This window comes from Tripterygium wilfordii, chromosome 4, assembly GCF_013401445.1.
Source record: "Tripterygium wilfordii isolate XIE 37 chromosome 4, ASM1340144v1, whole genome shotgun sequence".
In the NCBI taxonomy this organism is placed as follows: Eukaryota; Viridiplantae; Streptophyta; class Magnoliopsida; order Celastrales; family Celastraceae; genus Tripterygium; species Tripterygium wilfordii.
In genome coordinates, this window is record NC_052235.1 from 13,558,491 (window position 1) to 13,630,102 (window position 71,612).

General features: G+C 36.9%; 6 protein-coding genes and 1 non-coding gene across 10 annotated transcripts; 2 read left to right on the top strand and 5 right to left on the bottom strand.

Annotated features, from left to right (window-relative positions):
- Positions 1–645: 645 nt before the first annotated feature.
- LOC119996986 (protein FAR1-RELATED SEQUENCE 5-like) lies at positions 646–2,223 on the bottom strand. The gene is made up of 2 exons (XM_038843762.1): positions 2,173–2,223; positions 646–1,842 (listed from the first exon to the last, which is right to left on the bottom strand). The coding sequence occupies exons 1-2, from the start codon at positions 2,221–2,223 to the stop codon at positions 646–648; spliced, it is 1,248 nt and encodes a 415-aa protein (XP_038699690.1).
- A 15,328-nt stretch (positions 2,224–17,551) lies between these two features.
- TRNAE-UUC lies at positions 17,552–17,623 on the top strand. Its single transcript has one exon. It is a non-coding gene; the product is annotated as a tRNA-Glu (tRNA).
- Positions 17,624–21,334: 3,711 nt separating this feature from the next.
- Positions 21,335–27,004, bottom strand: LOC119997134 (VIN3-like protein 2). 2 transcript variants are annotated; one of them, XM_038843958.1, is made up of 5 exons: positions 26,737–27,004; positions 26,542–26,631; positions 24,625–25,300; positions 22,844–23,163; positions 21,335–22,741 (listed from the first exon to the last, which is right to left on the bottom strand). In XM_038843958.1, exons 2-5 carry the CDS (start codon positions 26,561–26,563, stop codon positions 21,555–21,557), a joined length of 2,205 nt encoding a protein of 734 aa, XP_038699886.1. In that variant the 5' UTR covers positions 26,564–26,631; positions 26,737–27,004; the 3' UTR covers positions 21,335–21,554. The 2 variants fall into 2 exon arrangements, with proteins under 2 accessions (XP_038699886.1, XP_038699885.1); XM_038843957.1 differs by lacking the exons at positions 26,542–26,631; positions 26,737–27,004 and having other exon boundaries at positions 24,625–26,520.
- Positions 27,005–37,761: 10,757 nt separating this feature from the next.
- On the top strand, positions 37,762–43,058 carry LOC119995815 (bifunctional purine biosynthesis protein PurH). Its single transcript, XM_038842262.1, has 12 exons — positions 37,762–37,968; positions 38,076–38,187; positions 38,441–38,516; positions 38,757–38,853; positions 39,841–39,943; positions 40,085–40,218; positions 40,356–40,533; positions 40,950–41,104; positions 41,371–41,580; positions 41,866–42,213; positions 42,319–42,445; positions 42,660–43,058. The coding sequence occupies exons 1-12, from the start codon at positions 37,840–37,842 to the stop codon at positions 42,809–42,811; spliced, it is 1,821 nt and encodes a 606-aa protein (XP_038698190.1). The 5' UTR covers positions 37,762–37,839; the 3' UTR covers positions 42,812–43,058.
- A 1,336-nt stretch (positions 43,059–44,394) lies between these two features.
- On the bottom strand, positions 44,395–47,255 carry LOC119997561 (AP2-like ethylene-responsive transcription factor AIL5). The gene is made up of 8 exons (XM_038844675.1): positions 46,755–47,255; positions 46,535–46,617; positions 46,029–46,037; positions 45,742–45,830; positions 45,578–45,651; positions 45,415–45,465; positions 45,074–45,150; positions 44,395–44,993 (listed from the first exon to the last, which is right to left on the bottom strand). Exons 1-8 carry the CDS (start codon positions 47,159–47,161, stop codon positions 44,608–44,610), a joined length of 1,176 nt encoding a protein of 391 aa, XP_038700603.1. The 5' UTR covers positions 47,162–47,255; the 3' UTR covers positions 44,395–44,607.
- Positions 47,256–60,131: 12,876 nt separating this feature from the next.
- LOC119996990 lies at positions 60,132–60,819 on the bottom strand. The gene has a single exon (XM_038843765.1). The coding sequence runs from the start codon at positions 60,817–60,819 to the stop codon at positions 60,157–60,159; it is 663 nt and encodes a 220-aa protein (XP_038699693.1). The 3' UTR covers positions 60,132–60,156.
- A 1,607-nt stretch (positions 60,820–62,426) lies between these two features.
- Positions 62,427–68,524, bottom strand: LOC119997991 (afadin- and alpha-actinin-binding protein-like). Of its 3 annotated transcripts, none has more exons than XR_005468144.1 (16): positions 68,338–68,524; positions 68,218–68,249; positions 67,951–68,062; positions 67,760–67,857; positions 67,358–67,454; positions 67,184–67,273; positions 67,006–67,068; positions 66,777–66,851; positions 66,629–66,694; positions 66,476–66,553; positions 65,218–65,328; positions 65,054–65,131; positions 64,829–64,948; positions 64,164–64,207; positions 63,979–64,077; positions 62,427–62,790 (listed from the first exon to the last, which is right to left on the bottom strand). XR_005468144.1 is itself a non-coding variant. In XM_038845246.1 (16 exons), exons 1-16 carry the CDS (start codon positions 68,371–68,373, stop codon positions 62,782–62,784), a joined length of 1,137 nt encoding a protein of 378 aa, XP_038701174.1. In that variant the 5' UTR covers positions 68,374–68,524; the 3' UTR covers positions 62,427–62,781. The 3 variants fall into 3 exon arrangements, 2 of the variants coding, with proteins under 2 accessions (XP_038701174.1, XP_038701173.1); XM_038845246.1 differs by having other exon boundaries at positions 64,050–64,077; XM_038845245.1 differs by lacking the exon at positions 62,427–62,790 and adding an exon at positions 62,797–62,992 and having other exon boundaries at positions 64,050–64,077.
- Positions 68,525–71,612: the final 3,088 nt, after the last annotated feature.

Here is a 71,612-nt window from a genome sequence, read left to right on the forward strand (position 1 = left end):
CTTTAGCTCATATTAATCTCCACTTCAGCTACTGCAAAACCATGAAGTCATATGGTGATTGGGAGGATTGAATAGCACCATTAAAGATTTATCCCTGTAAAAGTTGAAACCACAAAGTAATTTGGTCCACGAAGCTCACACACATAATATAAACTCACTGATAAATTTTTTTATTTATGTATATAAACTCACTGATAACAATTCCAAGAAACTGGTTCCAGGCCTATGCACCAAAGGAGATTCAAATGTTGAAATTGGCATTGCTAGTTGTCCTTGCATTTCCATGTTATTGGTTGGAGTTTGAGAACAAGACGCATCATCCTGCTATTATCCGAATATACTATGGTTGCTGCAGATGCACGATCAAGCTGTTTTTGGAATCTCTTAAACATGTTAGGTGTGTACACTTTTGAAGCTTGTTGCAACATAGGTGAGTTTTTGTAGGCCAATGTAGGTGACTTTTCCCTTGAATCAAAATCAGCTTTCAACTCATTATGTCTTTTGTCTTGCACTACCCTCTCAAAGTGACCAAAAAACTTGGCGATACTAACATCAGATTGCAAATTATCCTTCACATCAGTATTCATACTTTCACTTGCTTGAGTACTCCTTGACCCCAAAGTAAATATGTACTTCAAGTAGCATTTAGCATTTAGCCCACTTCTTCTTCAAGCAATAAATTCCCTGCAACCAACTATTTTCAGGAGTGTTGTATTTATCATTCATGGCATCCCAAGCCTCTTCAAATTCAAAAGAATTTCCATAGTGGAACATGCACTTCGCAAAATCTTCCAGAATAGTAGAATCACCCTTTTGCAAAAATGCCAAATGTTTAATGGCATTTTGCATTATGTGCCAACTGCATAAACCATGAAATGTGTTTGGCATCGCTTCATTTATTGCCTTAGCCATCGCAGCATCTTGATCTGTAAAAATTGTTTGAGGCATTTTTTCCTTGTGTGCAGCTAAAAATGTCTTAAAAAGCCACTTAAATGATGCTATTGTTTCATCATATAGAAGTGCAGCCCCAAAAACTATAATACCTCTATGGTGATTAAAACCAGTAAAAACAGCTAGAGGTCTCAAGGCTTTGTTAGTACCATAGGTTGTATAAAAAATAATCACATCACTGAAGTAAATGTAATTAATAAGCATTCTAGAATCTGCCCAAAATATATTCGTAATTTGTTCCTCATTATCTAACTGAACAGCATAGTTAAAAGAAGGGTTTTTAATAGTCTCTTCCTGAAAATACCTGAGAATAGAGCCAGCTTCACCATACTCCATATCCTTTTCCCTTTTTGTTCTGAGGTAGTATTTTTGATCATCTTTGGTGAAGCCAAGGTTGCTTCTCCCACCAGCTTGTCTACTCATCAACTCATGTGCCTTCTTAAGCTTAATGCCGGCACTACATGCCAAATCTATCTCAAAACCTTGCACCTCAGAGATGTTTCTTTGTGACCTCATCATATATGTGGTGTTTGCTAGATGTAGGAGATGGTTATGCTCAGCCACAAATTCATAAACCCTATACTTTCCACTATCCTGCACCAATGAAAGAGACAATTTCACAGTACAATTGGTCCTTGTCTCATCTCTATGACTATCAGGATTGAGTTGACGTTGGTCTACTCTCCGCACACCCTCTTTCGAGCACACAAAACCCCTCGTAGTAACCCGTCCATCTTTTTTACTTTTATTCACAAACGCTTTTCTAACAGAGAATCCCATATGTTTGCCATAATCAATCCAGTAATTCCAAACCTCATCGAGTGTGTTAAATTCCAAACCAATTTCAGGAGTCAAATTGCCTTTGTCAGAGATTACATTCATATTCAATACCTATAAAAACAATGCCAAAAAAAAACAATGAACTCTGAAAAAGACCAAACAGAGATCACATTCATAATAACAATAACACAGCAAATTTTTCTTCAAAATAACTAGCCCATAAAGGATTTTTTGAAATTCTCTTATGCAATAACAGTTGCGAGAATAATTTTTTTTGGGCTTTCGTTTCCTTTCCTTCGCCCACCCTCCTCCCCACATATCATTTGCATATTGGCATCTTCCATTCCCTTGCATCATCCATGCATCATACATATTCCATGTTGTGTGTTATCTAAGTCCTCTGATGTAGGTCTCATTGAGTGCTCTCAACAAAGTCTGTACCTCAAACATGTTGTCTTGGATTTCCCAAGTTGGGGCATATATCCTCATCATTCTCGAGGGAGCAGGGTTCTTTAGTGGATGTTGTTTTTATACATTCATCCTTTCTACCAAGATGCACAAATACTAATTTCGGCACATTTGAAGCAATAACACATTAGAAAGAACCAGAGTAAATCCATTGTATTTTGTGAATGTTATTCCATCTAATTACCAAAAAAAAAGATAAAGGAGAAACATACTCAGATATAGGAGGGAGAGGGCACAGAGTGATCTGAAGCCAATAGAGTATCCTTTAGCAAAAGATTTCATGGAAACTTTGTGGAACGGGACGAGAGAAAACCTATCTATTGTTTTGGGTCTCAAATTTGGACAAATGTTTTGCGTGGGAAAAGTCCCTCTTATTTTTCATGAATTTTGGGAATAGTGGGCTACGTGTCTTATTTGCTGCTATTTTTGGATTAGATGGACGGTGGAGATGAGGCCAATTTGAGAGTCTCAAATTTGGACGAATTTGAGTGCCCCCAAATCCGTTAGTGGTTTACCATGGGTTGATTTGGGCTGGGGATTGGGTTTGGGCTTTGGGAGTTAGCTTAATTTGGCCATTTGGGTTTGAATCTCCTTTGGTTTTGGGTGGGTAAATGAAATCCTTGGACTTAGTATAGCTTTTGGGTCCATAATAATATAATTGTTAATACTTATTATTTTATTTAATACTTAATTATAAAAGTCGGTTGGCCGATAATTATCGGCCAACCGAATTTTGAGTGTATTGAAAACCACCATCTGATCCATCTCTATATGGATCGGATAAAATTATCGACCCGACTGTGTGGGTCGGTTATTGGTTGATTATCAATCAGTCGATAATGGGTCGGTTGATCAATAAAACCGATCCATGGTAATCCCTAGCCAAAGGGACTGAGGGAGACGGGGTCTGTTATGAACCCTATGGTATTTATATGGGCTTGGGCCTAGTCTAGTAGAATGGACTGGTTTCTTAGGTCATGTCTAATTGGGCCCAATATTGTAGAAGTATTAGATCCGTCTGGGCGCTATAGCAGCATTTGGAGAAAATCTCATGTCTTTGTAGCATCGTTGATCGCTGATCTAGAATCCGACAAGGTGCTGTTTGGTCGAGTTAACTTGGGTGTTGTTTGGTCATGTTGGATTTGATTTTTGTTTTGAACAAAAAATATACCATTGGATTCGTTAGGATGAATACTGCGTATTTATTATTTTTAAAAATTAAAATAAAATTTTCTTTTGGCTTTAAATTAGATGGCCATCCGTTATCGATGGCCATGTATCTCTTAAAAATTATCAGCAAGTCGTGTTTATCTTTCTTGATTATTGATTATTGATTCCTTTTGTTCTTTCTCAAGCACCAGCGATCGATGATGATGCTGCAGTAGGACAAGAATTAAAAATTTCCTTTAGTACTTAGAGGACAATTAGTTTAATTATTTTCATATCTTATTATAAATTTAGTATTAGTAGGACACATTCCACGATTACATGGTTTTACAAATAAACTGTTATATATTAATTTTTTGGGAATGATGATTCTATTTCTAATTTCAACATGAATTATTCAATATTATAAATTATCAATGACTTAATGTCGAGGAAGAAAAAATTGAGACTTCGTAGTCTTTTAAGCGCTATCTTGCGAGCATGTCAAAAGTATCTCTACTTTATTCAAGTTATCTCTTTCTTTATAGTGGAAGACTATAATATCAATATGTAAGTTCAAAAACTTCAAATGATCACTTCTCTATCATTATCATGGTGAAGATAAAAATTTTTTAGTCAAATCTTAACTCGAGAGCGAGTTATTTGTCAATTATAGGAGTCTAATGTAGGAAAGTCAACAAGATTTGTATTATTTACTTAATTATTAAGAATTATAATTGTTGTGTTATTAAGTGTTTTTTTAGTTAATTGGAATTATACTCAATTAGTATTTGTAATTTTATTTCTATTATATTTTGATAATTTTATTATAATTTTAGTATTCGTCTAATCATACAATGTCGAAAAAAATATGATGAATTAATATAATTTTTTTTTAACTTTCTCACAATAAATTAGATTCAGAATTCTTTGCTTCATTGGCTTAGACATCCAAATCATTTTCTTGAGTTTAGTTTTTTCTGTCAGCTTAGTTTTTCACTTTCATCAATGGAAGAAGATATCTTGAGGAAAGCTTGTCGAGCGTGTTAAAATGTTAGCATTTGTGATGGATCAGATGGGTTCTAGTGTTCTACTAGTCTCAGAAGGACGACATTCGTGATTTGGGTATTAATGAAACCATGAAGGAGGCTTAATCAACAATACCCTTTATCGGTCTCTGTCAAAGCCGCCGTCTTTATCCATCCTAGGCTGCTTCACAATCACAGCGATTGCAATCTCAATCCTTTTGGCCTAACTAACCCATGAAGGTGATGTTGATGGGTTAGGCGCCACAGGCCCTGAGGATTTTGGGTCGCCGGAGTTGGGATATGAGGATTTACTATAATGTGTTGAGGGCAAGGTATGAGATGGGCTTGGAGAAGATGATTCAGTTACAATGTGAGGCTTTGGTGGTCAAGTTCAAAGTGAGTCCATTGATTTGTAGGGTTGCTGACACTATTTGATTGCTGTTCATAGCTAATACAGAGGTTTTCAATTATGGGTGGGCTGATACGATCATTCAAGACTCTTGAGTCTCAAAATCAGGTGCCATTTTTGCATTGAATGTATTTTCTCTGTATTTGTTGTTATTATAGGTGACTAAGAAGTGAAAATCTGTCACTTCAAAAAATTCTTTACTAAGGTTTCTTCTTGATTCTCTTGTCATGAATGCTTCCAAGATTCTCAGTCATTCTAATACTTGAGCTGATAATTAATATATGACTCCATATCAGGTTATATATATCCTTTTATGAGGTTGTATGGATTCATTGAAATGTATCAACTCAAAGTCATGTCATTTTTTTATCCTTGACTAGTTGACTAGGTGAACCTGAAAAGCCTCCTTCAAATTCCAAGGACAGAGCATAAGCTCATAATATATATATGGACAACAAGCAGTAATAGTGTGGTTTAGGAATCTGAGGAAGAGGATGCTATTGTCATGTTCTTTAGCTATTTATTTTCTGGCTTGTCATATTGCTAGGGAAGCAATATTGCCTACATATATAGAAAGATGGTCAATTGAAGGGAACCTTCCTTTTTTGGCTGCTTATATGGACATTGAAAAACAAAAAGAATTTGCTCAGTCTTCATGGACCTATCTGATAAGTTCGAGTGTTATGTTCAGGCCTCCTCATTCCATCTCTGCATAAAGTTGGAATCTTTTGCTGTATCCATTGCTCAAGCCATAGGCTTGCACTTACCTTCAGTTAACTTCCTCGGAATAGCTTCGCGATATATCCAGCAATTCTCTCTTCCTTTGGAGAAGATTCTTCCTCATGCATGCCACATATATGAGTGGTCAAATCATCGAGTTATTGTTATCAAAAAATGAGTCGAGGCAAGAACTCTTGTATGTGTATTATCGATACTTATTGTTGCAATACGAAATCTTTATAATATACATAGATTTGGGGGATGGGAAAGGATTTTGTCTGGTCTCAAAAAAAAGGACAACACTGAAAAGGTTAAATATGGGTTGCATACAAAATCTATGAGAAACCCCTTTCCTGCAAAGGAGTCAGACTGGAAGCTTCAGAGCTCCTATGCAAACTTGAAGCAGTTTTTTTGGATGTTGCTTTTAGTTGAGGTTAACAGTGACATTTTGAATCCTGAATGATTGTATTTTATAATATTGTCTTTCCATTTTTGCTGACAAAATCTACCCTTTGTTGGCAGATTTTTCAAAGGACTCAAATATTTCTCCAACTCTGTGAGAACAATGTATTTCTTGGATACGTCCTCTCATTTGACAATCACCAAGTGCAGAAGTTAATGAAACAGTTTTCTGTTTTATTAGAAATTTAGAATATGAAGGTATTTAAACTGCATGAATAATGAATGTTGTTGTATTTGTTATCATTTCTTAGTAGCTGGTTATGGTGCATCAAAGTTTGTGAAACCTAATGCTGTTGAAGCCTCCAATTTGTATTGGTCTGATGCTTTTAGGTTTCTACTGCTTCATAAATTTTTTTTGTGGCCATTACTTTAATCTACATTTCTTCGTAAGCTGCAAATGTGGAAAGGCTTTTTTTGATCCTTTGTGGATTTGCAACAATGAGACAGAGACTTTATAACCAATCATCTCTCGTCCCTGATTCAGAACAGCTTAGTAAATTACTGGCCGTTGGAAGAAACATACGAGAGGAAGATAAAACAGTATTATTCAAAAAAAAATTGCATTTTAAGCCTAATTTGATGCGACTGCACTTTGTTTACGCTAATGTCTGCCACGCTTGGCAATTCTTTTAAATACTAATATCTCTTTGGTGCAATTATTTCTCTCCGTATATTTGTATCATGTCTGTGATTGGTAGATGTTGCAGATGGACCTCTTTCTTATATTGGAGGATTGAGGACATAAGATTTTTCTGTCAAGGACAGAGTTTGAAAGATGGGTTGAGTTTTACATGGTTTTGGTATTCTATTATATTTCGCCAAGGAGTAACGTTGGTTTTGGTATTCTGTTATATTTCGCCAAGGAGTAACGTTAAGCTACTTGATCACCTTCACTATGTTAGGAAAAGGATGAAGGTGCCTTAACATATGATGCCCAGCCCAGGTAGATTACTACATCTTGCTTCATGCTTTTGCTGAGGTTGCTCAGGTTGACATTCATATTATGCATTTTGAAGTGTCAATTCTTGAGATGAGACTCGCTTGGTTGGAGAAGATGATTGACGTACAGCTGCTTGCATGTGTCACCTCCTAGTGTTAGTCGTAAACTTCCATTGTAGCATTGATTGCTTGGTGGGCCATTGTTGCTCTTGCTCCCATTCTAGCTAGAGGAGACCGTGTCTTGGGAATTTTCTTTTGGTTTTCCGTTGGATAGAAGATAAAAGGCTTAACATGCATTCCTACTAAACTTACTGTTCTTTGATGTTGAAGAGCATTGATAGATCAATTTTGAATTCACATAGTTGGATTCTCTGCTTATATTTTCTCCCTGTTGTATAACTCCTGGATTCTTTGAGATTATTGAGTCAATAGCATCATAACTATAATGAGACACATCATGTAAACTTTATGGCTACTTTTACAATCTGGGATGTTCTCAAAACACAAAAGCCTTGCCATATAAAGAAACACCCTACACTTTAATGGAGTCTGAATGTTATTGCAAGCTTGAATATTACAACTAATGAAGAAAAAAAAGGAGGAAAATACATGGAAAGCAAGCAGAGGCAATGAATAGAAGCAGCTGTATTTGATTTTAACGTCTAGTTACCAGTTACACAAGATAAAATTCTATGGCTTCTGCTTCTCACAACTTGTTTCTGAGCAGCCATCTCTTTGCCTTCAATCCTGGATGAAGAATTCGCAACTAAGAAATCTCCAACAGAGTTGTATCGTCGATGATGACCATTAATTCTCTCTGCATTGAATCCAGCGCTTCTGATATTCTGATCAGTTGAAGTGCCTGTGGGCATATGAGATGCACCAGATGAGAGACACTCATATTGCTTTCGAGTCCTGTTCTTCCCAACTGCCCTGAAAATGGTTGGGATCAGACCCTCCATTCTTGAACTTATGCCTTCTGCCTTCTTTTGCCCCCTTATATCTTCCTTATGAAGAAAATGAACATTTGAGAGACTTCTGGCTTGTTGGGTGGATGGTCTCTGACCGTGATGTATACTTCCCTGGACTTTTTTCTTCCATTAGAGGACTGGAATAGTCTAAGATGCCTTTTTTTTTAGACTTGACTTTGTGGGTAAATAATTCAATCAAGTTGGTCGTGGTAGGAAGGCATATTACAATGAATCATGCATTGGTGAATCAAATGCCAGCAAATCAAAAATAAAATATCTAATGCAGATAAGAACTTTTTTTTTGATACAGAGGAAGAGGATGGGGAGGCGAGGGGACGGGGATGGAGAGACTTGAACTCGAGACCTCTATGAGATATCATATACATGAGTGTCATTTGAGCTACTCGTGGTTATCAAAGCATATAATAACTTGTATAAACAAGACTGAACATTTTCTCACTAAATAACATATTAAAAAGATTATATCAATGATAATAAACATCTTGAAAATGGCATGATACTCAGCACTCAAGGGAAGAGTGATTAATTATGGATAACTATTGATTTGTGACATGGTCTATGTTGATAATCGAGAAATTTGTCGATAACACAAACCCACTCTAGGGAAGAGTGATTAATATTATTTTTAGTGCAGACAATTTATTGTTGAATTTGGATCAAAATCTATTATTTTTTAAAAGCATATGTTAGAGATATTTTTCTATATTTTAGACTATAGGGTAGTATAGTCTTTTGCTCTCTTTTACCTTTGTATATATATACTCTTGTATACACTTTTGCATATAACAAGATATTCGTTTATCACTTCTATCATGGTATCGCGCAGCTAGGTTAAATTTATTTTTTTTTACCTCCGGCGCCCTCCACCTCCAGCGGTCTCTCTCTTGCGCCGTCGCCGCCGCCATTGCCGCTGTAGCTGTTCTTCTCTGTGATTTCGTGCAGTTGCGTTGCTTTCTTTCTTGGCTACCTTCGCGTGCTTCCAGCAGGCAGCCGCGCGCCTCCAGCCTTGACCTCTGCTGTCCAGCACCACCTCTAGCCTTGACCTCTGTTGTCCAGCACCACCTCTGGTCGCGTGCGTTTCTCTCTGCCAGCCTCTACCCAGCACCACATCTGCCTAGTAGAACCAGGAGATTTGTCGACTTCTCTTGGAGGTGCATCTGGACGATTTGAAGAATCAAGTTGTCTCTTGCATCCACCAGTGTGTAGCACGTGTGCACCTCAAACCAAGATCTGAATTTTTTATTATTTTTTTTCTTCTTTCGCTTTATTGGGTTGACTTGCGCACCATATTGTTGCTTCATCTGTTTGTGTTCACACTCTGCTATTTGGGATTATGACTACTCTTGGTGCTGATTTCCCCCCTTTGCCGGGGACCGGTTCTTCCTCCACTCCATCCGTGTTGACTTCGGCGATTACTACAGCACTTTCTTCGTCATCGACAGCTGTTAGTTTGTCCTCCACTGAGCTTCCGCGCGACTTTCTCCCTACTTCGACAGATTTTCGGCTCACCTCAGCCAGTGATTGGCCTACTTGGAGTGCCACAGTCCGTAATGCCTTGTTTGGCCGCGGGCTCTTATCTTATCTCACGGATGGTCCACCTATTGATGGTTCTGCTGTTGTTTTAGCTGCTTGGACTCTTCGCACTAACCGGGTCTCCAGTTATCTGATTGAGTCTCTCGACCCAGCTCTTCGCCCTGATCTAGTTACTCGCTCTGCCCATATTGTTTGGAGGTCTCTTACCGCTCGTTTTGTTGAGCGCAGTGGGGCTCGTCAATATTCACTTCTCACTCAGGCTGCTGCTGCTCGTCAGGATGATCGGTCCATCCAGCAGTTCTATCAGCACATGCGTGGTTTTTGGCGTGAGTTGGAGGCCTTTCTCCCTATTGGCAGTCAAATTGCTCTTGATGTGGCTTTTTGGGATATGCGTCATATGTATGAGTTTATGATGGCTCTCCGCCCCGAGTTTGGTCCTCTGGTTGGTCAACTTATACATCGCGACCCCTCTCCTAGCCTTGAGACTGCAGTTGCTGAGTTAGTTGCTGAGGAGACTCGTCTTCGCCTATTGGGTGGCGTTAGGCCCCCTCCGGCACCCTCCAGTTTCTCTGGTGTTCTTGCTGCAGCACCATTTGGTATTTCCACAGCTCCTCCACCTACATCTGGTCGTCCTACATGCACTCATTGCATGCGGCCAGGCCATACTGTGGATGATTGTTGGAAGCTCCACCCCGAGCGTCGTGTTGGACCCCGTGGTCGCGGCCGTCGTGCCTCCACTTCCACTGCCACTGCTGCAGTTGCAGCTACTACTCCTGTGCTTCCTTCTCCTGCTCCTGTTATGCCTCATATTGATCTTCAGCAATTCCAGCAGTTCCAGCAGTTTCAGCAGTACCAGCAGCGTCTTGAGCAAATGTCTGCTCCCCCCAGCATTGGTAGCACTTCTGCACCCTCTGCTTTCTCAGCCACTGGTATGTCTCGTACTTGGATTTTTGACTCTGGAGCCTCTCATCATATGACCTCCGATGCCTCACTGTTGACTGATTGTAGTCCAGCACCTCCTATTCCCTCTATTTACACTGCTGATGGTTCTCCTTTGAGAGTCTCTCAGGCTGGCTCCATTACTACTACCTCCGAGCCCTCAGGCCATCTCTCTCTACCCTCTGTTCTTCATGCTCCTCAATTGAGCATGAACCTTATTTCAGTTGGTGGTATATGTGATTTTGGCTATGATGTTTTATTTACACCATCATTTTGTCGTGTGCAGGATCCGTCTACCAGCCGGGTGATTGGCAGTGGTCGTAGAGTAGGTGGCCTCTATCATCTCCAGTCACTCCACCTTCCTCCTTCCTCACTTCCCAGTTTTTGCGGTCTTGCCTCTCTAACTCCTGATATCTGGCATAGACGACTAGGTCATATTTCTGAGTCGCGATTGAAGAGTCTCTCTCAGTCTGGAGCTCTTGGTCGTACTTCTTTTTCTACTTTGAGTCCTTGTATTGGCTGTAAGCTTGCTAAAGCTACGGCACTTCCCTTTTCCCCCAGTATATCCCAATCTTCTAGTGTTTTTGATCTATTACATTCTGATATTTGGGGTCCTGCACCTCTTCCTTCTATTTGTGGTTATCGTTATTATGTTTCTTTTATTGATGACTTTACTCGCTATACTTGGGTCTATCTCCTACAGCATCGCTCTGAGATTCTCTCTGTGTATGAACGCTTTACCACTATGATTTTCACTCAGTTCGGTCGTCGCATCAAGACTCTCCGTTCTGATTGTGCTCTCGAGTACTTGTCTTCTAGTATGCGCGCGTTGCTCTCCTCTCATGGCACCATTTTTCAGCACTCATGTCCTCACACACATGAGCAGAATGGTGTTGCTGAAAGGAAGCATCGACACATTCTTGAGACCACTCGGGCGCTTCTCCTTTCTGCTTTTGTACCTCGTTCTTATTGGGCTGAGGCTGTTCTTACCTCCGTAAATCTCATCAACATCACTCCTTCTTCAGTTCTCCCTGGTCGCATCTCTCCTCATGAGCGGCTATTCAGCTCTTTGCCCGACTATTCTCGTCTTCGCACATTTGGCTGCACTTGTTTTGTCCTTCTCTCTCCTCCTGAGCGTTCCAAATTATCACCTGTTTCTGCTAAATGTGTTCTCCTTGGTTTCAGTACCGAACACAAGGGTTATCGTTGCTACGATCCCTTGACTCGGCGCGTCCGTATCTCTCGTCATGTCTCATTTCTTGAGGATGTTCCTTATTTCTCCTCGACATCTCAGGATCTTACATTCCTTTCGCTTCCGCCCTCATCCACTCCAGCCATTTCTACTCCCTCTCCTCTTGTTTCTTCTACCTCCATCCTCGATGAGCCCATTCCTTCATCTCCATTGGATTCTGCTTCTCATGAGCCTGATCCTCCTTCTCCCTTGTCCTCTACTGCACCTGATCCTCCGTCTCCTTCATCCTCCTCTACTGACATTGTTCATCCTTCTCCTCCATATGGTCTTACTCCCTCTCCTCTTCACTATACCCGTGACCTTGACTATGTCCCTTCCGCTACTCCCGATATCTCCTCCTCCTCGACCACCTGCACATCCCCTGCCAGTGCGGATCCTCCTACACCTCGCTATCCACAACGCGAGCGACGACCGGTAGAGAGGTATGGTTATAGTTCTGTTTCCACTTATGCTCCACAATTTACTGCTTTTCTCACTGCTATTCATTCCGAGTCTGAGCCTTGTTCCTTCAGTGAGGCATCCCAGTCAGTTCAGTGGCAGCAGGCTATGATAGAGGAGTTTGAGGCTTTCAGGGAGACTCGGACTTGGGATGTGGTTCCTCTTCCTGCAGGTGTTAGGCCTATCGGTTGCAAATGGATTTATCGGGTCAAACGTCGCCCTGATGGGTCCATTGAGCGATATAAGGCTCGCCTCGTTGCTAGGGGTTTTTCTCAGGTGCATGGTATTGATTATGATGAGACCTTTGCACCAGTAGCTCAGATGACTACAGTTCGCACTTTATTGGCAGTTGCTGCAATTCGACAGTGGTCTCTTCTTCAGATGGATGTGAAGAATGCCTTTCTTAATGGTGCTCTTTCCGAGATTGTCTACATGCAGCCCCCTCCCGGCCTTCATACTCCACCTCAGCATGTTTGTCGCCTTCGCAGGGCTATATATGGTCTCAAACAAGCCCCTCGGGCTTGGTTTGAGCGTTTTCGTCAGGTGGTGACTCAGGCTGGTTTTGTTGAGAGTTCTCAGGACCACTCTCTGTTTGTTCGGTCATCCCCTCAGGGGCGGGCGATTCTGCTATTGTATGTAGATGATATGATCATTACAGGTGATGATACCGCAGCCATTCGGTATCTTCAGCGACACCTTCAGTCTCAGTTTTGGATGAAAGATCTTGGATCTCTCAGGTACTTTCTTGGTATTGAGATTACTCGCTCTGATCATGGCATTCTTTTGTCTCAACAGAAGTATCTCTCCGATATCCTCAGTCGGGCAGCTCTCTCAGATATTCACAGTGTTGACACTCCTCTTGAGCTTAATGTTAAGCTCCGTCCGACTGATGGTCAGCCTCTTCCTGATCCGACTCGCTACAGGCAGATTGTTGGTCAGCTTGTGTACCTCTGCATCACTCGTCCGGATATTGCTCATGCTGTGAGTATTGTGAGTCAGTTTATGTCTGCTCCCAGCTCAGTTCACTATGGTGCTCTCCTCCGGATTCTCCGGTATCTCAGTGGGACTATGACTCGATCTCTGTTCTTATCCTCATCTTCACATCTCACTCTTCAGGCTTACTCAGATGCTGATTGGGCAGGTGATCCGACTTCTCGCCGCTCCATTACAGGCTACTGTGTGTTTCTTGGTACTTCTCTCATCTCTTGGCGCAGCAAGAAACAGAATGTGGTCTCTCTTTCGAGCACTGAGGCGGAGTATCGTGCTATGGCTACTACCGCTAAGGAGATTATTCATCTTCGACGTCTCCTTGGTCACTTGGGTGTTCATATCTCTGGACCGACACCGATGCATTGTGACAACAGGAGTGCTATTCATATTGCCAGCAATCCTGTTTTTCACGAGAGGACAAAACACATTGAGATTGATTGTCACTTTGTTCGCGAGCAGTTTCTATTAGATGTTTTATCCCTCCCTTTCACTTATTCTGCTGCACAACTTGCAGATTTTTTCACAAAGTCTCACACTGTTTCTCGTCATCAGCTTCTCATTGGCAAACTCTCGGTGTTTGATCCACCTTGAGTTTGAGGGGGGGTGTTAGAGATATTTTTCTATATTTTAGACTATAGGGTAGTATAGTCTTTTGCTCTCTTTTACCTTTGTATATATATACTCTTGTATACACTTTTGCATATAACAAGATATTCGTTTATCACTTCTATCAGCATAATCTAAAATTTATTGTTTTAGTTCTGAATTCATTTGTTTTTGAAATTTCATTGAAAAAACAATGGAATTAAGAAATTCCATTGAAAAAAAAATAATGGAATTAAGATCTACTCGATAAAATTCATCGATAATGGATCTTGTTAGAATGAGTTTGATGTGCTGATTCTGAATATGTAATTTTTTTAAAAAATCTAACATGTATTTTAAGAGTTAAAACGTTGTAAAATTCCATTTAAGAGACTTGGGCTCTCTGGATTATCACTATATGAGCTACCTAGCACTACTGGTTATTGAAAATGACATGTAACCCATTAGTTTGGTAGCCCATGAAAGCCCACCAGGTTTATTCCATTAATGAAATAGTTTTATTTCCACTATTTTATCCCATAATTTATTGCCCAAAATTTATTGTTTTAATATAGATTCTATTGGTTTTTAAAGCACAATATATAATTCATTATTTTAGTTCTGAATTCATTGTTTTTGAAAATTCCATTGAAAAAAACAATGAAATTAAGTTTTACATAATAAAACTCATCGACAATGAATCTTTTTAGAAAGAATTTTATGCGCTGATTCTGAATATGTAATTTAAAAATCTAACATATATTTTGAGAGTTAATAAGTTTTAAAATTTCATTTAAAATACTTGGGCTCTCTTGGACTACCTAGCACTATTGTTTGGTTATACATTACGGGGGATAGAATTCCACTTTATGTCCAGTTTCAGTCCAGTCAATTTCTCAGCGGTTGGATGAGTTAATTAAATGGCAATCGTTAGACCAAAAAATAACAAGTGACCAGCATTAGAAATAGTAACATGAAAGAAAAAAGTCTCAAATTCAGACAATTTCAGAGACGATTCGCTACATCACCACCGTCGTTAGACTCCCCTCACTGAGACGCACAATGCCTAGCCAGATTTTGTCAAAAATGGCCACTGAAAAGGGAGACCCGAAGCTGGTAGGTTTTGCTCGCGTAATGTTACTGTTTCAAACAGTAGCATGCAATCTCAAATCTATAATAATATTGAAACAGTAACATGCGATCTCATATTTGTATGATCTCATATCTGAACTCAGATTACGATCTCAGATCTCATATTACGATCTCATATTACAATCTCAGATATCATATTATATCTCAGATCTAACAAGATAAAGATAAAAACTAATAAAAATAAGAAGGATAATAAAAAAATGAAAAAGATTATTGTGGAGGTGCGATGGTGGTGGAGGAGTGACGATGGTGGTGGTGGTAGCGGCGGTGGTGGAGATGGAGGTGGACAATGGCAGTGGTGGAGATGGAGGCAAACATGACAATGGTGGAGATAGAGAGTATGTGTTTTAGATATAGGTTTTTTTCTAAAATTCATGTATATTGGAGAAGAAGGGAAAATATGAGATTGTGTAATTATTACTTTTTAAAATATGTATTTATGTCGAAAACAAGGTACTTACATGGAAAAGAGAATTTTTGTTTGACTTATGTGTCCAACATTTATTAAGTGAGTATTAAAATGACATTTTCCGATATATCAACTTGCTTGGATGGAAAAGTCAAAAAAAAACTTTGCAAAGCATGTGGGAGGCATGTATGGGCTGCAATGGTAAATGGGCCGCCTGAGGCGACCTAATGGATCAGGCCACACAGAGGTTGTAAACCCTCGAAATTCCGATAACGAACTCATACAAATTCTGACAAAACAATAGGGATTAAAAAGAACATCAATTTAATTACGATCCTAAACCAACTAGGATTAGTTAATGTGCCTCATTAAATTCCTAAGCCAGTAACGATTTGGATTACCGACTACTAGTGGGATTATAAGGTTTTGCCTCGATCTATAAATACCAATCAATCAATCACAAAGCCTTAATTCTCACCCTCATACCATCTTCTTCCCTTGTTTCATCCTCATCATCAATCATCAGATCATCGAATAGATTTCTTATTTCATGGCTGCTAACAAGACAAACTGTCTTCTTCTTCTTCTTCTTGCTTACCACACTAGCATTCATGACTACAAAAGCAAGCAAGGCCGTCTGTAGCATTTTGGAGGCCCTAGACAAGTTAAGAAACTGAGGCCCTCATTATCTAAAATAATTTTTTTTTTAATAAATATGAAATCCAGCATATCTAATAAATTCAAAATGCAATATAATTAGTTCTTGAATACAAATAAATTATCACCAATATCCAATAAATTAAGCGACTCAAACTTATAAATTTATTACATCAAATGAAACCAAATAACGCTAAACCAAATAATTCATGGGGGAGGGGCCTCACTTGTACAGTTCGGATTTGATTTGTTACCACAATCAAAGTTATAGGTCAATGAATTGCACTTTTTAATTTTTATATATGTGATGGCGTGTCATTTTGTGTTTGGGTTAATGGGCTTGTTTTCTTAAATAACAATATATTAGGATTTTTTTTTTCTGATTTGGGGGCTCCGCAATTCCTTAGAGTCTACAATTTATATTCAATGGTGAAGAAAAAGACATACAAATTTTAAAAATGAAAAAACAAAAATATAGTGTGATGTGGCACATCTCTCAAGCCATTGGATTCCAATTGTAGACTCTACAATTTGAAACTAATTGCGGAGCCTCCTAATCCATTTTTTTCTTATATCAATTGACAAGTACATTGTACTGTCTATATACACCTAAAAAGATATACAATTTAATGAAAAGTGAGGTCCCTCCCCCATGAGAGGCCCTAGGCGACTGCCTGTTTGGCCTCCCCTTGGAGCCGGCTATGAAAGCAAGCCAAGAAGAAGACCCCAGTGATGAAGTTAATATCGCTGGAATCGTGAGTGCTCTTGCAGGCAATGGTTACAAGACCATGTCCTCCACTCTGAACAACTCTCTAACGAGCCTAATATCCAACCAAAACTCGACTATCTTCACCATATTTTGCCCCACCGACACTGCCTTCGCAAAGTTGAGGAATTTGATGCCTCTGCCCTCATTCCTTGCATACCACGTTACACCCTATTATCTTCCAAGAGATGATCTATCTAGAGTTAAGAACAAAAACTCTTCGTTTGTATTCGGGGATTGATACACTCCTTCTCGGGAATTCTCTCTCTTGTGGTGGCTTCTCAAGCGCCTCATTTTAATTCTGATGCCGACTTCCAAGCTGAACTCAACCTTGTCAAGATCATTGATTGGAGCATCTACAATGACAGGAACATCATTGGTCATGGAAATACTAACAAACCCTCCTCCAACAGGTTTTCAGAGAAAATAGATGATAAAAAGCAGGACCAATTGTATGGCTCATCAGTGCCAAAGTTTCATGCAGAAACCAGAGCCAATTAATCCGTTGGCTACCAGGGTGTCTAACCCAGTAGCAGCACTCATCTCCTCAACAATTAATATGGTCTTCTGGAGGTTGTTTGTTGTTAAGTTTTAGGACATCCAAATTTGGTCCAGAGCCAATTAATTAATCCGTTGGCTCCTCCTTCGTCCAACAAAGACACTGCATCTACAGGAGATTCCCCTCCACCGGGGACAATGCTGTCATCAATGGCATCATTAGACAAGTTTACACAACTAAGTTTACCAGTGACCATGCAGTGAGTATGATAATTGTCTGCCCTGTTATCATTTTGGTCGTATTGTTATTTGTTTCATTTTCCACCGAAGATGGATTAGAAAGGCAGCTGCATTTGGTTACTGGACTTTTGACTTCTATCCAGTACTGACTTCTATCTAGTAGTGAGATGCTTGGAAACCTTCTTAAGTCATTAAAATCCGTTGTCGTCCAGCGGTTAGGATATTTGGCTTTCACCCAGGAGACCCGGGTTCAATTCCCGGCAACGGAAATTTTCAGTTTTATTTTTTTTATTTTTTATTTTTTATTTTGGCACAAATGAAATAATACATATGAGAAGTTGACAATTGTAAAACTTTTAATTAATCTAGTCATTTGAAACTTTATACCTAAACATCACTATTGAAGAAAGCACAATATAATATTACAAATGAAAAATTATTCATTAATTAATTTTTGGGACCAAAAAATAAGCTCCCAGTACATATATGAATGAGTACATTCCTCATAATATTCCAATATAAGCTCCCAATATATTATTGCAAATCCATTTGGAGATATCAACCATATACAATTTATAAGTTAGTTTATTTTTCACCAACTTATAAGTTGCCTTGTGTGTGTTTGGTAGAGCGGTTGTGTTGATTTTCAACACTAGCTGTTAAGCTGTGAAAAAAAAAAGCTGAGCTTAAAGCTCTCTAAAATAAGTTGTGAGATGTTTGGTAAAGCTGTTAACTGTTCTTAGCGGTTAAGTGATGTAAAATATATTTTGTTTGTATTTTATTAGGTAAAAATTATAATTACTTTAATTTTATATTTAAATAGTAATTTAATATGTATAATATAAATGAAAGAATATATTTAAATACAAAATATTTAAATATATAATATAATATAAATTTATTATTATAAATGAATAAATAAAATTTATTATAAATATCAAATATAATTATTATAAATATCAATTACGTGTGGATAAATATAAATTATTAATAATTTAATTATAATACTATTAATGGATAAATATAAATTATTATTAATTTATAAGTATATTTATTTTAAAATAATAGTACATTGTATAGTTTATTAAGAATTACATTTAAATATATTTAAATATAAAGCACATGAGTCCCACCATTTTAAATAATAAAACAAAATAAAAAAGTAAACTTTGCAGCTGGGGACCCACATTTAAAAAAATAAAGGGCCACCGCCCTTGAAAAAGCTTCCATTGGGAGGTTTTTCCTTTGGGCCGCTACAGCCCCGTTTTGAGGGCGGTAACGCCCAGCTTATATACCATGTTTGGTGAAGCGGGCCCACCATGCAGCCCGCTTCACCAAACAGAGCTTATAAGCTCTATCAAAAGCACTCTAAATAGGGTGCATATATTAATTCATCACTGAAAGAAAAAAAAAAAAAGGTACAGTTTGATCTCTTAAAGTGTCAGAATGGTTGCTCTAAATGACCAAACTGCAGCTTTTTCTGGTGACTAAGTTGTTATGCACTTTATCTTTCAACGATCAAAAGTATATTGTCGATTTAATAATTTACCTGTCCGCGACAATTCTTTTCGTCGGATGTTAATCCAACAATCACAATGTTATTTGAATTTGCGAACTCTAATGACTGGCAACATGTCAAAACATAATCAGAATTGTAGTTTTGTAACTAAAAAGAAATGTACAATTATAAAGTTAAACAAATGGTGTCACTCCTAATGGACCTAGTTCAAATGGTTGTCTTTTGATATAGTATCACCAATTTATCAAACTTTTTTGTAACTAAAAGCAAATCAACAGGGGTATTTTTTGATAGCGTACTATATCTAAATTTGAGTTTATTTAGACACTTGAAAACTCGTCCGATAGATTAGTTGAGCTAAGATTTAGCACAAACTATTTGGAAATAGTTGTGTCAGCTTAGAATCGAACTTCTTCTTCGGGTAAGAAACTTTAAACTCTAAGTCCGGAGAGGTAATCAATTAGGTTATCGCCAATACATCTTATTATAAATATTAATCAAAAATTAAAACCCATTAGCTAATCTAAAAAATAAAATTTTGGGTGGTCAAATAAGAATTATTACAATGGAGAAAAGGGATAATGCAACTTTTGATAGCCAATTTTTCAATTCAGTCACCAAATGTTCAAGCGTTCCAACTTGAGAGTTTACTGGCTAAAGAGTGAGAAATATGTCCATGTGTATTAATTGGAACAATTTACAACTTTTGGTTCCTAAGTTGTAACGTTAGAAAATTTGGTGATCGAGTTAGACTTGATCAACACTTTTAGTGATCAAAAGCTGCATTTACCCTTTGATGAAAAGTATTTTGTAGGCAACAACTAAGTCGATGATCGATTTTTTGCAAAATGACATAAATACCCCTAGTCAATTTTTACATGAAAGGGAATAATATCTTGTTATTCTTTCATTAATTTTTCCTCAACAATTGTGTCCACACATACTTCAATATGGCTGAATAAAATCTTTTCGTTCTCATTTGCTTAGTAAAATCACCATTGGCTTATTACACTATCAATATAATTAATTATATTGTCAATGTAATAAACCATTGGTGATTAAACTTGACATTATTTACTAATTAAGCTTGGCAGTACTTAATACACATTGAATGTGGCTAGTTACCTTGTCAATGTAATAAGCCACTGGTGATTAAACTTGTCATTCCTTGCTTATTTAGCTAACCAGTAGCTTATTGTACTGTCAACGTAATAAGCCACTAGTGTTTCCTTCGTCTTTTTCCATATCTCCAACGTAAGATCTGTGTTTTTCCGTACTTCCTTGGTCATTAAAAGTTCTTCTAATTCCAACCAAGAGTGAATCAAAATTAAGTTTAAATCAAATATCCAGTTAAATAAACAACAGCTTGAAAAATGACGAAAAAATGGAATATCAGTAACAATTTACAATCTGAGACAAAAGCTTAGATTTTTTTGGAGTAAATCTGTAACCCAATAACTCGTTCTCGTACCTGGCTTGAGAAGAGAGAGAAAGAATAAGTAAAACCAGGTTGGGGTGAGAGAAAAAAGAGATAGAAGAAAGAGAGAGGAAAATGATAAAAATAAAACCCTATGAGAGATGGGAGGGAGAGAGAGGTGGGGGAGTAGGTATAACTTTTTAAATTTTTTTAATTAATCGTGGCATGCTAACTGAACTGTCCATCTAGATTATGAAAAACTATGAATCCCAAAATTAGACACATTATCATTTTCATTGAATGTATTCTTTGTTTGTTTTGAAATCTCTTTACATCTCATAATTTGTGAACTTGGATTTCACATGACATGGCATGGTGAATAATGACTTATCGATGACATTGCCGCATATATATCTACTTGTTCTTTGTATGTTGTCTGTCTTGTATTTATTTTCTGGGCATATCTCTATATGCATGGCCATCCTGGGATCACAACAAAAACAGTTACAATAGATATGTAAACCTAAAGCCCCCAAGGATTGAAGCAATGTCATTGATCAGATCATGATCTAGATTTTAGTTTTGATGAGAGAGTAGTAACATCTTAACATATGTAAGTTCCTTTGGATGCAAAATACTATGATGGAATCCTTATATAATACTTTCGTTTTCGTTCAGTTTACTGATATGATTGCTATATATATATAGATATAGATATAGATATGGATATATGTGTGTGTGTGTCTGTAATTATAGACATGCAGCAGTGCCAGCATGTACCATCTCATTCTCAACATCAATGTCTGGCTAGTCCCACCATCATTGGACTCCAAAACCTTTACATTATGTAACTTTTATCTATCTATTTTACATCAATACGTGAAGTGAAATACAACTACAACTACAAGAATATATATATATTTCACGTCCCTGCTGATAAAGACAATGTTTTGCTTTCCAGTTTTGATCTTTGTCCAAAATATAAACATGTATGAAGGAACTCTGGATATGCAACAAGCATTCACCAAATTAATCACCATTTGATAAAATATTAATAATAAGATGGAGATTGTATCGTAAAAAAGAAACGAATCTCAACATTCTTACATCATAAGAATCAGAAATAGTAATGACAGGAATGAATGATAATAGTGTCTAAATGAAGAATATGTTAATGGGATCTAAATAAATACTAATAAACCTTCCTCAAACAGGTTTTCAGAGAAAAATAGATGATAAATACCAGGACCAATTGTATGGCTCATCAGTGCCAAAGTTTCATGCAGAAACCAGATGGCACAGCAGATGATCTCTTGTTTGAAACAATTTCCGCAAAGGTATCCATAAGCTGCCCTGCAAGAGATGCTGGATCTTCAATAAAAGTGTCGACAAAAACCTTCACAACCCGTAACTCTTGCGGGGTAGCTCTCAAGCTGTACCAAGTTAGAAATTTCTCCCTGAAATTCTTCTCTATATGTCCCTCACATTCTAACCATCTGATTACCTTCACATAATACTCAAAGTCGGAGTCCGGCAGACCATTTGCTCTGCACTCCTCATCCTTCCTTTCCACACTTTTCTTAGATGTGCTGCCATTGAGGGGCTCCTCCCCTCTCCCTGTACCATTTTCTAGACCCTTCTTGTTGAATTTGGCTCTTCCATTCCTTACTTGGATATCTTTGACCTTCTCCAACTTGAATGGAGTAATGGGCAAATTGTCTTCTGACCTACCCACATATGGCACCCGTTCCATGCCAGCTACCAGGGTGTCTAACCCAGTAGCAGCACTCATCTCCTCAACAATCTGATCTTCTGGAGGTTGTTTGTTGTCAAGTTTTAGGACATCCAAATTTAGTCCAGAGCCAATTAATCCGTTGGCTCCTCCTTCATCCAACAAAGACACCGCATCTACAGGAGTTTCCCCTCCACCAGGGACAATGCTATCAATGGCATCATTAGACAAGTTTGCACAACTAATTTTACCAGTGACCATGCAGTGAGTACGATAATTGTCTGCCCTGTTATCAGTTTGGTCACTGAATGAAGTATTGTTATTTGTTTCATCTTCCACCGAAGATGGATTAGAAAGGCTGCTGCAATTGGTTACTGGACTTTGACTTCTTTCCAGTACTGAGCAGCTTGGAAGTTCATTCTCATGACTGCTAGTCGCAATCTTAACATCAGGCATATCCAACTCTCTTTTACCATTGAAAGAAACAACTCGAAAATGATACTCAGTAGCTGGAGTCAAACCTTCGACAACAAACCTTCTATTTGGTTCAAGTATCTTACAAGTTGGTTCTGCTGGATATTCCAGATCCTGAGCCTTACGATGCCATAAGGAATAAACATCATTCCCCAGTGAGAAATTCTCCGAACCAAAAGCCACAGTAATGGAAGTAGGACCAACATCTTCAAATCTCACCATTGTTGGTGCAATAAAATTTGGATCTGCAGATGTCAAACATAACGGAAGAAGTTCATACTTTCATAGATGTACTTTCTTTTTTCAGAAACCAATAACAAGGGCAATGCACTATTTCTATCACTTACCTCGTATCGCTGGATTGGGCAATGGGTGTAAATTGGCATAGGATAGCATGTTATCCAATGATTCCACAGCCAAAGCACAAAGTTTCTGAACCTCTGGTCCGGAAGAAAGCCTGTTGACAATCCCCCTTCCCATCTTTACAGGCAAACCAGCCAAAGCACCCAATTCAGCCTCAAGCTTCTTCATAGCTTCATTGACAATCTCATAAAGCTTTTGGTATTTGAGAGACCCGTTGAGGAGCTTTTGGCTTAAGGAGACACGATAGCACAGTATGTCCACCCGTCTGGTTTCCTTTGCCATCACCAATTGTTTTCTCCAGCAACTATACGCATATTGGAAATGGGTCCCATCAGAGTGTGTTAGATATTGACTAAATATAAAAAAGTATGATTGAACCGACACCACAAGTGACGTGATGTTGTTTTCTCCAGCAATTATGTTGTTAGCAAGATACTAAATAGTCCCAGACAATTCTTTCAATATTGCATGGTCATCTTCTCATTCTCTTATTTTGACTGATTTGTGTGGAAGTACACTCATGCATGGATGCATACCTCAGATTCAAACAAGAATTGAAGAAACAGAAAATGCACCAAAAAACCAAGAAATGCTTTCCTAAGAACGATTGGAAGACATCCCATGTGGTAGCATGTTAAGAGACAAATAAAAGAAATTTGCCGCACAAACATATTTTTAATTTCTTTCCAGCATACTGATGGCAAACTCTAGGTCTCCTCCAGTAATTAAGGCTCCGTTTGTTTTTTAAGAAAATAAGCTTTTTCAACATATGTTCTATGAAAATATACAAAGGAAAACTCCACAAAACAAACACTGAAAAAATATGAGAGCTCCTAAAACATTATTTTCCTGGAAACAGACAGAGAAAAGTATAATGGGTTTACAAAAATTTGAGAAAAATCAAACAAGGAACTTTAGAGTCATTAGTGGAACTACCAAAGGACTGGATAGAAAATGTCCCGAAGTCTTACTGGTATTGGCTGTCATTCCATGCACTTTCACACATAATGACATCTCAAAAAGTTTTAGGAAACCATTAACCAAGAAGTAGCAATTTTTTCCTCCTGGCTCATGCCCCCAACTCTGGCCAACATAACACGACATCAATCTTCCATCTCATTTTAAGGGCAGTAAGAATCTATTAAAAGTTGGAAACCTTGTGCAGCAATTTCCAAAGCTTCAAGTCAATAAATAAGTTTCACAAAATCTTATGTGATGAGATTTGAGGAAAATTTTAATGTACTATAAAAGTAGTACGCTGTATCTTGTGTCCGTAAAATTCAAACAAGAAAGATAATTTGTTCCCAAAGAGGAAATCCACTATTACAAACTTAGACCTTAGAACAAGCAAAGAATATAGCGTAAACCTAATATAAGCTGTAAGCATAACATCTTGCAAATACACATTAGCTCTGGAAGTAATCCAGCAAACAGATTGTACCTTTTCATTTCTTCGGATGCTTGTGATATGATTTTATGCCAGCAAAAAGATGTTCATATATCCAATAATAAGAAACACAACTATGCTATACAAACCAACAGTGATTTGTTAAAATGAATGAATTATTAAAAATTAAAAGCTAAGACTCTCTTAAAGTAAATAAATCGACAATAGATAAAGAAAAAAAGACATCAATTATCCATATAAGAGATTCACAATGAATTGAGGATCTTAACAATTCACAATCATCAATCACTTTAAACTACTACATTCACACTGAAACAAAATTTATCAAATGAAATTTAGAGTGGGGGAAATATTTACCCGAGCAAGTCATTCACTTTGCCACAAGAAACACAGTAATAGCTCCCATCAAGTCCAGCAAGTTTTCCATCTTTTCCAATGCCAGATTTTTCATGCTTCAAGGCACATTCAAGATGGCAAGACATGCCACACGAATTCCCTTCAAATGGAGCCTCTGAACTGCAAACTAACCACAGGCTTGGATCCTTGTTGTCATCATACTGATAACAGATGCAGCATGAACATCTCTTACAAAATGCATCGTCACATTTTAAGGTTGCTCTGCATGCTGAGTTCTTGCAGTATGTGGTGCTACCTAAATCATTTCCATCATCGTTTCTAGAAAGACTGTTCACTGGAACAACTAATCGTGACGGGTGATCAGTTTTCCTCTGCCTCTTTGAAGCTCTTGGGCCATCAGCTGGAGAAGATGGAGCTTCTAGGTCTGTTATGGGCTCTTGCTCCCCTGATTTCCTTTCCGATACAATTTTCAGAAGGTTCTCTATAATTTTCACCTTTGTCAAGCCAGTGTATTTCCTCTCTTTCCCCATTTCTGCAGAAAGGATCTGTAGAATCTCCTGACGGCTCCATGACTGTAGCATTTCAGAACCATGTGACCTTTTTGATATTTCATAGACAAGTTCTCTTTTTTCATCCATACTCAACTTACTGCATTTTGATGGATCGCGCACAATTCCTAAACCCATGGAAAATGTAGATTCACAACAGTATATAGGTGACATAGAAAAGAAAAAAAAAGTAGAGAAAACAAAACAAAATGTTTTAATGATGGTCACTTTTTCTTCCTCTTCTTTTTCTCTCAATTATTCTCCCTATTTTAAGCTACATCTTTAAGCATTAAGAATATGTAAAACATAAAATAGATGGAGAAAACCAAGTACTTGCATCTAATCCCTCGAAAAGCATCATACTGCAAATATCCCCATTGACGCCTAAACTGGAACCCAGATGCAAGGCATGTTAGAGAATGAAAACACTACAAGGACAAGAAGAGCACAAACATAAAATAAAAAAACTACACTAATTCCCTCGATATATCAATTTAAAAGCCCATTGCATTTCTTTTCAAAGTTCAACGAATTTTAAAAGTAAAAAAAAACAATTAAAAATACAAGCATGCCAAACACACAAACTGAGAGTTGACTTGAGTTAATAAGGACGTTCCAACCACATCAGATGGTGGAGATTCCATAGAAAAGTCAAATGTAATTGGGTGGAGGGATCCTGTAATAACGCATTAATATGAAGATGACTAAAGCCATTTGAGTTCAAAATGGCCTTGCTCAAACAATTAGTTAAAAGATGCACAAACGGGATCCATGAAGGAATGAATGCTAATGCACATAATAGAAGAAACAGCATTTGGAGAAAAAGATGAGACTGACATTATATATTATGAGACCAAATGCAGCCAACTACCTTGTAATTCCAAAGACTTGGTGATCTCAAGTTCAACAACTAATCCAGGAAAAAAAATATTTGATGATTGAATAGTGAAAATCGTCAAAGACTTGGTGATCTCAAGTTCAACAACTAATCCAGGGAACATAGAAGGAAAAACCAAAAGGATATCTCAACAATTAATGAAATTGAGAGAAATCAAAGAACAAATTTATCTACACCTATGCTACACACAATTCCTCAAGCTGCCAATAACATCGAAATCATTGGAATCCAAACAATGAAATACTCTGGTAATTTGACAATCATGCAGATTAAACATCAATTAAAGATACAACCTTCAGCCCTCAACGAAACCCATGTAGAAACCAAACATTCAACGCTTGATTTCTCAAAATGCCCTCAAGATCCAAAGGTGAGAATCAGAACCCAGAAACCATTGTACGCAAAAAAAAAAAAAAAAAAAAAAGATTATGTTAACAACAGAATTAAATTAAAAAAGAAAAAAAAAATCACCCTCAAGAGAAGAATCCATCATCAGAGTTAATGAACAATCAGAACCCAGTCAGCCACCACATTAGCACCAAATCCCCAACTTATGCAAACCTGAAAATAATAGACGAGACACCATATAGAACCAAAATAGTACTGATAAATAAAACAATAAAACTGGACCCAGAAAATGAGAGAGAAGGATAGAAAAACAAATACCAAAAAAACGACGCTTGAAACTCAACCACAACAAGCGCATCCATAACTGAAATAAGGATGCTGAATTCCTGATGTATACCATAAAAAAAATTCAGTAGTTCTCTCTGTTAAATGATACGCTTCATTGATAGTTTCTCGTGTTGAAGTGGATGGGGTCCTCTCCCAATTCAGGACCTGAAACAGCAGTGAAAGGGGATTCGAGGAGGAATCGTTCGTAAGAGTGAGTGAGAAAAAGTGTGAGCCTTTACAAAAAGAAACAGAGATAAAACAATAATACGTTTAATATTGTTTATTAGGGGTTGTTGCGGCTGCATGTCTTACTCAACGGCTCAACGCATCTTATGGTTTCTTGTTTTTGCCCTTTTCCTTCTTCAATAATATCTTCAAAAATAAATTAACAAAAGAGTGTTTTTTTTTTTAATTCACGACACCAGTCAAACTTACCCTTTTGAACAGCTAACATAGACTTAAATTCGGGTTATCAAACTTACTCTTTGAACAACTAACATAGACCTAAATCCGGGTTATCAAGTCGATGCACACCAAAATTTTTTTTTAAAAAGGAGTTGTTCTTTTCATAGAAGATATTTTAAAATAAAATAAATGTGAGAACTCAAACTACTATTATTCAGAAAAACTCATAAACTCATATAAGAAAACGTAACTCATAAACTCGTATAAGAAAACGTAAACCACACACGTCAGAAAAGAATTTAAAAATTGCATAAACGGACTCGAAATAAATCAGAAGGGGATGAGTCCCAAAATGACTCCTGTACTTTGCAAAAAATGGTCAAATAATCCCATGTACTTTTTTGGAGCTAAACATACCCTTGTACTTTGGAGATTAAAGTAGCACTTTGTGGAATTCGTCAAATAATGTATTTGGGCCATGGATTAAGCTAAGCTTAGGTCGTGGACTTATTAAGTTGACAGTCGCCAAGGCCGTACGTCTGTTTAGTGTTTAGGCTGAATTTAGGTCTTATACCAAATTTGGCTCTAACAAAGACTTAGGTACTGTCTCGAAGAGAAGTTCGGTTAACAGACATTGCTATGAACATGCGAATTACTTGTACAGTGATAGAAAGACCCTATAAACCTTCATTATAATCTATTTTAGGTGTCTAATTAAAAATAGTGGTGATCGAGCATATACTCTCACAAATAAATTCCATCATAGAATGCGATGTTGGTCCCCTATATATATACTTATTGCAGCATGGATCACCAATGAAAAGTAGCTATAATGAGCAGGGTAGATTGGTCTATTCCTTTTTTTCCAAAAGAAAATTAATTAATTTAGTATCAAATGCAAAAAGGCTTGGGGGACTGTACATGATTAGTTATTTATGGAAAAGAATGATACTGCTACCCATGCCTACCAATTACTTCATTAGTGTGTCTGTCACATGGGGACCTCATGGTTTGGGTAGTTTTAGCCTCACCAACTCATAACTTATGCTTTTACATAGTCCTATCATGAGCGACTTGTCACTCAAGACTAATTCTTTTGTAATTTTGTTAAATCCATAGGGTTTTTTTCAATAGATAAAAGCAAATTTTAAATACCGGTATCAAAATTATACCGATTAGACGATTGGTATGTGATATAGCCAGTTCAACCGATCAAGCAGCACAAAGATAAAATATATATACACCATAGAGGATAAGAGCAACAAAAATCATGTCGTTTTTGTGGTTAAGGGTTAGGATTTCCTACTTGAATACCCAAGTTTAATTCTTACTAATAATATTTTTAATATATTTTTTCAACTCAAACATCTCACATTAAAAATTGAAAGAAAGTTACAACCATGGCTCTTATAAATAGGGCCTTAAGTTTCTCATTAAAGCCATTATTAAAAATTCACTTGAGGACACTTTTGAAGATCTCGAGTATTAGTTAAATTTTTATTTATTTATCTATAAACTAGAAGGTTAATTTTAGTTAAAAACAATTAGTTTCCTATGAAATCGGTATGACACCAGTATTTCAATTGATATAGCACCGGCACATCCGGTTTTTGATCTATACGACACAATCTCGTGTTTAAAACACTGGATAAAAGGGTGGTCATGGGCACCAGTTTTAGTAACCCCTTCAATGTAATCAGTGGCGGAGCCACTTAGAAGTGACTGGTGGCAACCCCCAATGAATTACATTGGTTTTTGTGTATCGACTTTTGAAGTTAACATTGGTTTTACCTATAGCAATGACAAGTATAGAAATATATTTTTCATGAATGAACATTATAAAGATGGATTTGCGCAATCGAACGAGTGACCAATTTTTCAATGATTGTCTTGCATGTTTCATAAAAAAAGAGTTAGTTGCAACAATTATTAATCATATTGTGATAGGGAATTTTCAAAATATGAAAACTCATACAGAACAATTGTGATAAATAAAAACGTAACGTTTTATTCTTTGAAACTATCACTGATTATTTTCATACCATATAAATAACTCAAAAAAAATTTCAACGTCATTGCCCCCGGACTCCCACTTCTTAGTTGTGTCCCTAGTGAGTTTGAATGCTAAATCCACCACTGAATATAATCATAGAGGTTACCTAGCTATTCATTGTGGTATGTCAATTCAAGATATAACTATTATATGTAGGACGAGTCTGTTCCAATAAATTAGCCTCCCCTTAATTAATGTAATCATAAAGGTTACCTACCCCCTTTTTAAGACATAATTGTTATCTGTAGGACGTGAGCTCGTTACTACATGAAGTTCCAACAAAGTAGTACTGCAGGTTGGGAGAAACTTCTCCTAACCAAAAGTACTATCTGATTCATGAAATTAATCCACAATCACACGGGATTCAAACTCACCATCGGTAGGCGTCATAGCAGCTGGCATTGCATGAGGATGAGGTGGTTTTGATAATATGGCAGTCGGTGCCTTACCAACATAAATATATTTGCTATTTTTAACCAACAGCTAAGGATATGTTGGGTAAATTATTGGACACCAGTCACACTCACACCACTCGTGGTGTGCCTGCCTTTTTTTAATGTTAACGAGGATTGTGGCTTTGAATGACATATACATAGGGCTGGTAAAACTCTGTCCGGTTTAGATGATCGAATTTATCCGACTCGGATTAAACTAAGTTTGGACATAAGTTATATGTCCGAAACTTATGTCTAAACAAAAAAAAAGTCGTGGTTCGTGAAGTGCGGCCTTACGAGACACCAACCATGGATCTAATTGCTTCGATACCATGTTGTAAATCACATCTCACTCATACCAACATTATTGTCCGTTTTCCGTAGATATATCGGGTCCGCATGACTTTGTTCCTTTTAAGCCCAACAAATGAACTAAACCCAACTCATTTAAACTTAGGAAAAAGACCTCATTACTAGAGTGGAAGAGTTGTCCTTATAAAGGCTATTATGTCCACACATCATATGTTATTTTTAACTAACCAACAGCTAAGGATAAGTTAGGTAAATTATTGGACACCCGTCACACTCACACACCTGGTGGTGAGCCCCGCCTTTATTGAATGGTAACGAGGATTGCGGCATTGAATGGCATACACGTGACATTTTCTTGACTCTCAGACAAATCTGGCCACAGAATTTCATGTAAAATAACCTAACCATTTCCATTTGTACCAAATTCTGTCAAGTCACCTACAACACACTGTTTTGCCTAGATGTAATACTCTGGGTAGTGTGTTGTAGCGGTTATTGGATATCTACTTTAGTTGTAACTCAAAAAAAAAAATTCTTGTATATATTACGTACATTCTGGCTTCTTCTTTTTTTAACTTTGCTACGGATTCACTGGCCTTTTCTAGTACTGATACCTTGCTCTCACTTCTTACTATTTATTTGTAATTTCTTTTTAAGACAAACACAAATTATCTATCTTTCTGTCTCTGTGCTTCCTTCTTGATCAAGGAATCAAAAAGGGATTTGTGATGTGGAAACCAGTGATCGAGTATTCACATCCTTCTTGTTGTCCCACATCGAAAGATGTGGGACTTAAAGTCTTATTTATAAGGCTAAAAAGTCCACCCTAACACATAACAAGGCATTTTCCTAGGCTTGGGTGGGTTGGGCCTAGCCCATCTGTTTGGGCCTAAGGAGAAACAAAGTCGTGCGGGCCCGATGTATCCACGGGATCCGAACAACCCAAAGCGGACAATATTGTTGGTGTGTATGGGGGTGTGGATTTACAACATGGGATCGGAGCAATTCGTTCCTGTTGGACATGACCTCTACTCCACTTGTTGGGTCTGGCATAACCCAACCCACAAGTGCGGGGGAGTGTTGTCCCACATGTGGGACTTAAAGTCTTATTTATAAGGCTAAAAAGCCCACCCTAACACATAACAAGGCCTTTTCCTAGGCTTGGGTGGGTTGGGCCTAACCCACCTGTTTGGGCCTAAGGAGAAACAAAGTTGTGCGGGCCCCATATATCCACGGGATCCGGACAACCCAAAGTGGACAATATTGTTGGTGTGTATGGGGGTGTGGATTTACAACACTTCTCTAAATTATTACACTCACTCACGGACTCATTAATTAATGGCTCAATAACCCAACTAATCCGACATAATAAACTTTGGGCCTAAGGAGAAACAAAGTCGTGCGGGCCCGATGTATCCACGGGATCCGAACAACCCAAAGCGGACAATATTGTTGGTGTGTATGGGGGTGTGGATTTACAACATGGGATCGGAGCAATTCGTTCCTGTTGGACATGACCTCTACTCCACTTGTTGGGTCTGGCATAACCCAACCCACAAGTGCGGGGGAGTGTTGTCCCACATGTGGGACTTAAAGTCTTATTTATAAGGCTAAAAAGCCCACCCTAACACATAACAAGGCCTTTTCCTAGGCTTGGGTGGGTTGGGCCTAACCCACCTGTTTGGGCCTAAGGAGAAACAAAGTTGTGCGGGCCCCATATATCCACGGGATCCGGACAACCCAAAGTGGACAATATTGTTGGTGTGTATGGGGGTGTGGATTTACAACACTTCTCTAAATTATTACACTCACTCACGGACTCATTAATTAATGGCTCAATAACCCAACTAATCCGACATAATAAACTTTGGTTGGTTGTTGGCAACTTTGGTTAATTGGTTGACATTAACTTCGTTACGTGATTATCATGTGTTTTTACTTTTTTGAAACGGGAGAGGGAGGATTCGAATCCTAGTCATCAGGATGATACACATCATTCTTACCACTCCAATTAGCGGCTCGGATGTTATCATGTGTAATTATATTAGCTCTTTTTGTGAGAGTTTATGTTTGGGAAAAATAAATTCGTCTATAAACTGTTAAAAAAAATTAGTTTATAAATTGTCACTGTTTAGTGGTACTTTTAAAATAAATTAATTTATATTAATTTCAATAAGTGAATGAAGAGTGTATAAGCTCCGGAGCTAATTTTAAGTTAGCGTATAGTCTAATTTATGTGCTAACTTATTTTAAGTGTTTAGTTAATTGGATATGGTGGTGAATCTTATAAGATATACTCTATAAGCTCCACCAAACGAGCTAATAATCAGGAACTTAAGAGTGTGTTTGGATCGAAGGATTTGAGGAAAGGAAAAAAAGAATGGAAATGATTTTTCCTCACAATTCTCTTGTTTGGATAATTTTAAAAAAATAAAAGAAGTAATTTGAAGAGAATTAGAGGGAAGATTTCATTAAATTTTTACTGAAATATTTTCTCCTCAAAATGAGGTCATCTGAAGGGAATGGAAGGGAGAGTTAAAAGTTATATATAAGTAAAAAATATATCTTACCCTTATACATAATATTTTAATGTAAAAAAGATAAATTAATAAATTAAATCAATTTTCTTTCATTTCTTTTTTTATGATGGCTATCAAACAAAAAAAAATAGTAAATCATTCCTTTTTTTTTATTTATCCAAATATTGGAGAGAAAAACTATTTTAGCTTCGATTCATCTCTTCCCTACACTTCCTTTCCCCTCCCCAAATCCCCCAATCGAAACGTATCCCATTCTCTATAAGCGTTTTGACTACTCTCAATCATCCTGGCTAATAAGAAATCGTGTTAGACCCTAATTGGACTAATCTCCCTTTCTAGCAATATCTTTTCAGCGTTCACTTTTTTATCTTGTCATATATAATTGATAAAGTGGTTGCTAAAAATATATATCTAATTCTTCTATATATATAGAGAAATTCTCCTATGTGGACCAAAAAGTGTGGATCAACTTTGTGGACCAAAATCTAATGGTTGTAATAAAGCACAACATAAGTGAGGGACACAAATTTATTATGGGACCCACTACATCTATGGTTGAAAAACAAGTCCACAAAGTTGATCCACGTAGGACCAAAAAGTATAAACCAATTTTGTGAATCAAAATTCAATGGTTGTAATAAAGCACAACATAAATGGGAGGCCACACATTTATTATAAGACCCACCACATCTATGATTGAAAAACAAATCCACATTTTTGATCTACCTGGAGCACCTCTGCCTCTTCCAGCAATTCTACCAACAGTACCTCTGCCCTTTCCAACAGGTCTACCTGCAACACGTGTACCAATCAACACCCTTGCCTCATTTGTAACACTGCCACTCCCAGAAGCAACATTTCCAACCTGTTTTTCCAACAAGCATAATATAATAAGAAACTATTAAATCAAGGCCACTAGATGTAAAAAGAGGAACAAAATCAGGACCACAGACATACAACAATCGGGACCACAAAGCTTTTTATTAAAAAAAAAACTCATATTGTTGATTTAGAGACAACAATAGTTGCAGAACAAACAATAATTGGGTTACCCAACACTCCGAAATATAAAATCCAACAAACCTTCAAGAAATCTACCCACAAAATATAAAAACCCAACAAAGATTTGAATCACAATAACCTGGATTGTTAATCTTCTTGATCGAGTGTTGAATCGTTGCACAGATCTTGCGTCTTTGTCGAACTTGAGAAGGTGTGATGTTGAGAACACCAGTTTACAAGATTTGTAGTGGCAGAGTGATTTTAGGTTTTCACGAATTTAGGGTTAGTTTAATTTTTTACAGGAATGATTTTTTGGATACTTTTTGTCCACCTAGTTTTCCGCCACATCAACACTATATGTGCACGTCAGAAAATATTACATGATTTTAATTTTTATCGTCAGGTCAAAGTGTCAAGTGGGATGATTGACCGCCAGAATTGTACAAAATCTGTCCGTGTGATAAATTTGGAACAGTTTAGAAATTTCGATACCCAAATTGAAATGTTTGAAAAATGGATGATTAAATTCAACCTAATTAGATATTTCAGTGACAAAAAATTATCTTTCCCCGTATGATTTCCTTTGAAAGCAACGCCACATTCTCACATAGGTCATCCAATGGAGTACTCAAATGTCCTTATGTCCATGTCGCGCAAAGATGCTCCTCCCCAAGATGTAGCCAAAATCAATATAATGTAATAACATATATATGTGTGTGTATATGTATTTATTATATATATATGTATGTATTTATTAATTTGGTCATGTTACAGTACCTTCAATTGTGCAATGATGCTATCACTAATAATTAAATAGACTAAATATTTGAGTATATAATTGTACCCAAGAAAAGTAAAATAAAATTATTGTACAACTGTTAAGCTTACTTGATTAGTACCTAATCATATAACAGACTGTGTAGCTAAGCCTATCTGATTGGTGACGTGGAGCATTCTAATTTGTCCGTTGTATAGTTTGATGCAAACATCCAAGCCTTCATTATTGTAGCCAAGTAGAGAAAATGACACAAGCCTAACCAGCTCACTATGTACTATTAGAGATAAGGGTTTTCTTTTTCTTTCTTTTTTTCCTTCCCTCCCCTTTTGGATAAGGTGGTTTATTTACATTATAAAATTAAACAAAATTGTCAAAAAACAAAACGTAGAATTGTAATAATGTATTATTGTGTGCCTCCATAGAAAAAAAGGTATTATTGGTACTTGAAAATATTTTATGTTAATGGCTCATATTTAATTTAAGTTACCATGAGAAGTTGTGTTACGAGACTGATTGAGTTTTTTTTAGTAACTGAGAAACGAGACCATACAAGTTTGTCATTCGGATATCTAATATAGGTTTAAATTCGAGTCATCATGCTCGCGCACATGCATATAAATTTCTCACCTAATGATAGGATAAATTAGGTTAAAGTCCAACACATGGCCACAAGAGTATTTTTACGAGTGAGAATTGAACTTAAGATCTTTCGAGTTTGATATTATCAAAATAACCCACCAATCACAAACTACCACATGGCACCAACAAGCCAGCTAGGCCAAAATAGAAGTGACACCTCGGTTCAGATCGAGTAAGGTCCCTCAAACTAATGGCAGGGCAACTCGGTGCTACGAGGCACACATTTACTACTCAATCGAGGTAAGTTTCCTACACCCGACCGAGGTAGTTCAATGCATCCGATCGAGGTAGATTGCACTTACCTGTCCGAGTTTGGTATAGCCTCAGTGAAGTAAAGTCTCAATAGTACTTCAATTCTTGACAGAGTCCGACTCCCCTTTGGAAAGGTTATGGATGGAATACATCCTTCGAAAAAACCTCATGAGAACCAATGAGAGAGGAGTCCCACACCTACTACAACACAAACACTTCGGCTCATATAAAAGGGGACCTCCACTACCAAGTAAACATTCCAATTTCTGCACTCTGAATTACTTATTGAGCAAGATGCAGAACTCCGAGCAACGAGCCATCCTCCCTAGTTAAGTTCAACACTGACCTGAGCGTCAGAGAGATCCCCCAAGCACACCCTCAAGGCCCTATCGTAGCTTACGTTTGCTCCCTGTGCAAGAAGGCAGTAAAAAAAATACTCACTGACAAGAAAGGAATTCAGCTACTCCGGCTCGGTCTGATTTGTCTGATAGGTTCCGTCCTATGTACGACATCATCAGAGTCCATACAATTTTGTCCCAGAGAGATTCACCAACTAAACTATCACTCAAGTGATTAGTTGGTGGAAGGCATGCTACATATATAGTCACCATGGTCGAATCTTATCCGGCACAGGCGAGCGAAAAGAGAGTTAATTGTAAGAACTGAAAGGGAGTAATTTGTTAAATTATTAGTACAATGAATGAAATTAGTCCTTGTCATGAATTTCTTATGGAGAATGGATAATTATAGGGAGACATCATATGTCTTTGATTGATGATGTTTGGACGGTGATCGAATGTATATCTTATTCTCTAGCCACCCATCCAACGAGGAATTAAAACAACAACAAAAGAGAGTAACTCCTTGCTTATAAAGAAACAAAAACAAAAAGAGAGTGATTTGATTGGATCACACTTCTCTTATTATTTGTGGGAAATTCTTGCCCATCAAGACTAATTCATTCACGAGATTGAAAATATATAGAGTTTATGATCCGTCCATTCTCACTATTGGATATTTTTTTAAAAAAAAATTGAAAGGTCAAAAAGACCTGATTGCATTAGTGAGAAACCAATATAGACGTCTTGCGATTTTTTTGCATGACTGACACTTCAACTTCCAGTCTTGCAGAATGATGTGGATGGTGAACTTCAACACCTGCAAAACAAGAACTGACGACCTTTCGTGGATCAGGGGCACTTCGGCGCTTAAGTCAGAAATCTTTTCATAGAGAGAAATCAAGGAGGTCACGTAGAGAGTCTTTTGTGCGTACCTCATTCATTGCTCTAATACTCCTTTCATAATTGGTGTGGAGTATGACTGTTAGGATTTTCTTATCCCATCTAGCTTTTGAAATTTGAATTGTGGTATGACGATTCATCTTGATCTCCTCTTTTGAATTTGAATATTCCTAAGCTGACGCAAGGTAGTTTTCTATGAGGTCTTCCCTCCTCTATCTGCCAGCTGTCTTGTTGACTAGGCCTGTGATTTTTATCCACCCACAATAGAGTACCACATCATGTGGTAATTTTCTCCACTCAATGGATAGACAAAATTCATCAAGACAAGACTCAACAACAAACGAAATAAACTAAAACCTACCAATAAGTATCAGTGGACACTGGAGATATTACACCAGGTAAGACACCCGACTCTAGAGAAAAAAAACTCCGAAATAAATACAGGATATTCAAATTTGATTGCTACAAGTTGGCAATATTTTTATTTATTTATTTTAAGTATCATCATATTCATATTGAATAAACAACTTAGCAATGCTCAGTGCCTTTAAACGTTTTAATTAAAAACTCAAATAATAATGCTAGACTATGGCCCGCATGACCATTATGGTTATGCCTGATTAATTTCAAATTCAGGTATGAGAATTAGAGGAGTTGAATTAATAAAACTAAAAAACGTACGTGACCTAGAATTTTGGACCTCTTGGGCTTTAACAGACTTTTGGGCTCTGTTGGGCTTATGTTGAAATGATACAAACCTAGGTCCATTTTGTCAAAATACTCAATTTTTTTTTTTGAAAGGCCCACAGGCCACACACGCTAAGCCATGCCCGAGGGGCATGAAGGCCATCACAGCGGATGGAAAACTACCCAAATCCCAAACCCCCAGGTGAGAATAAAACCCTGGACCTCAAGGTCCTGGGCAGACAACCTGACCAACCAGGCTATCTCCCATTCTCAAAAAAAAAAAAAATACTCAATTTAATCATGTACTAAAACACACATTCATTTTTTCAAAAAAAAAATATATTTTTTTATTTTTCCTTCATTTATGCTAATAATTTTTTATGCCATTTTATGATTACGTGTCATTCTTTTCAAGCTTGTTTTTGTTGTCCGAAATAGTTTATCGAGGAGTATCCTTCAAGGGATATCTATTAAAGAATATTTTAGAGTTAATTGAGAATATTAATATTTGAGGCAATAACAAATTAATGTAACTAGGGATCCTTCGGTTTCACTCCCAAAAACTCTCTCAACTTCATGTAAAAATAAAAAACCCTTTTCACCCCTAATTTGATTACTATTTTACCCTTTAAAAATTAATAATATGTTGATTTTATTGTGACCATCATGACTTACAGTGTACGAGTATCAAACCCACAAGCGGCATACGACACACAAACGCCCGCCGCCGCTTCCTTCTGTCTTAAAAGACATGTTCGGAGTGAGCACAGCCGCCACGGCCTCCCGCACAACTGCCGTTTTCGCTGCGAACTCTTTGGGCTCTCGACTGCCGTTGTCTCAGAGACATACCACTCCTCTCTCTTGCTCTGTCTCCCAACAGGTATATAAAGTGAATGGTTTTTGGAAGTCTGCCTTTCCTTTTCAATGAGAATTTCCAATATGTCTCTATATGTATTTAGGTTTTAACGCTTCGGTTTATTGGTTTAGGTTCATACAACTTCTCTGCGCTCTTGTTGTAATCATCCAGTCAAAGCCATGGCCGAGCATCAAACTCCTTCAGTACCAAACAACGAGCTTAAAGCCTCTGCTTCTTCCTCGGGTACCATTGTTACTTTCTCTTTATAGGTTTGCATTTCAATACATTTGAAATAATTTTGTACTCATAAATAAGGGTTCTTTTTGTCGAAGTTATAATGTAATTAGGAAATATGTAATTACTCCGACAGTCTTATGTTTGAACTTTGAACGGATCTAAAATATTTAAAATTGTGTTAATTTTAATTTTTGTGATTTTGTTTGCCGTTTTGCCTTAATAGTTTTACGAGTTACAAATAACAGTTATTTTGTTTCAGGCAAGAAGCAAGCTCTAATATCTTTGTCGAACAAGAATGATTTGGTCCTTCTTGGTACTGGTCTCCAGGAATTGGGGTAATTTCCACTTCAAGTGTTTTTTTTTTTCCTAAAAAGAAAATCTTTATTTCATTTGTTTGATCCTTCAATATTTGTGGGACGATTATGCGTGAGTTTTTAGGCTGTTGGAAAAAGCAAAAAATTAGACGAAGAGAACCTCCTGAATTGGGCTAGGGATATGAAAATTTGTCGAACTTTTACATTTATAGAGATGGCAGTGTGTGATACAGTTTATGATGGGTTTCTGGTTATCTATAGATACACAATTGCATCAACCGGAGGAACAGCATCCACTTTGGAAAATGCAGGCGTCTGTGTGACTAAGGTGGAGGAGCTTACCTGTTTCCCCGAGATGGTAAGCTACTTCTTATTCTGTTCATTTGGTTTCGAAAGTATAACGCAATGATGTGAAATCCCCTAATTCACAGACTTCATATTGAAACTTTGATGGACATACTGGCGCTTGATATTAAATCTTGGAAATGGTTGACATTATGTGAATGAGCTCTAGGTGAGAAATTAAACACTTGGAATAAAAGGAATTTGAAGCTTGCGCTAGGGTATTTATTAAATCTGTGCTCGTACTGGCGTTTTAAGCTGTTTTTCGCGATCACTTTGGTGAATGGTAATCATTTTCTGCCGCTATGTTCAAGTTGTGGTTTCAGTAAGCCGGTGAAGTCCATTTCAGCTCATATTGCATCATTTAAATTAAAAACTTGTATCGGAAATGGCTCAGTTGGAGCTTAGAACCAAGTTAGTTTGCTTAGACTCTGTCGGTGGAACTCCCTCTTGATCCCACCCGAGTTTCTGAAGAAATGTGGTTGTGTTTGTGTGAGTGGTCAACTGATCATCGATTACAGCTTTCTACCTAGTAGATCTGAATATTGTGGCTCATGCTCAACCTGTTTCTGAAGTGATAGGGGAATTGAGCTAGTGAACCGCCAAGGGTGAAGAGACTGGAATTGAGCTCAGGTATTGCTAGCTCATGCAGTCGAATGGGGTGTCATTTTACTAGATAGACCAGTCCATTTCCACTCTTCTGTTGCCATTCAATGCCATAGGTAATTCCACGTGGTTCTTTAGATTTAATCTTGATGAGAAATTCTTGGAGATTCTTCTCGCATGAAACAAGTTAATAGAATATTTATATGCGTAAATGGACCTAAGTCTTCAATTGTTAATTGGAAAAATTTAAGTGAAGATGTTTTAAAATTATATTCAGTAGGTTTCAGTAACTCCTACTCCATTTGAAGCTTGATATCGGTTGCTTTCCTTATGTTAATGGTGTCTTTTTTTCCTGGAAAGATCATGTTGGAAAATAAGTTTTGCTTTTCTTTTACAGCTTGATGGTCGTGTGAAGACTTTACACCCCAACGTACATGGTGGCATTCTCGCTAGAAGAGACCAAAAGCATCACATGGAAGCTCTCAGTAAACATGGCATTGGTGAGTCATGATAAAACTGTTTTAGTTTGAAGTCCATAGTTGCAGATGTTTCTTTTCTGTATTCACTTATTTTATTCTTGTAGTGCTTAATTTTGTATACTCTTGGAACATTTTGTCTGTTCTAAAATGAATCCTGTGCAGGTACTTTTGATGTGGTAGTGGTGAACTTGTACCCCTTTTATGATAAAGTTACTTCAACTGGAGGACTTGCCTTTGAAGAAGGAATTGAGAACATTGATATTGGTGGCCCTGCCATGATCAGAGCTGCTGCTAAGGTTAATACGCTGAATGCCGATACTGATTTATTATGCAGTGCTTAATTTTGCATACTCTTGTAGTGCTACTTATGTACCTTGATCAGTGTGGATTGTTTATTTTTCTTTATCCACTAATCTTCAAATCTTGAAAACAGAATCACAAGGATGTCCTGGTAGTTGTCGATGCACAAGACTATCCCGCGCTCTTAGAATTTCTCAAAGGAAATCAGGATGACCAACAGTTCCGTAGAAAGCTTGCTTGGAAGGCTTTTCAGCATGTTGCTTCTTATGATTCTGCAGTTTCAGAGTGGCTATGGAAGCAAACTGTGGGAGGTAAAATTTTTATTCCTTTGCATGTCATATCTTTGCACAATTATCAGTGGGACAGCTATGAAAGTGATGTGGGAAGTAATCCCATTTCTAGTTTACAACATTATAATCACATGATGAAAGAGAAATAAGATTGAGGTGAAGAGAAAATGTAAAGAGAGTTTATCAACTACTTTTCTTTTTGTTTTCTAGTTGCTATCATTGTAGGGCATGTGGCCTAGTGGTAGAGTTGTAGGAGTGCAACCTAAAGGTCATTGGTTCCATTCTTGGAAACAGTTTCTCCACATACTATGTGGTTAGGTCTACGTAAATCCTATTTGTCCCCGACCCCGCCCACTGTGACAGTCTTGTGCATGAGAATTGTTTACCTTTTTATCATTGGGGCATACGTACTGATAGTGTTCATTATGTGTTGGAAGATAAGTTTCCTCCCAGGTTAACGGTTCCTCTGGAATTGAAGAGTTCTCTTCGTTATGGTGAAAACCCCCACCAAAATGCTGCATTTTATACTGACAAGAGTCTTTCTGAGGTTAATGCTGGTGGTATTGCTACTGCAATTCAACACCATGGAAAGGTGAGACATATGCAGCTTTTTTCTTTTTTTTGGGAGATCTTTAGTATTCTTCAAACTTGGGACTTCTTGCTATACTTATCAGGAGCACTGCTAATACAGTGATACACCATGCGTGTCTAGTTTTTGCCCTTAACAGCAGAGACCATCACTACTACTGGGCTAAGCGCCTCGTTGAGCAAAACTGAGGCAGCATGGAATATATGTATACTATATCGATTTTGTTATATACGTCAGATTGTAATGATAGATACTGCCTTCTGGTGCAGGAAATGTCGTATAATAACTACTTAGATGCTGATGCAGCATGGAATTGTGTTTCGGAGTTTCAGAATCCAACTTGTGTTGTTGTAAAGCATACAAATCCTTGTGGGGTAGCGTCACGTGATGATATCCTTGAAGCCTATAGGCTGGCTGTGAAAGCAGACCCAGTCAGTGCATTTGGTGGTATTGTAGCATTCAACATAGAAGTTGATGAGGTAAGTTGTGATTGCCAGTGTTGGCCTGGGACTGATTTTTGTCTACAAACTCGAAGTGATATCTGCTTCCTTAGATAATCATGTTACTGAATACATGGAACTATGGAAGCAAATAACCAATATGCTATGATTGATTATTTAACCATGTTCATTGAAAAGCATATAATCATCTCTCCCCTAATGTGTGATGTTTCAAAATGCAAGTCTGATTATCTAGAGAAGCCAACTGTATAGTGGAGCTGAATATTCTTATATATCCCGAGTACTTTGCTTCTGTTATTCTAGGCTCTTGCAAAGGAAATTCGTGAGTTCAGAAGCCCAACAGATGGAGAAACCCGAATGTTCTATGAGATTGTGGTTGCTCCCAGTTACACAAAGAAGGGACTTGAGATTCTTCGTGGAAAGTCAAAGACTCTGAGGATCCTTGAGGCAAAGAAGAACGAGAAAGGAAAGCTTTCATTGAGACAAGTTGGCGGTGGATGGTTGGCTCAGGATTCAGATGACCTTACCCCGCAAGATATAAAATTCAATGTGGTCTCTCAGAGAACTCCAGAAGGAAGTGAGCTAAGTGATGCAGAGTTTGCATGGCTTTGTGTGAAGCATGTCAAGAGTAATGCTATTGTCATAGCGAAGGTAAAAGATATCTGTTATCGAGGTTTTGAAAGATTCCTCTTACACTTGAAACTGTTTAACTATGGCGTCAGAATACTTGCTTGACATCGTCACTTTTTTGGGCAGAATAACTGCATGTTGGGTATGGGAAGTGGTCAGCCAAACCGCCTGGAGAGTTTGAGAATAGCCTTGGAGAAAGCGGGAGAGGAGGTTAAAGGGGCTGCTTTGGCTAGCGATGCATTCTTCCCATTTGGTAAGTAACTTGCCAAATAACTTGACACCATCATAGTTGTTGTCAAATAGGATGACTTGGAATAAGATCCTGCGGATTAAAGTAAAAATGCACCATGACTGGTCACCAACTTAACGGTTTATTACTAATTTTTCTATTTATCTTGAACTTTGATCTAAATACTGGCATGAGGCCTTAGTATCTACTAACATGGATCCACTTGTTCTGTGAACAGCTTGGAAAGATGCAGTTGAAGAGGCATGCGAGAGTGGAGTCGGTGTTATTGCAGAGCCTGGCGGGAGTATCAGAGATGGGGATGCCATTGATTGCTGCAACAAGTATGAAGTTTCTTTACTCTTCACCAATGTGAGGCACTTTAGGCATTGAGAACAACGACATTTTTCTCTGTTTTCCGCTATAACACCCCTGAAGTTCAGTGATGAACTTAGGGTTTATGTACCTTATATATCTTTATTTTACGAATAACTTATTCTCAGACCTTCCGAACTTAATTTTTTTTCTTCGTATCTCTTGTAATAGTAAGGAGAAATGGTGTTTGATCTGGACATTATTCTGACAATTACATCTTCACAGACTAGATAATGCTTGGCTCATTGAAGGCCATTAGAGTGAATTTTTGCAAATTCTGCAGATACACGGTATGAGCAACCATGTTTTACGACTGATTGAATTTTTGAAACTTGGCTCATATGTGGGCTCATGTCTCTCATCATTGGCTGGAACATGCAACCTAGTTGGTATATGATTAATTAAAATAAACTCAACTACTTTCATTTTTTTTTAAATGCATTAGAAATATGTTTTTCTTGGAATCGAATTTTAGACACGCATATGTATAACTCAGTCTATTGTCAACTGAGTTATCACTAGTTGTTACAAAACGTCTTACAAGTTACAAAGGTATATATATATGGATAGTGTATATATATATCCTTGATTCACGGATTTTAGTTAACATCAAAGAAGACAAAACCCTAATCCATAATCATTAAATATAAGGCAAGTACAAATAAGATGTTTTGGTAACAAAGATACACTCAAGTTCTCAGTCAAAGCAACAAATGAAAGAAAAAGTAAAATAGTTGATGTGGCCGACAAACAGGCACAAAATTAACAAAAAGCAAAAACAAGGATTGAGAATAAAATCATAAAAGAAAAAAAGCATAATTTAATTAAAAGAAAAGAAAAGAAAAAGATAATCTTTTTGCAGCATTTGTTTTTTATTTTGATCGAACTCCCTTAGTTCCTCTTCTCTCATGAACTTTCCTGAAGTTGTACCAGTGTTATTCAAGGATTATATGTATTACTTAGTTTATTAGAGTTCAAGATTGATATTAAATATTTTCAAAAAAGAAGAAGATTGATATTAAATAAAATAAATTGTACAAATTAGTCACTCCACTTAGAGTGTGTGACTAGTATATAAACAACAATCATGTCACGCTAGGTGGTGCATCGACAGATTGATTGCAAAAACACAACACAAGTCACGCTAGTATCGATCATTGGCATGGAATGTTATTCTGATAATAAATTTTAGAGGAGTGTTATATTGGTATTTATTTGTGTAGGAGTGTTATTTTGATAAAAAAACTCGACATATGTATGACATGACAGTAAGATTGTTTCATTTAATTTGTTATGTCTTATTGTGTCGTGTGTGTATATATATATATTCTCAATGTTTTGGTCCAGATGCCTTTAATTAATTAAGAGTTTGGACCGCCTTTTATTTCCACAGTGGACCTGGCTATAACTAGCTAGGTTTGAGAAATTTGGGACAAAAGTTGGAATCTAAAAGTAGATAACATAATAACCATCTATCTCAATCTAGTTCTGTTTCATTCTTTCTTCACCTGACTAAATGATAATGCTATTCAAACTAAAAGTTATTGACTCCTTCCACATCTCTATATCTGTGCATGCAAAAGACCAGAAGGCATGCAACATTAACAAACAACAATTGCACAGATTCTCATTATTCCATTCCAAAAATAGGTGTCTGAATTGAACCACAACAGCAGCAGCAGATCGAGAGACTAGTACTAGGCTCTGAATTAATAGCTTGAAATGTATGAAGAGAGGGATTGGACTTTTACCACTTGAATGTAGTTGTTGTTATTGTCGTCGATGAGAGTAACAACCTCCAACAATATTATTCATTAACCCAACATTGTTGTTGTTGCTGCTTCCAACCAACTCCATGTCGAAACCTGAGCGCTGCTTATAGGGTTCTTGTTCTGGTATCGAAGGATGTTGGACCAATAATAATCAGATAAGTCTTGTTTCACTGGCATTGCAAAGCTTACTAGTGGTAAGGACGCCGAGGAGAGATCTGGGCCGTCCGATATGTTCTTGCTCTTTATATGGCCATCTGCAGGTACTGAATCATCTGATGATGAGTTATTTGTCATGCCTCCGACGGGGAGGTTGCTGCTGGCGATGCTTTTGACGTCGTAGCGACTCATGTCGAAGTTGGTCACTGCGTTTAGTCCTCTGAATTTGATTGCTGCAATGTCGTAGGCCTCTGCCGCTTCCTCTTGGGTGCCTGTTCAATACTGAATGCTTTAGTTTCTGCATATCTAGTCAATTTGAACAGAAATTCAAATGAAATGAGATTAGACTTACTGAATGTGCCAAGATAAAGGTCTTTGTTTCCTGCTACTCTTCCTATTCTTGCCTGCCATCGACCGTGTTGATGGTGCCTGAAATTATTAATAATAATAATAATAATCCACATTTTCAGTAGAAGAGATCTAAGATATAGAGTTTTCTCTAATGCGGACTTAAAGTAAGGATTTAATACGGATTAGAGAATTTTGGTTGTTTTCGTAAACAAGTGGGACACAAAATAGTGAACCCTTTTCATTTCACGTTTCAACACTCTAAAAAAAAAATGGTCGGTAATTTAAATTCTAAAATCGAAGGAAGTACTACAAAGCTTTTTTTTTTCATTAAAATTGACAAACCTTGTCACTCCTCTGTAGATTGAGGCTCCTCTTGAAAATCCACTGCTTTTCCTGGAACATCAAATAAATGAAAGTAATTAATAATAATATACTTTCTAATAAAAAATAATTGAATTGAGACAAATGTATGTATACTTATAAATAATTAGTAAATTTTTTTAACCTTCTTAGAGAAGCAACAAACTCCTGCCTAGTCATGTGCTTCATCTCTTTCAGTTCCTTCTCATAGTTAGAGATCTTTGGACAAAATAAGGCAAAATAACAAGATTAATCTAAAGATTAAAAGGAATAATGGAATTAATAAAAAAGAGAGAATGTAGAATTTACTGGAAAATTAGTAGTGGTGGTGGTACCCCAGTACTTGAGAGCTGCAAGATCATAAGCTCTTGCAGCTTTTTCTTCCTGATCATACCCACCTATATATACAATTATAAACAAATCAACATATATATATATATATAATAATTATATTAAGAATCTCAAATTGATGATTGATAATCATTCATCATATTCATGCAAATGAAGAATCCAAACTTGTGCATAACATTATTGAGAATAATCAAGACGATCCTTTTTTTTTTAAAAAAATAAAGGTTATGGATATTCAAACTCACCCAAATAGACTGAAACGCATAATGATCAGCATTTGAGCATCCATGGTATTGCAGCAATCATTGGTCAAGTACATCAACATAAAAGAATCGACACAAAAGCAGATCATCAGAATATTTCATTTGAAAGCTTTAATATTTTAGTAGCGACAATGTTACGTATCCCTAACAACTAGGTCCATAATCGTCCATAACATGTAATTAGACAACGTAATAATGAAAGTTAATAATAATGAAAGTTAATGTAGTTAGATAATGTAATAACGAAATGTACTTAGATAATGTAATACTGTTATGAACGGTTATGAAAGAAATTGTTAGGGATATATATAATTTGGATACCGGAAACTTTATCATTTTTGAAAATAAATTAAGTTATTAATTAATTTTCGGCAGTGGTCAGTCAGTACCATACCACCACAGCCCTTGTATACCTCTCAGAATACAAGATCTCCTGCTAGAACCAGTGGAGAAGATATTTTTTTTAAAAAAATAAATAAATTAAGTACCCTGTCTTCCTTTTCTGGTCTGGCCTTGTCTTCTGCAGCTGTTATCCCACAAATGTGCTTCGTATCTACCCGTCCATCTATGCCTATCAATTAATTAACCAACAAAATAAAAATACTAATTGTCATTTTTTGGGTGACGTCATATATATATATATATATGTATGTATGTATGTATGTATGTATGTATGTATAGTGTCATGAAATATGAATGATCTTTAACCTGGTGACGCCTCGGTAGATGGAAGTGCGTTGCCCATATGTATCCACAGCTTTCTTGGGTGCAGTCTCCGGTATTCCTTGTTTTCCGGCACCGTTTTGGTCAGCAGAGACGTTGCGGAGAAAGCCAGCAGCTATAGTCTTGAGGTCTGACTCGTAAATATTATCACCAACTCCATGCGGTGCCGTTTCAGTTGGGACTCCCAGAAAGAAGTTGTCGACTTTTGGGACACCGGTGAATATGGACAGCTCAGTTGCACCCTGAATCGCGGTTGTCGTTGTGGTGGTGGAGGTGGTGGTGAAGGCTTCAAAAAGGCAAAGGTTGGAGGAAGAAGAAAGTGAGGAGATGTCAAGCACGGGTTTGGAGTTGGTGTTGCTGGAAAGAGAGAAGCCAAGCCAGGAAGAATCCATATTTATTCCTCACTTTGGAAATATCAAAAACTTATTCCCTAATTTTCTTTTATAGAAAGAGAGAGAGAAAACTAGTACAAAGTTGGGTTTAGAGTTTAGGGTGTTTCAAGTTTCAACTTCAACAGACGCACATATATCAATCAATATGAAGAGATTATGCGTTTTGTGATAGTTTGATGGTGAATTTCTTTGAGGTTAAATTATAAATTTTAAAGATTTTGAGTTTAATTTTTACAAAGAATAATATTTTTACGGCCACATATCTTTCCGTCAAAATGAGAAATTTAATAATATCTATGCAAACTTAAATGTCCAAGTTTAAGCTCATTTGGAATGTCGGAAAAATAAACTTATATTTATTGTGTTAAAAAAAACTAACTCTTACAGAAAAAGTGAGACAGACAGTGACAGAGAACCTTCAGGTCTCAGGCTCTCCACGAGGATCGAGGTGGCTTTAAATGGAGAGAGAGGGGGAGAGAGAGGGGGAGAGCAAGTGGAAGCTTTTCATGGGATGCCCAGGGCGGTCTCTCTCTCTCTATCTCTCTCGCAGTCTCACTATGTTGACCAAAGCATTCATTGATTACTATCACGTTCACATATGACATAACATTACACGCGGAGAGAAAAAGAAAGAGATCAGATAACTGATAAGAGAGATTGGGTGCATGTACGTATACGTATACGATGTGCATTGTGTGCAACAAGAATTCAATTATATAAGAAAAAAAAGGAATTCAAATCGTAAAATTTGGACCCTCACCCACACACAAGAATTTGTTGGCTATGAATCCATTAGAATTGGACTCTAATGGATTTATCCCCACTGAGTTAGGTTAAGGAGGTCCGACCCAACCAACCTCCAAGGTTTACTTGGAAAATCGGTTGTTGTGTGTTAAGGTGATTGACCCATCTTATATGTTGGATTTATAATCCAACAACTACCAATGTGATAGTTTTGACACTCTCCACACGTGTGGATTGGGTTATGTCAGATCCAACAAGTAGAGTATACGGGTTAGGGTCACTTGTTAGTGGTTCGTTTAATGGACATCCGAAAGGCCTACCAAGCACCCCTCACCTGTGGGTGGTCGGTCCATAAGGACATCTGAGACCCAACAGGTGACCTAAACGGGTGGAGTTGGCTCCGATACCATCTTATAATTTGGGCTCTCACCTACACACAACAGTTTGTTCGCTCTGAATCCATTGAAATTGGGCTCTCACGGATTTGTTCCCCCTGGGATAGGTCAGGGAGGTCCGGCCCAACCGACCTCCAAGTTTCACCTGAAAAATCGGTTGTTGTGTGTTAAGGTGATTGGCCCACCTTATACGTTGGATTTATAATCCAACAACTATCGATGTGGTAGTTTTGACGCAAAGGATCTGGGGCTTAGCAATTCATTTAGAATTGTTAAGTCTATAATCCAAATCCAATGATTTTGGAGGTATGCGACTTCACATCACATTTTTGTTTTTATATTTTTAAAATTTATAGAACTTTTTCTCTACCATTAGATGTGAATTGTGAATTGTAAACTATAGAGAATTGCGGATCCCCCAAATCCCAAACACAATAAATGAGAGGAAAAAAATGAACAAAAAGAAAAAAAGAACCATATATACAACCATAAATGTATGTCCAATATCATGAGACCTTAATAATCATGTATCATAAATTCCTCATTTCTAACTTCAATAGGTAGCCGAGTTGGTGGAGATGAATTTTTGTAATAAAAGAATTCAAATTATTCAACTTTTTTACATTAACATTTTTTAAAAATTTCTCAGAGTATTTGGAAAAAAAAAAAAGACACAAGGATTGACTCGCACCTTTGGGGTGCTTCACCTTTTTGTTCAACAGAAAGGCTTTGTTTGACAGAGTGGAAAGCTGGATTTTTAATACTAGCGCAAATGTTATGGGAAATATGTTGAGCTTAAAGCTGTGAAATATGCTATGAGGTGTTTGGTGAAGTAAAAGTTGACATTAGCGGAAAACTTTTGAAATAAGGTATTATAATATTAGATTTTTAAAATTTTATATTAATATAAATCTAATAAATCTAATTCTTAATTAAAATTAAATTTAAGTATTAATTAATAAATATTTTCATATTAAAATTTTATAATGAATTTTATATAATTTTAATTATTAATTAAAAAAAATAAGACTCACATTTGATATCATTATAAATAAATTTAATATTAATATAAATTTATTAATATGTTTAATATAATATTTAAATACAAAGGTTTATAAAGGCGTGAGTCCCATGCAAAAAGGCATGGGACCCACAGTTAAAAAATTTTAAAAAAATAAAAAGTAACATAAGGGCGAGGGACCCATGCCTTTATGTAATCCGTTGATCAAATAAACTCCATTTGGGAGCTTATTTTTGAAGCTACTGGATCCGCTCACCCCGCTCTGCCGTTTGGCAGAGCATCGGACTCAAGCGTTTCGCTAAGCGAAGACGTTGAGTCAACTGCTCTGTCAAACAGGTAGAAAGTGTTATTTCATATTCTGTCTATATATACAGGCAAACAATTTTCAATTTAAAGCGCAAAATCGACACATGTGTTTGTCATAATAATTCATGAATGAATAGTTTCATGTTATTGCTATAACGTGGAATTGAAACTAGTAACCCATTACAACTCATAATAAATATTAATGTTATAAACAATACACAGTGTGTGCATGTGGGTGACTGTGGGGGTTGGTAAACAAAATCTGCGATTCCTAATGGGTTTAGCAAGATGCCAACATCCAACTCTGAGAACCACAAGCGAGTAGCTAGCCCACATGAAACCCTAAAACCCGGACAAAGTTTCAAATTACTTTCTAACACTTGATAACATAAATAGAAGTGAATCATATGCTATTGGTTGAGATTTCGGCGGGGAGTTGTTTTTTGATTCTCCACTTTCGAATTATTCTTTTTTCTTCTATGAAAAAGAAGAAAAGGCAAATGACAAAATTGTTTTCTCCGGTCAAACTTTGTTCAAAAAGACTAGTCAAACGAAATCATTCCTCACGTTCCCTAGCTTCCTCTCTCTCTCTCTCTCTAATTTTCTTTCTTTTTTGTTATTGCTTCATCATCATATCTCACATGACATTGACCCATATTATCATTCTTCATTGTGTTAGATAGACATACCATTATTGTCATTGTTCCAATTTTTTAAGAAAATAAAATTACTAAGGCTAGGCATTGTTCGGGTCGATTGATTAGTGGTTGATAATTCAGCTTATCCAACCAACAGACTTTGCTATAAAACAAAAATATTATCAGTCCGATTTTGTGGGTTGAATAATGATTGATAATCGACAAAGTTAATTGCTTAGTGGGTCGATAAACTATACTTAACCGACTTTACAAGTCTTCCATCACTCCATCAATTGCATGAAAACAAGTCTGCTTCTTGCTCAGCAGGACAAAAGGTCTTCGAGACATGAGCAACTTTCGAGGTAGTTAGAAGGAAACGCATCTTCTTTTGCCATCTTCTGAAATTTTCTCCATCAAATCGGTCCAACTTGACAAAATATTTGCAATAATCTCGTCATAAATATTGTCTTAAGATTGTTGGAGAGAAAGGTAGGAATTTAGTGCTTGCAACAAAAGTTGTATGAAAACTTGTGTTTTAAGGTGCGTAGTCGCTTTTCTTAAGACAGTATTTGCCCCCACCAAAAAATTGTACTGGGTTACAATAAATCCGCCTCTAAGATACAATGGAGCCTGGTCTAGGGACCACCTTCTTCTTAGTGCAATGACAGTAGAAGGTCAGAGTATTTTGGCTCATTTATGGAACCTTGGAGGTTATGGAGAATGGACGGAAATTGAAAAACTAGGGCTAATATGAGGAAAACGAGTACCATTAAATTTATGCAGCATGGAACATTTGAAACAATGCCCTGATTTTGAAAGGGAAAAAAGTAAAGAAGAGAGGAGATACTTTGGAAGTCGAGAAGGACGAATTTGAGGCTTGGGTGGCCTGAGAGGGCATGAATCCGTGGACGGAGAAGGTTGCGGCTCCATCATAATTGCCTCCATACATATCTCTATGCACAATCGAAGCCAAACACCATGAAATGCAATCAAACAACAAAAATGGGCGGCTCTCCTCCCGCCATATGCTTTCTGCTTGAAAAGGGAGGGTTAAATGGACTCGAGCCCAGGCAAAGCCCGCAGTCAATTAAACAGTGTGCTTTATTAGAGCAACTCAAACAAGGAGTTGTGTAAACGAGGCTGTGTGTGCTTTAACATATTCATTTTCATACTTTTTGATAGAATTGATTTGTTCTCTCTCTGCTTGGTGCCTGGTTTCCTGTCTAGGGTTCTTTCCTGGTACAATTGTCTCTAGTATTTCAGTTTCATTGTTCTTGGGCTTGTTTTAGTTCAATAGCATTGGGCCTTCTGTTTCTGGGCTGTTTATGTTTAAAGTGCTTTAATTGCTTTTTATTTAGTTAATCTTGGGCTGGCTTCTTAGCCTAAAGTTGTTCTTAGTTTGAATCTTTATTTCAAACTCTTTCTATTTATTTTATTATTTGCTTGAAGGTCACATCATATGACCGTTCTATGTAAATTGTATATGTACACATTCAGATTACCGTTGGTGATCTCACAATAATTGAATATCACTTTGGTTGCTTCTCTCCTTCTCTCTCACTTCTTCTTCTCCTTTCTTCTTCACTACCTTCATGCTTCCACAATTATAGATCATCACTGATCAACTCACCTGCACATTATAAGCAGTGTTAATTATTTTATGGTATCGGAGCTGCTATGGATCCAAGAATTTCACAACCATTGGTGTCTGAAGCTTTGACATAGGCCAGTGAATACATGAGGAGCCAACTCACGTTGGGCTCAACAATGGAGTTAATCTTCAACAAAACATCATAGAACCACTAATCTACCCTTTTCAAACCCACCCATCACTACTCTACACTTTTCTAACCCACCCGCTTCTTCATTGCTACCCACACCTCCTTTCACTAGTTCACTATTACCCACTCCTTCAACATACTCTGCTCTTCCCACTGTTACCATTCAAAATCCTCTTCTCAACCCGTATCATATCATACCTAACGACTTTAATGTCAACAAGTTGGTCTCTGTTGAATTAACAGGGGCTAACTACCATCTTTGGAGTTGTAATATGCTCACACCCCTTGAGGCACGAAACAAACTCATCATTATAGATGGCTCTCTCCCTATGCCAAACTTAAATGACCCAAACCTTCCCTTATGGAGGCAAGACAATAGCTTGATCAAAAATTGGATAACTAACTGTGTTCCCACTGAAATCTTAGCCAGCATTACTGGTTGGCAGTCTGCAAGAGACTTGCTATTGGAGCTGAAGAATATGTATTCAGTTACTAACAAGACACGTGTCTTTGAGATCTTTAGGGCTTTGGCAAATATCAAGCAGTTCTCATTGACTGTTACAGAGTACTATGCTAAACTTAAAACCTACTGGGATGAGCTCCATAACTATCAAGCTAAGCCTCAGTGCAAATGTGGGCAGTGTGTATGCAATATTTATCAACCTCTGAAGGAACAAAGGGAGACAGAGAAGGTTATGCAATTTTTAATGGGCCTAAATGACACTTATCATCATGTATTCAGCCAAATACTTCTCATGCCACCCTTTCCTGATCTACACACAACCTTCAATCTTATCAGACAAGAAGAAAATACTCAGCAAATGTACTCAACAAGACCTATAGCAGAAAATCTTATTGTTATGGCTTTCAACAAACCAAACAGTGCCTCCTCTAAACCAACTTTTAAGCACAACAATTCAAAAAACCAAGGAGAGACCATGATATTAGCAATAAGAGTTTTTCTTTTAACAAAGAAGGAATGTACTGCAAGCATTACAGAAAGGATAACCACAACACAGAAAAATGTTTCAAGTTATTTGGCTTTCCTCCAAGGAAGAAGGCAAATACTAGTGGCAAGTCCTACTCAACTAATCAAGTCTCGACTAACTCTGGGGAATCTAGCACTCAACAGATGGATCTTACCAACCATCAATGTCAGCAACTCATTGAATTTCTGAAAAAAAAAGTGAATGCAAATTCATTCCATACTTCACAAAATCCACATCAAGTTTCTGCTATCTCAAGTATAACTAATTCTCTACAAAATACTACAAAATGGATAGTAGATAGTGGTGCCACTGATCATGTAGCATGCCGTTTATCATTGTTTCATACATATCATACCATGCACAATGCTTTTGTTATTCTACCTACTGGACAAACACACAGAATAACTCACATAGGTGCGGTCAAACTTACACCACAGGTCATTCTCACTAGTGTCCTCTGTGTTCCTAGTTTTTCATTCAACTTAATTTCAGTAAGTAAGCTCACACATATCAATAATCATAATGTCATATTTTCTAAAAACAAGTGTGCACTGCAGGATCCAGTCTCCTTGAAGAAAACTGGCATGGGTAGCGTGGATAAAGGCCTCTATGTCTTCAGACCAATAAAGAACATAGAATTTTGCATTCTGCTAGAATTAACTCTATAACTAGCAGTAAGATTTGGCATATGAGATTGGGTCACCAATCTCATACTGTAAGCCAAATGTTACATAAGTTTCTATCTAGTAAGCCTCAATCTTGTAATGATTGTGTTTTTCGTAAAATGAGAAGGCTTCCTTTTTCTGTTAGCAATTCTAAATCTGATGCTTGTTTTGATATAGTCCACATGGACAATTGGGGACCAAACTCCACTATATCTATTGATGGTTACAGGTATTTTCTAACCATTGTAGATGACCATTCTAGAATGGTTTGGTTATACCTCATGAAATTCAAAGATGAAACTAGAAAGTACATGAAAGTTTTCATAAACCTAATCCAAACTTAGTTCACTAAGAAAATAAAAACAATAAGATCTTACAATGGCAAAGAATTTCTCATCACAGATTTTTATTTACAAGAGGACATTACTCGTCAAAAATCTTGTCCCTATACCCCTCAAAACTTTCTTCGTAAATAGGCTACCATCAAGAATTTTAGATCAAAAAACACCATATCAAATTATGTACAACAAAGACATTTATTATAATGATCTTAAAGTTGTGGGATGTTTCTGTATTGCCAAAAATAATAAAACACCTTATTCTAAATTTCATCATAAAGCCATTCCTGGTATTTTCTTAGGTTATCCTACAAGCATAAAAGGTTATCAAGTTCTAGACATTCAAACTCATGAAGTTTTCACATCCAGGGATGTTCATTTTAGAGAAACGGAGTTTCCTTTTAAAACTAATCAAATTACATTAGAATCTCCACAGTCTCAACAAAATTCAGCTAGAAATAACACACAGAGTCTAGAACCCACTACAAGTAATCTAAACACTCAAACTAGGGTCAAGAAAAGACCTACTTACTTGACATATTATATCTACACCACTACTACTACATCTCATGCATCACTTGCCATTACATCCTATGTGCAACATCATAACTTTACTCCTGCTCATGCATCATTTGTTTATGCAATTATACAACAGAAAGAACCAACTTCTTATAAAGAAGCTTTACAGGATGTAAACTGGATTAAGGCAATGTAGAATGAAATGCAAGCTTTAACAGATAATAAAACATGGGATATAACCACTTTACCCCCTGACAGAAAAGCCATAGGCTGCAAATGGATTTTTAAAATTAAATACAATGAAAATGGATCTCTAGAAAGGTACAAAGCTAGATTAGTTGCTCAAGGTTATAGTCAAAGTGAAGGTTTTGACTATAAAGAGACATTTGCTCAAGTGCTTAAAATAACCATTGTGAGAATCTTCTTGGCCTTGGCAGCTATAAATAAATGGTACATTTGTCATCTTGATGTGCATAATGCTTTTTTAAATGGGAACTTGGAGGAAGATGTCTATATGAAACTTCCTCCAGGACACTCCCATAAGGGCCAAAATTTAGTGTGTAAATTGAAGAAATCAATTTATGGCCTAAAGCAAGCCTCTAGACAATGGAAGGAGAAATGCAAGAAGGCTCTTTTAGACTTTGGATTCATCCAAAGTAGAGCTGATTATTCTCTTTTCTTCTATATAAGAATGAACATAAAGCTCTTTTATTGCTCTATGTTGATGACATGGCAATAGGAGGAGACGATCTCTCCTTGATCAATCAAGTAAAACACTACATAGGTTCTTGTTTCAAAATAAAGGATCTTGGACCTTTAAAATATTTTTTAGGATTGGAAATACAAAACATTGACAATGGTATTACCATTAGTCAACAAAAATATGCTTCTGATTTACTAAAAGACACTTCTTTATCTGAGGCAAAACCAATTAACTCTCCTATTGATACAAACACTAAATTGTCAGCCAATCAAGGCACGCCTCTGGATGACCCTATTAGATATAGAAGGTTAGTAGGCAGGTTAATGTATCTATGCTTAACTAGACCAGATATCACATTTATAGTAAACACTCTTAGCCAATTCATGCAAAACCCAACTCAAGAGCATATGAATACTGCTTATCGAGTTTTAAGGTACATCAAAGGTACCAAAAATTATAGTCTTTTCTATCCTACTACTAACATTTTACAGGTTAGAGCCTTCTGTGATTCAGACTAGGCTGCATGTCAAGACACACGTAGATCAGTAATAGGTTACTGCATCAAATTGGGTGATGCTCTTATTGGATGGAAATCTAAGAAGCAAAGGACTGTCTTCAGATCTTCAGTTGAAGCAGAATACAGGGCCATGGCCTCTGCAGTTGTTGAATTAACATGGGTTCACAATTTATTCAGAGAACTTCACATCAAAATGGTGTACCCTATGGACCTATATTGTGATAATCAAGCATCTATTCACATAGCCACAAATCTAGTCTTCCACGAGTGTACCAAACACATCGAACTGGATTTGTATTTTACTAGAGACAAAGTGCAGCAAGGATTAATCAAACTAGCGCACCTGAGCACGGTAGATCAACCCAGTGATCTTCTCACGAAACCTTTATATGCTCAAAGGATTCATCATCTTCTAGACAAGCTGACCATGACTCGACCTCCTGCTCAGCTTGCGGGGAGGTGATAGAATTGATTTGTTTTCTCTCTGCTTAGTGCCTGGTTTCCTATCTAGGGTTTTTTCTTGGTACGATTGTCTCTGGTATTTCATTCTCATTGTTCAATAGTTTCTCATATAAATGGAGCTTGAGAAATTGTTTCAATTGGCAAAATACTATTCATAATCGTTGCCCAATGGCTATGAACATAAAATGGTTTAGTTGCCTCTAAAATATACCTCTTTTCTCTCTTTTGAGTTCTAGCTCGTAGATTTGGGAACCGATCTAAAGAATTTAAATTTACATTCTCTTTTACATAGACTGTTGGAATGAGTTTTTATGGGTTTTAGAATGTAAAATAACAGTTATAAGTTTTACATCATCCTTTGCATAATCTGTTGGAGTTGTCCTTAGACGTCCGATTTTATTAATGGACATGTTACGGATACTAATAAAATATTGAAAACATGCATGATTAGCCTAACGTCGGCATACGACATGACCATTAAATATTTTCTCTTACCAAATCCATACATTGAATTTTCATGCGATCGTCATACATAAGTTATTTGTAGTCCATTAGGCATGTTCATAAATTTATGTAACGTACGTCCAGATATTAAATATTTTTACCGATTTTCATCTAGAGTAACGATAGGGATCTCAACAGTTGGTATCTTAATTATCTCAATTGTTGAGTTGTATGCACAAAATTTCATGTGCTCACGAACTCACTTGGATCATGTGCATCCAACTTAACAACTGTAATAACTGATATCAACTGCTGAAATTTTTATCATTTTTGTTTCATCTAACCGCTCGATGTTGCACATTTGTTACATACTTTTGCTTTTCTTTCTATGTATTTGGTGGTTGTACCAACGGGAAAAAAGAGAGAAGAAGACATCATTAAATTCTATACCTTAAATACTCTCAACCAGAAGCTACTGGAACAAAACATAAAATAGGGAAAGAAAAACATTTTCAACTTAAGTTTGATTGCTCTTATGCAACAACAACATTCACAAGTCTCAAACAATCAACTTTGATTCATATATGGCATTGCATATCAATTAATGATTTATATGAGGATTTGTCAACTGTAGCAGCTAGACTTTGTGTAACTTCACATGTTGTGATTTTGTTCTGAACATGATCATCTTAATGAAATAAGATCAACATTTGTCGAACTTTTAGCAGTGAGTTGTTCATTACGGAGTCTTATGGATGGAAGCTATCGGGTTTTGTTCTAGAAGTGGACTCTACAAATGTTATTCACGCTTTGGAAGAGGATGATTATTTAGACTCTAAAATTGGACATTTTTTAAGAAAGCTAGGTCCCTTATGGGTAGTATTGGTATCTCTCAACGTCAATATATTAATCACTTGGACAATGTTGTAACTCATTTCCTTGCGCAAATAGCTAAGCTTGCTAGAGGAAGGTCTATTCGGTTAGATAGCTGTCCATCGGAAATTGCTTCTCTTGCTAGGGGGAGCAAATTCAGATCAAAAGCCACATTAATATGTGAGAGAGATATTCACGAAGAAATTAACATATAATAGAAACCTCTGCACACAATGATAAACACAAAAAATAATAATTGTATGTTCTGAGAACCATAAATAAGAAAATAACTATACACATGTTTCATTGGAATTCTTAAAATATGGAGAACTTTGGACCTAAAGCCCGCACAATTTTATCCTTAAAAGAGTTATCCACAATTGAGAGGAGTTGGGCCCGCTTAAACTTATAAACCACATGGTTGACTCTCACTTAACCGATGTGGGACATTTTTGTGTTTCCAACAACATTGTCTAACCAATACTTCAAATATAACAATAATTAGGAAGCCATTGTCGGGGCATTGAACATCTTACAAATCCCAAGCTAATCAACTAGGCTTCTTAAAGGACAACTTAGCAAATCTCCTAGCCAAGCCATCTATGGTAGATCTAACTTTGGTCTTGGACAACCTTGGTGACTTGCACAATTGCATACCACCACTAGATGGCTTCAATACCAAAGAACACCAAGAACTTGAACTCGAATTTCGAGAAAAACGAGCAGAAACATCATAGTTTTCATCAAAGTTTCCGAAAAAATCATTGGTAGGTCTCGAGCACCCTTGATTGTCCTTAGAGTAATGTTTACTATTAGTAGCCCCTCTTGTGACATAATGATCAACTTTGACACTCAGATGCTTGGCTTGATCCTTGATGCCCCTCTGAATCTTTTTCATTGTCTTGATCACCGAAACCCTAGACCCAGTGTGAGTGATATTCGGCTTAGGTATGTTGGATCCATGCAATGCTGGTGGGAGATGAATCGGTCGGATAGTTTCATTCATCGGTAGGTCCTCTCGAGGCAATCCCGGCTGTGACTCCCAATTGAAAGGAACGGCGGCCGCGATTGGATCGTAATCTGGATTAGACAAATCCATTGATGGATTCCTTGATATGATTTTGTTGAAGAAGGCACCATCAACTTGGTGCAATGAAGTAGCTTTTCCATCTTCATGAGTCGTACTCCATCTTCTGCTCTCCATTTTTTTTCTTATTTTTTTTCATTACTTGTGGTCTTATTAAGTAGTTTGTGTGTGTACATATTTCCATATATAGGAAGAAAATAAATTCATATCAACTTGGGGATTTCAGATATGCAATTACGTACACCTAATCCCATTAAATCAGACCAACAAAGAAAATAATCCGTTATTAATTTTTGTTTTTTTTCCCTAATTTATGTAATTAGCCTTAAACAATTTGACCAATTTAGCCTTTGGTTCTTAATTAAGACTTACTTCTAAAAATGCATACTTGGCTTCAATATAATTTATATGTTTTATATTATATAAAACGTTGAGATTAGCCCTCTACATCTTGTGATTATTTTTCATCGTGTTGACTAAAATAATAATTTGTGGACTCTCTCTTTTTCAAAATGTTATATTCCCATATATATATCAACTTTCTCTTATGCGGACTCTTTTTGTACGCACTAAAAGTATGGACCGAAATCTCATCGATCCGATCTCATCAACGGTTGAGATTTCAGTCACAAAAAATCCCACTTCACATGTGTTATACCCCTCACCCAATCCTCTCTCTTTGTCAAACTTCACCTCCGCCTCTCCTTAGTCAATCTCACCAGAACCCTAGACCTCCTCTCTACCCCTCCAACAACGAACTATCCTCGACCAATTCGCCTAAAGCACGTATGACATCTCCTCTTCATTCATCTCATCGGCCGGCACGAAATCCCAATTTGACACGAAGTCGCGATTTGGAGTCCCAAGATTGTGATTCGAGTTCATCGTCGTTTGTGCTATCAAACCATTTATGCTATCTTCGCTTCCTCACGCCGATGTCCGCTCATGTCACGCGAAATCTGCTCATATATTAACAAATACAATATATTAATATATGTTTCTAGCGGGGTCTATTGATTTGAGCCCCATTGCTTTAACAAGAAATCGGAAGCCCGTAAGTTTACAACTTGTGGGCGTCCGCATGTGAGCATACTTGTATGTATGGATACATATTATGTGTATCTACATAACATAATTGCATCACTCTTTTTTCCTTATATATATACATAATATTTTTTTCTGATAAATATTGCCAAATTCCAGAGTATAAGCTAAGTTTAACTTTTAATGCCTTAATTTTGCCATCATATCTCTCCTACTCAAAATTATTCTTATTCCTAAAATGTTTATATTTTTTCAGATGATCCATATTATTAACACATATTGTATATACTTTCATAGAATTTTTTAGCTTAATTAATTCAAATATTAATATATTGTACTAATTATAAATATTTTTGATAATTTTTCAGGACAAATAAGAAGTATATATATAACATTAAACAACGTCAAGCAAAAGCAATATTTAGCCTATATACAGTATAATCATACACATATTTGTGCATTATATCCATCAAACTCTCCTTGATACAAAGACAAGAACTGAATTAAAATTCAAAGGACTGCAACCATAATGTCCGACCACCGACTCCCTCGCCGGACTATCTAACCTCGATGAGTGCCTCGAACGGCCATTAGAGAACGACAATGATGATGACGATGAAGAGGAAGACCTTGAATTACGCGGCGTCCCCATGGATTCACCGCCATCGGATGAGCCACCACAGAAATCCAATCTTGCTTCATTTTTATGATCAACGTTACTTCCACTGTCATTTCTATGGATGGTCTTAATTTTTCGATTTTTCGTCTTGTGTTTGGAAAGCCATAACCAAAATCTCGATCGAAACGACGCCTTGTGACGATCTTCGATGCGATCAATGCATGGTTTAGGCATCCCTGAATTGATTATGGCAGGTGGAGGGCTAAGTGGTGGGATTAAGTAGTCTTGTTGAGGAGGATCTTTAGGTGTCCCTGGCTGCATTTCCCATTGAAATGGCACTCCTTCAGTGCTCCTATGACAGTAATATATTCGAGAAGAGCATCCCACAGAAGAATCCCTCGAAATCACTCTATCAAAGAAGAGATTATAATCATCATCATCATCCCCTTGAAGTACTAGTGATGATAATTGTCTTCTCTCCCTCCTGTTCTTGTGATTATTCTCAACATCCATGCTTGCTGAATATTCTTGAAAATGTAGAAATCAATTATTGTTGATGATATAGAAGATGGGTTGTGCAGGGAAGGTCAAGAAAGTTGTGTGTGTATATATATATATATAGATAGAGATAGAGAGAGAGAGAGAGGGATTGGGAGGATTGGAGATTGTCCGGTTTAATAGGGGAAGTGATGGGGTTTAAGGGTACATGATCCATATGTTTTGAGAATTGACTTGCTAATATTGCTTCCATTATTAGTGTATCCTATTGAAGGAAGGGTGGTTTGCTTCAAGTTTGAGTGACTTGACTCTCCTTTTGTTATAGACAAGCAATATTGTCATGTTGGTCGGTTGTGTTTGCATCATTGGGTGCAACTTACCGAACCCTTAAGACATGGCCTACCTTTTCTTGCTTTGTACATTTTAATTATCTTTTGCCAACTTTTATTGAGAGAGAGAGACTCTTAAGATTGACTCCATGAATTCGAACTCATATGATTAGTTGACTTTTGGGATTTTTTTTTTTTTTTTTTTTTTTTTTTTTTTTTTTTCCCTTCTTCTTTAAGCTAATAAGGATGCTCTAAGGAGAGGGGGTTGATACGTTGAACAAATTAGTTACAGGGAAAACAGAACTTGCCCCCACGTTGTAGTGAAACATTTAAAAATGAAAAAAAGAAATTCCTCAAGGTTTATGCATCTCATTGGAATTGAGAGAGACCAAATTGTTGATTGACCAGAAATGTTCTGTTTTTATTAACAAATATATGCTTTATTAGGTTTAGAGAATTTTTTTTTGGTAATCCAGAACGACACCACACAAATTTGTTCTTTGAACAATTGATATGATCTTTTTTTGATAATCGAGAATGACATCACACAAACTTGTTCTTTTGTCAACGAGCATGAAGTTTTTTTGGATAATCGAGAACAATGCCACGCAAACTTATTCTTTGGACAGTGGACATGTTTTTTTTGGATAATCAAGAATAACGCCACATAAACTTATTCTTTGGACCACTAACATGAGCTTTTTTTTCTGATAAAAGAAAACGACATCACATAAACTCGTTCTTTGGATAACGGACATGAATTTTTTTTTGAAAATCGAGAACGACGCCACACAAACTTATTCTTTGGACCACTAACATTAACTTTTTTTGTGATATTCGAGAACCACATCACACAAACTTGCTCTTTGAACAACGGACATGATTTCTTTTTAATAATCGAGAACGACGCTACACAAATTTGTTCTTTAGACAACTGACATGGTTCTAAACTCGAGTTATCAAGCCTTCATGAATAGAAGTTTCCCACCTACGTGACCATAAAATATTACTTTTAGCGGGAATTGAACACAAGAACTCCTGAGTCTACATTTTGACGCAAGAGAGATTCACCAACTAGACTACCACCAAAATGGTTCACTAAACTTAGAACTACTAATCCGTATCAATACAATGCAATGCACTGACAAATCAAATAGAAATAAATAACACAATGATTGATGGAAGGTGCATACATGAAAGGAAGGAATTATAGGGATTGGAAGTTTCAACAGCCTTCATCTTTGGTGGCGTTTTCTCAAGAAAATTTGCTTTGAAACATAATACAAGCATTGGTTTGTGAGGATCCCACATTAACCAAAGTACATTATATAAAGTTGAGGTAGTATCAAAAGCTGAGTTGATATAATATAACATCATATTACTGGGTGAATCAACATTGACTACAAGGAAGAATACAATATAACTGAAAAATTGCAACATAGTAGTTGCATAAGCTTCACAGCATACAATAATTTCTTCAAGGTTGTACAACAATACCAAATGAAACATGATGGATGCTCGCTCAGGTTGGGAGCACCAACCCATACTTTACACACTCGCCCGGTTGCCATGGATCTGGCACTGTGGCACATACCCATCTTCATTTGGATGCAAAAAATCTACAGAAGACCATGCATGCTTGTTGACCTCATACTCCCTGAATGTCACGGGAGATGGTTAAACCAACACCCGTAATATGATGAAACAATAGCAGAAAATGCAAAATTGCTCCCCACTTGGTCAATTCCTCTATAAGTTCTATAATCAAGTGCTGCTATAGTTCTATAATTCCCGTATTCAAAAAGGAATATCAGCAACTTCATTGTGCTCAGAGATCAACAATCGAAGTTCTGGTACTTCTATAAGAGACATTTTCAAAAAAGTTCCATAATGAATAACTAAAACAATGTTCCAGGCTAATGTCACATCAAAAGCTTAAAGGTGAAGAGGCAATTAGAGGTGAGTGCAAGCTCGGCAAAAATAAGTAGAAGCATGAAAAATAAGAAACGCCAATCACAACGTTAAGCCCAAGGACTACAGTTGAAGAGTTGTCTTAAGAAATCCAAAACAATAGGACCACCCACGACATTACCACCACTCTGAAGGAACAAAGTTGAACTATATTTTGCATTAGTCTACTGCAATTTGGCATTAACCCTAATGAATTTCTTAACTCTGGTAAACACACCTAGCATTGAGGATTTTATAAAGGTTTTTACTAAATGACAGCTATAGGTCAGCTAAACTAGCATTTTCTCAAAACATTTTTCCTATTACAACAGGTTAGGATTTTACATGTGTAGCAAATTCAACATCCTTCCAAAAGCATAAAAGCGCCAACAATCTCCGCTCCAATCCACATCTCAGTCACCATATATACTTCTTTTACTATTCTTCTTTATATGATAAATAAGATTTGAATAATCAGCCCAAACCAGCTTATTTTGCTTCATACTTAAAATATTTTCATATCAGCAAACGTTTTCCAAAGCAGAATCACCAACTGGTGAATAATATCCCAATCAGAACGACTGAACGACAACCTATGTTACCATATGTATTAGAGGTCCTAAGCGCTTCCTGGTTTCCAATTTGCACAAACACCAGGGGGATTCAACACCTATCCAACTCACCCACATAGGAGTAGAACACCAAAAATACATTGGGGATTGATATTTGCTCCCAAGAATTTCATTAATGAATGTTACAGGTTTTAGTAATTTTCAAACATATATGCTTATATCAAAAGCACAGATGATATGAAAAAGAAGAAACAAAAAGGAGAAACTGTTATGAAAAAGAAGAATTGCAATGACAAAAATAGAGCATCCAAAATCAGATTTACCACAGATTAATTTGGCAAGATGAAGATGATACATGGTGGACAGAAGTCTCATGAACAAGTTATTGTACTACCTCATTAGGCGATGAAATGATGGATTCCCTGCAAAATTTAAAAAAAAATGGCAACTCATTTTTCGATAAAGAATGTAACTGGTGTTTAGAACATTAAAAGAATATGGGTGATACCTGGGCCTCTCAGACTTAGCAATGTGTTTGGACATAATTGAAGCCTGCAAATATTCCACAACAATAGCTCATCTGATCATTGAAAAGCCCAAATAAAAAAAAGTAGCAATATTAAACACAGAAGATATCGCAGTGTTTGACATTCAACCAGAAGCCCTTGCCCTTCAGATCATAAAACAGGGGTAAAAGTTGAAATTAATGGATACTACAGAAACAGGGGGAAAACAATTTCAAGCATAAACGTATGACCGGGTTTAAGACTATCCATTAAAATATTTTTAGAAATAGGAAATGGAAACCTAAATCCTCAACAAAAGAACCAAATAACAAAATTCCTGTAGTAGTGATAGGCAAAACACATGATAGCCAGATGAGAAAATTAGTATTATATCAATAAATTAAAGGAAACGAGATGATACTAGTGAAGCAAAAAGTTACTGGTGAAGCAAATAAGGTGCACACAGCTCGTACTACAATTATGAAGGAACAAACATGACACATCTTAAAATGGATATTTTCTGTCAGGGGATACCCACATCATTAATATATAATTACAAAGAAACCAAAAAACAAAAAAAAAACCCCTTATTTATCCACTCAATCTAAATAACAGCAAGCATTAATGTATCACATCTTGTTTCAGGTTTGAGACAAAGGTATACTACCTGCTCCTGTATTATGCTTCTTGCCTCAACAAGTTGCGCTTCCAGCTCAAGCTCCCTCTCAGTTGCTTCAGAAGTAACCTCTGCTCCTTTCTGTGCATCTTGCAACTCAACCATGCGCTCCTTGAAATTAAAAGTAAAACAATAAAAACATGTCAACAATTTATTAACAACAGGACCCGGCTACAAAATAAATTATAAATTATTGAGAATAAAAAGAATTAATACCTTTATGGAAGCCATTTTATTTCGGAGACTTTCTTCTATTTGATCTCTAGCCATGTGAAATGGCAAATCAAAGACATCCTGTGATTATGCATTCAAACTTGCATAAATTACTAGACCAAAGCAGTAAATAAGCATATTTTCAATTGCCAAATAAATTCCCACACCGTCCTTCCCCCCATTGGAGACTGTAAACGATCAGTTTCAATTCTTTCACTGACAGCCAAAGATTGCTTGGACAATCCATTTGGAGCATTTAGGAAGTCGCGCATGTCCACCTACACGCCAGGCATGCCTGTTAAATTTCATCGCTAAAGAAACTAAAATGTCATCTTCATGCATGATGATGCTATATATTGTTTTACACATCAGTTTTATTTTTACATGTCAATGCCAAATTTTCCATTTCACAGTTCCATGGGTAACATCATGTTATACATTGATAAAATTATCCACTTCATCAACATCAAAGCCTTTGACCCAAACAGCATGGGGTCTGAGTGTCTGACACATAAATCAATAAAATAAATCAGTTTGGCCAAGGGAACATTGAGAACACTGCACATGAGATTAAAGGAATTGATTACCCTTTACGCCTCAGACAAAATAAACCAGAATTCAGAAAAGCACTGGCCTGCATTGATAAGGTTGTTTTTCCCAGCAAGGGACTATGATACAACACCAAACGAGGGATAGGACTAGGCCACTAGGCGCATTAAGCAGGTAGAAACAGAAAAGAAATAGAAACATGTGCTACAACTGCCATGAGAGCCTTGACAGCGTTTATTAAAATCTTCAGAGTTCAATGACATGCGCACCTATATCAGCAGAACAACGCACAATCAATTTGGTATGAACACAGAACTTGATACTGCATCCACATGTCAGACAACTAACAATGTTTTTCAAAGTTGAATTCCACTAGGGCATCCAATTGCTATAGATCAAAAAAACACATAGACCTCATAATCAAGTCAGGAACAACCAAAATATTCACCGATCTATTTTACTGAAATAGAAAAATTAAGTAAAGATTTTGTGTCAAAAAAAGTAACACTTCTGTCAAAGGGAGCCGTTCTTTCTCAAGATTGTCCTATGAAGCAAAGGGATTCACAAATTTTCAACTAAGATATGTAAAAATTGGATAATGAAATTTCACAAAACACAGAGAGAAATGGAGGAAATTAATATGCTGGGGTATTAAGAAACTGAGAAATAATAATCACATATTTGATCCGGCCAAATAGAAACAGACGGAATCAGGCCTTAGTTTAGCTGCATGATTTCATTTGCTATAAAGTAATGTTGTGTAATCAACCTCTTAAAGGTACTTTCACATACTAGTACAATGCTTACTAAACTAACATACGCGCCCAGTAAACCATATAACTGGTGAGTAAACAACAAGGGATTATCAAATTCAACCTGCATTGATCGTAATAGCGCCCTTAAATCAGTATTCTCCGTCATCAATTCTTGATTTTTCACCTCATATGCATCCACCTGCCGATATATTTCATCAAACACAGATAAATGGAAGCAATAAAACTCAAAAAATATGTTAATCAAGCTTCATACAATCTTTTTGTAGAAGTCATTATCAGTCTTCTTTCCATTCCAAGTCCCGCGCTGCCGCCCTTCTTTCTGTTTGCGTTATCATAAAAGACATCAAATCAATAAACAAACTACTTTCACTCATAAAGCACGGTATTTATTCAATTTATACCTGAAGCAAATTCATGATCTCCATGCCAGACTTTGACTCCTTCTTCTTCTCCATTAAAACTTGGTTTAGCCTCTCCTGCAAGTAAAACACAAGAAATTCATAATCAAATCCTACTCATTAGCTTGTCCTCCTCATATGAATTATATCTCATGATTATTGCCTTTAAACAATAAAAACCTCTAAATACTCTTTAAAGGATGTGATAGCACAAGAAAAAAGAAGAGTTTACCTGCAATTTTATATACTCCTTTTCCTTTTTCTTCATTTCATGTATTTGTTGAGTCCGCACTTGCTTTAGCAGCATCAACATATCACAGAAATACAAATCAGGATTTGTATATTGTCCTCCACTCACAGCCAAAAATAAGTAGAAACTCCAGATGAGTCGCAGTGGCCTAAGTCCTAACCTGATTGCCAATAACCATTCTCTGAAATTCATCTCGTTCCTGCTGCAACTTCTCAATTTGGGCCTTCAGAGCAGCTGCAGTTTTGGCTTCCTAATCATACAATATTTACATAAGCAATAATGACCACATTAGCAAGCTAGCATAATTATAGAGCAAAAACTACAAGCTTCCAACCGTTCTTGTAATTGTCGCAATCTCCCTATCTTTGGATTGTAACTGTGTGTCAAGCCTCTCAACTTTGGCCTCTAATCTTGATATGTCTGACAGTAACCTATATACATGTGAACATTATGCCAGTACACTGATGTCAAATTTTAAATCATAATTATGTAATTATAGTATCGATTAGTGAAGCATTCATAAACAGCAAAAGTGAGAACAAGTAACAGACACAAAAACTAACCTAGATTCATTGAATTTGACATGTACTAAACTGGACCCAAACCGATTCCATAATTCAATAAAATCTGCTTATAACTAAATTGGACATTGCAATTAAATCAGTTCAATATTTAGTTGTTCCACATATCTTTGCTCCCCCAATTAAGGAAAAAAAAATCTAAAATGATAAAATACCTATTTCTCTGATCATTAGCAGAGTCTCTAAACTCGATATCCCGCTGCCTCTGCTGTAGCAATGAGTACATGCAATTGCACGTCCTGGCAATTGAAACCTAAGACAGGGAACGTATCAGGGAAAATACTTTCACAAGGCAGAAGCATCCATGCCAGCAGTGCAAAAGATATGTAAGCAAGCAAAAACGCACCGGATCATTGGCAAACAGATCAAGCGAGGCCGGAAATCCAAAGATAACGAGTGTTTGGTTCAAGTACTTTGCACAATGCTCCAAGTTTCCAGCCTCGGCAAATGTGTAATCCCTGTACGCCAACTCAAAATCCGATAAATCAACGCATAATAACAAACATATGTACATCTACAGATAAACCCTAGGAGTAACTCAGTTATGTTGCAAATGCGGAAGCATGTACAGTGACATAGAAACATCCAAACGCAGCAATGGAGAGGGACTGACCCGATTACGAAGGTTGATGATGGAGGTGGCGACTGAGAAAGAGAGAAATAGAAATTATTTAAGTAACGAAAAAGAGAGAAATTGAAGTGGATTTGCGAGGGTAGAGAGGGAGAACCGTACTCTGAGATCGAAGTCTGCATCAGTCGGTGGTGGCATTGCTGAGAGAGACGACGGAGGAGAAATTCGTCGTCAAAAAATATCAATTCAAGAGAGATTTTCAGAGAAGGAATGTCTGAGTCACTTGGACTTGGCAGGGATATTCAGATAGATCTGAGAAGTGAGAAACAGTCTGAATTTTTGAAATTAGCTTTTTTATTTGTCATTTTAGTTTTCAAAGGAAATAGAAATAATCGCGTGTGCTGAAGTTTACAGTTGCTAAGGAAGGCGAAGACCAATCATCTGACGTGACGTGTGCTGAAGTTTTTAGTTTTCCCTGGTTGGACGTTTAAAATGTTACTTTAATCTACATGGGCCGGACTTTGGGCTGTGACAGTGGGTTGCAAGTTGCAACTTGCAACTGATTGAGGCCCGTTTGATACACCTTTTTTTCAAGCATTTTCTATACTTTCTAGTATAAATGTTATGAGCTAACCAAACAAGCATTATGCATCTAATTGAGGCACTTTTCAAAGCATTTTTGTCCATTTTTCAAATGCTCTCAAATCCAAATATTTTACCAGCATTTTTATGTATATTCCTATTATGGCCTCAATATTTCAATGTCATCCCCATTGTACCCCTAAAAAGTCATTCTCTCTCACCTCTCTTCTTCTTCATCCCTGACATCTCATCCTCCTCCTTCTTCTTCTCTCTCTTCACCCCTCTTCCTCGTAATCGTCGCATTAAGAACATCACTGGCAATCTCCCCATCATCGATGTTGTCGCATACCTTGTTGTGTCTCCAGTTCCAGCATGACATCGGCTTGCACTCCACCACGACTTGCCTTGTTTGATGTGCTTTTGTCGGTGTCGTCAGCCTTTGCCATGCTTCTCATCCCCACCAACGATTCAAGACATTGAATTGATCTGCCTTGTACTTTCAGTCAATGTTTATCAACCGGGTGAATTAACTTTTGTTCCTATTGGGTGTTTATTTAATATTTATTTAATTCAATTTTCTATATCAATTTTGTAAATATTTATAAATTTTTTAATTAATTATCATTATTTTATAAATTAATTTTTATTTATATATACATTTATATGCCTCTATTACAACTAAAATGCATAATACTTTTGCACATAATTTGTCACAAAATGTTACATAATATAAATGTTACTCATAAAAGTTGAATCAAAGACTACAAAGCATTCATACAGCATATATGTTACTAAAATTGTCCAGCATTTCTTCTACTTTGAAAAAGGTTTGCCAAACTAGGCTTGAAACACACTAAGAAATGAGAAAAGTGTTTTTTTTATAATCAAGAATCACTCAGCTCAACATGTCTTTTGGACAATTGAGTAAGTATAAACTTTGGACTGATAGGCCCGTGCACATGAAAGTTTCTCACCTATCTATAGGGTAAGACCTAGGTCAGTGCGCGAAGACCCACTAACATACCACAACTCACTAGCAAGCCCCCACACATAGGCCAAAGCCCACATACAGGTGGTGACAAAGAAATATGCATCTCACTAGAATTGAATGAGAAAAAGATCACATTAGTTTGCTAACGAAAAAGATAAACGTCCCACCTCAACAACTGAGATCCCAGTAATTCTAATTATTGAGGTGTATGGACGAAAATTAAAATATATATGATGAACTCCACATACACTTTAAATAATGTTCATGCATTTCAATAACTGAGATCATTAAGATACTAGTTGTTGAAATGTCTAGCATTGCTAGTTTGCTAATCCTTGAAGTTTTGAACTGAGTCAAAGGAAACATGAATATTTTATGCTTAGAAATGAAAAAAAAGATCATATCTTAGAAGAAAAAGAAAAGATTGATTATTTGATTGATCGTAGCTAAATTCTTCTGTAGCCGTATTCAAGAGATGAACGGTTGAGATTTGCCAATTGCTGGATCCAAGACATGGAGGGGAATAAGAAAAGCATTCCCATGTCCCAAGTTTTACAGGGTCATACTCGTGCATGCATGGGTCCAAAAATTCCTAAATATAATATTGTGGTATTTTTATTTCTCACATGCCTGGCCCATCGCCATGTGGTCTGCTTTTGTGGTATTTCGTTATTCCAAAATGATATGTGTCCATAATTTTAGTATCCATAAGTGTCCATAATCTAGGTGGTATGAGGAGAAGTGTGGGGGACTATTACAAAATGATCCCCACATTTTTCCTCATGTCACCTAGATTATGGATATTTATAGACATCAAAATTATGAACATATAGTACTTTCGTTCGTTATTTAATCCGGTACAATTTTTTTCTCTCTTTTTTCTAATAAGCGCGTCTGAGATTTTGTCCAATTAAAATTCTGAGCTTGAAGTGGTTTTTTAGCATGGAGAGTCGGATCGATCGAAAATAATTTGATTTTGTTCAATAAATGAGCTAAATTAGTATATCATACAGAATTCTAAAGCATATTTCTCAACGGTATTTCAAAATATATATATAAATAACGCTTACGAAGTTTAGAGCTGCTATTGCCGAGCCGAATGCCAATGAGCCATCATCTATGCTAAAAGATGGAGCTATCCATGGCAGCGATCCTTCGAACCCTAAAGGCTTGCTTATAACTTCAATGACGCTTACATGGAACATAGCTTGGCCTGTAAATCTTGGTTTGAAGGCAAATTAAGAGCAAGAGCCAATGCCCAGTGGTTCAACCCTTCATCAAGACAAACTTTCACCTGCCTATGCGAATTAATAGCATGGCTGCTGGGGTGAGGTGTTGGCTATTGAATCCAAGATCTAAACCAGAAGCTTAGTCTTGCTTATTTTAGAATCCTTTAGATTTCAAGGCACTAGTCCATATATCCAACTTCAAACTAACTTATGATGTGCTCTCATCCACTAACAAAATACCATATGCAAATGACATATGCCCAAAGACAGGTTAATATCATTTTTGCACACCCAAAGATGATCAGTGTTTCAATTTGCACACCGTAATTTAAAACGTTTCAATTTGGTCATCAAAAGATGAAAATGTGTCAATTCGATCATTCGGGTAGATTTTTCAAGTTTTGGACAGTCAACCTACCCATGTGACAGATCGACCGATCTAGGTGGAAAATAAAATTTTTTTTTCTCAAATGAAATAACAATAGATGTAAGAAATCAAACCATACACTTGTCTTCCTTCTCCCACACACTCTCTCCGTTGCTCTCTAACCCTAAGCCAAAGAGGAGGCCACTGCCATGGAAGCCCAACTCAAGATGCCTTACCTACGCTTCTCTAATACCCTTAATTTGGCCTT

Coding starts and splice junctions, on each gene's coding strand:
- LOC119997134 (XM_038843957.1), bottom strand. CDS start 25,346: ATGTCACCTATATACTGTTGTGAATCTACATTTTCCATGGGTTTAGGA. Junction 23,164..24,624: donor AAAGTGAATGACTTGCTCGG/GTAAATATTTCC, acceptor ATATGCGTATAG/TTGCTGGAGAAAACAATTGG. Junction 22,742..22,843: donor GCCCAATCCAGCGATACGAG/GTAAGTGATAGA, acceptor TGACATCTGCAG/ATCCAAATTTTATTGCACCA.
- LOC119997561 (XM_038844675.1), bottom strand. CDS start 47,161: ATGGATTCTTCCTGGCTTGGCTTCTCTCTTTCCAGCAACACCAACTCC. Junction 46,618..46,754: donor ATCTACCGAGGCGTCACCAG/GTTAAAGATCAT, acceptor ATTAATTGATAG/GCATAGATGGACGGGTAGAT. Junction 45,151..45,414: donor ATCTACAGAGGAGTGACAAG/GTTTGTCAATTT, acceptor TAATAATTTCAG/GCACCATCAACACGGTCGAT.
- LOC119997991 (XM_038845245.1), bottom strand. CDS start 68,373: ATGCCACCACCGACTGATGCAGACTTCGATCTCAGA. Junction 68,063..68,217: donor TCATCAACCTTCGTAATCGG/GTCAGTCCCTCT, acceptor GTTGGCGTACAG/GGATTACACATTTGCCGAGG. Junction 67,858..67,950: donor ATCTGTTTGCCAATGATCCG/GTGCGTTTTTGC, acceptor TCCCTGTCTTAG/GTTTCAATTGCCAGGACGTG.
- LOC119996986 (XM_038843762.1), bottom strand. CDS start 2,223: ATGATGAGGATATATGCCCCAACTTGGGAAATCCAAGACAACATGTTT. Junction 1,843..2,172: donor TCCAAGACAACATGTTTGAG/GTACAGACTTTG, acceptor TTGTTTTTATAG/GTATTGAATATGAATGTAAT.
- LOC119995815 (XM_038842262.1), top strand. CDS start 37,840: ATGTTCGGAGTGAGCACAGCCGCCACGGCCTCCCGCACAACTGCCGTT. Junction 38,854..39,840: donor TTACCTGTTTCCCCGAGATG/GTAAGCTACTTC, acceptor TTTCTTTTACAG/CTTGATGGTCGTGTGAAGAC. Junction 41,581..41,865: donor TCAACATAGAAGTTGATGAG/GTAAGTTGTGAT, acceptor CTGTTATTCTAG/GCTCTTGCAAAGGAAATTCG.
- LOC119996990 (XM_038843765.1), bottom strand. CDS start 60,819: ATGGATGTTGAGAATAATCACAAGAACAGGAGGGAGAGAAGACAATTA.